Genomic DNA, 63,071 nt, shown 5'->3' with positions numbered 1-63,071 from the left:
TTTCAATTTTTTAGCAAGCAAATGCTAAGTTTCGTGTGGGAAGACAATTTTTGTGAAAGAATGCAGACGTTTTGCATTGAAATATTTTTAGAATTTTTCCCCCCATCATTGTGTTCCTAGTTAATAGTGGGAATTGGCCCTTTAACTAAAGTGTTCCAACTTGAACTACGCACAGTTACTTCACACATGGTCAGAATCTGCTGCTGAGTGATGTTATGTTACATTTGCTTCCTGCAGTGTTCAGCCTTTTCTGTAGACAGGTGTTTATTCAGGTTTACTGTGTACTGTATTTATTTACATAACAAGAAGAGTAGGCTTATAAAATCAATGTTTTTATTTTATTTTGTATTAATGAATTGAGGTATAACAGTGGTGCTGTTTTGTTCCAGTTGGTTTCCCAATAGAGAAAAACTGAAATTAGCCATAGACTGCTAGAAGGAGAAGATGACTTTAATAATTAGTCATGTTTACACAATTACAATTCCATGTAGTAAAAATGCTTCAAAATATGTAGACGCTTTGGTCCTTAATATTCTATTAACAGTTTGTTATTAATCAATCCCAAACAGAAACCTTGATGTAATTATGTAAAAAATGTAAAGGCTGCTAATATGCCATATTTAGCCGTGGTTAAAAACTGGTTTAGCAAAACTGTGAATATTCAGATGTTTAGACACCAAGATGGAAAAATTAGATAAACTGATTTGAATGCATTGCCTTGCCTCGTCTTGTCTTGATTTTTATTTTTTTTTGGTCCTGCAAAATGGTGATGTGAAAGCAAAAACAAGTCAATCAGAAATGCAGCGTAATATTCTGCCATCATGATATTAATCATCTATTTCCAACACATTGTGATTGTATTAAATGTTGAAAATCGTCATTGACCATATTAAATACACTCTCTACTAGCTCTCTCTCTCTACTAACTCTCTCTCTTCCTACTAACTCTCTTTCTCTGTTCAATTCAATATGTGCTTTATTGGCATGACACTTGTTACAATTTATTGGCAAAGTTTACACTGAATCTAAAACAGACATGTATTAAAAATAAATGAAAATAAAATAAATAAAAAATAAATGCATGTATATAATTAAAATAGAACAAATCACCATTTTTTGTTCTATGAACAATTTAAAATTCAGTGATGTGTGTGTCTCTCTCTAAATATATGACTTGGGGAAATATATATATATATATATATATATATATATAAAGAGTTAATTTGCAAAAACATAACTCCAAATCGTGTTTTTTTTGTCCTGCATTCCAATTAATATCAATCAACTAACACAATAAAACAATAAATCATAACACACACACACACAAAAAACATGATTTAAGAACATTAATAAAGAGGAGTTATTGGATTTTGCATATAAACTCTTGAAGGAAGAGGGACACAGACACACTGTTTTTGCACACAGACACACATAAATATAATATAGTATATTTTGATTACATTTCCATTGTGATAGTGTGATTTATCTTGCAAATTTCACCTCTAGACTTAATTTTAACATTTATTTAACATAAACCAATTTAGATTTTTTTTTTTTCTGTGGGAATATTTTTGTTAAAAAAAGAAAAAAGCATTCGTTAAAAGTGCACTCATAGATTTGTAATTACTATTATGCAATCGAACATAAACAGTTTAGGTGGCACCAAATTAAAACACACAGTGATGTCCAATGGAATGGACACTGGGTATGAAAGGGTTAAACAAAATCCACTTTGATTAATACCAACAACATTAAACTCTGGCTTGCTTCGTTCAAATATCAAAGAAGCTCTATCCAAGTAACCATCTTGCATTCATTCATTTTATTAATGCAGGCTATTTGAATGCAATATCTCAAATCATTCCGAGACACTCATGGCAATCTGTTGCACGATATTCAGCTGTTGAATCTCAAGTATAACGGTGAATCAAACAATGGAAATGCATTCTAAATGGTTTATGATTTAGTACCAGACCTACATACCCATGAACAAATAACTTCCACATAATGTGTTATGCAAGGCAAAATGCATTGAAACAAGAGACTAGTGTTTGTTCTGGTTTTAATGTCGAGCGGAAGTGTGGATCAGCTGATGCTGGAGAGCCATCTTCATCTTCCCGAACAGAGCAGAGGAGAGGAGAGGAGGGGGGACAGAACAGAGAGAACAGGGGGATCTCGACTCCAAATTGTCGGCTTAAAAAGACAATTTGGATCCAGAGAGCGCTGGGCTGCTTGGAACGAGGGAGGACTAGAAGAGAACCGGCCGGTGGCACATGAAGACAGCGAATGACAAGCGTTTACACAAAGGAGAAGACAGACGAGACAGCTAGAGGTGGCAGGAAACAATTTATTATGTTTCCCACGGATGGACGTTTGTCTTGGTCGAGAGGTCAAATCGGCATTTTAGTCGTCTGAGTTTCCTGTAAACCCACAAAGAGGCACAATGTTGAGATAAAAGCACTGTCGAGTCGTTTGTTTTGAGTAACGTAACCAGTGGATCGGCGAGACTCGGATTAGGGACCAAGGCTTTTGTGCCAAAACATCAAAACAGCGTTATTCCGATATTTGCAAGGACACAAGCACAGCTCGTGTCAGCGCTTGTTTTGACAGTTTTTGAAGTGTTTGGGATTTCGGGCTAGCCGGAAAGCTAGCAGGCTAACCGACTTAGCCTTTCGGAGTTAGCAGCGCTAACGTTACCTCGATCGAAATAAAAACAAAAACAACCGTACCGGGGTTGTTTAGGGTTAACACAGGTTTACTATTGTGGCATGGCCTTGTTTAAGAGGAATAAACTCACGAACGGTCATTAGGTGTACTTGGGGAACTGGTCTTTCTTCAGAGCTCTCTTGTTTTGTTAACCGTATAGCAGCTGTGGGACTCGAGGCTCAGCTGACAGGACAAACAGAGGAGAGGGGGTTTAAATCAACATTTTAGAGAAACAAAAAAAAAAACCATGCTTGCTAAAACGCCTTGAACTTTACTAACCGAGTCACTACAGTTGCTGTCAATACACCACTTGCTATGTAGTTTGAAAACTTGGGGGCAGTCCTAATACTGGAGAGGGGCTTATTGATTTCAAAATCTTATTGAATAAGATTTAAACCTCAACAAATGTGTGAAGATACATTTCTGGAGTGTTTTTGTCATGTAAGTTCACACTTGACAATGTAAGAGCACACTTATTTAGGTTTAAATAATTTAGACATGTATAAGTTTATGAAATTTTAGCTATGGGTGTTGACTAAGAACTAGTCCCCTGAGTGTATCCAGCTGTTGGGGTCTAAAAGCATGGACTAACTTCACTTAACTGCACCACAGTCATGTGCAAACCCTCCATCTGACACCCTAAACACATATTTTCAGGAAACACAGGCTTTCTTGCGGGACTTTGCAGGGCCCCTCACAGTGTTTGGGTTGAGAGTGAGTTTCCCCTCCCCCTGAGCGAGTGTCACTCTCTCAAAACAACAGAAGCGCAGAGGCACGTTCAGTCGAGGCGTTCAGGTCTCCACACAGCGGATGTGATGGAACTGATGTTCGCTGAGTGGGAAGACGGTGAGAGGTTCTCCTTTGAAGATTCGGACCGTTTTGAGGAGGACTCGCTGTGCTCGTTCATATCAGAGGCGGAAAGTCTCTGCCAGAACTGGAGAGGATGGAGGAAGCAGTCTGCCGGCCCAAATTCACCCACTGTGAAGATTAAAGGTAATGGAAGATTGCCTTCATGTGCTGTGAAGTGTTTTATGTGCTGTCATTGTAATGTGAGCACACCGTGCCTTGGCATGGCTGCACCTTTGACCTCACGTTGTATTTTTAACTTATGGGCAACAATGTCATGTGACCTGCATGTTTAATTAAAACTACCATGTTTAACTGTTCTTCCATATGTGGGCCTATGTGGATAAATGAGTTAACCTTGTACTGGAGTTATAGGTTTACTTGTTTCAGTACGAGTTGCATTAGTGGCGACACAAGTCATATATTTCAATATTATAATATATAATTTAAATGCAACTTCATATATTTGTACTATTCTCTATGGCAAGGTTCAATAGTGTAAATGCCTCTCGGATGTGATGACAAGTAAAACCACTTGCATCACTTTCTTAAAAAACAAATTGGCAAATTGGTTTGCATCTGTCAGTGAATGGTTTTGTTGCAATGGTTTTGCAAAGTGAGTCCATATTGACTGTTGCAGACATGATGGTTATTAATTTGTAAAATATGAATGAAGGTAAAAGGGTTTCTTTAAAATCCACATCATCCATTAACTGATAGTAGAATAATACAGAAGTTGCTTTAAAAGTATTTGAGAGATCAGGAAATACCAAAAGTGATTGAAATTAATCAGTAATGGAGACCCATTTTACTTTAAGTCCTTATATTATTGATATATTCATTACTAGAATGTGTCAATGCATCTGCATTTATTAACTCTTTCTTTCCTAAAATACATTTTCAGTGTGAATCCATTTTGACTTGAATGTCACCGGTGAGTAAAATGTCTTAGGAGGGCAAAAGTAATGTTGCAAATGAAAATTCAGTCATTTACCCACACATATTGCTCCAAACATGACTTATTTCCTTCTGCCAAACACAAAGGAAGTAATTATTTTTTGTCCAAACCATGAAAGTCAATGGGATCCAGTGTTGCTTTAACCTCAGTGTTGTTCAAAATAACTGTTAGTTCATATTTAACTTAAATTTCTCACTATGAAAATATTATTTTGCATTATCTTTCAGTTTCATTCCCCTGTAAGCTTTAAGTCTGGAACTAGGAGGATACAACCATACAACTGTGATGTGTTAAAATGAAGTTTGAAACCACTTTGATCAGTCACTCCATATTACTGCAAGTTCTTTAAACTTCTGAAACTCCGGCCCACCAAAAGCCCCGTGCTGTGCATGTGTATAGAGAGAGTTGTCAGTCGTGAAGATCTGTGAGCGGAGTGTGTAGCATTTGTTGGATGAGTTGAGGGAGTTTGGAGAGGGAGGGCTTGTGTGGTGTTTAGATTGAGAGCGAGTGAGTGTTGTGGGGGGTTGGGTGGAGTTAAGCAGCAGAGGGCTGTAAAAAGAGCTTTGTCTTGTGCAGGTCACTGCCTCAGAGCAGAGGATTGTGGTTAAACAAAAACAAACAAAAAGACCCATTTGATCAATCTGCATAATGCTGCTGATCTTGCACAACCCAGTTTGAGACACCAAAGCCCCCCTTTTTTGTCTGAATCGGTCCTAAGTGTAAACCAGGGGTATTTCACGTGCCCGTTTTCTTGGCGCTGGAACTGAGAGAACACGATCGCTCCAACGTGGCTGTTTATATAGCACTCTGTGAGCCGGGTGTCTTTGTTCTCTGGTTGTTGGGCAGTGTGCGGTAGAGTTTGGAGCATTGGGACGGCAGACCGCTCATGAGGGACTGTCTCACCTATTCACACACAGCCTCGCAAAAGACAAAGCTGTCTCGCATCCTGTGTTAACTCCTCTTCTGTTGGTCACCATGGTTTAGTCACCCAAACCTGGCTATGATTCTGTCTCTGATTCATTGGGATCTCACTCACACTTATGCACAGCTTGTTGCTGAGCAGCTGTTTGTTGGCAGCACCTTTCATGAGTCACCTGTCCCCTGTGAAGTCATTGTCTCTATGACTCCCACTGGCTGTCTATAATGTACTCTTGCATCTGCTTGTGGTCTGGGTAATTCATCTCCAAAAGTAGTCTAGCGTCTAATCTTTTGACGGTTGGTTTTAGATTACGTGGGTGTCTGGTATTGGTGTGGTTTGCGTCTACTTTTTGATCATGACACTTGTTGTAATGCTTTGCACGACAGCCCAAATACCGTGTTGTAGGTAGATTGATAACAGTAATGGTAAAATATTAAGTATTTTTTGTTAATGTTAATTCTTTTGACTGTACTTGAAAGTTGCCCTTTATGGTTAAAGGTGCCTGGTTTAACCTTATATAAAACATTTAGGGTTAGGTTAGGGTTAGGGTTAGGACTTTAGCAGAATGGTCAGACTTTGTGTAAATGGACAGCTTTGCTGATTTTACTTTAAAAGGACTTATATATATGGTATGTTTTAAAACAGAAAAAAACATTTGAATTAACTGATTAATAAGTTAATTATTACATATTTTCTTTACAAAGGTGAAAACAAAATTCACTTGGAATTTGCAGGTTAATTTGTGACCTTCAAGTTTGTGTCCTTAAAGGGGGGGTGAAATGCTATTTCATGCATACTGAGTTTTTTACACTGTTAAAGAGTTGGATTCCCATGCTAAACATAGACAAATTTTCAAAAATTAATTTGTACGTTTGAAGGAGTATTTTTGTTCCCAAAATACTCCTTCCGGTTTGTCACAAGTTTCGGAAAGTTTTTTTTAGAGTATGGCTCTGTGTGACGTTAGATGGAGCGGAATTTCCTTATATGGGTCCTGAGACACTTCTGCCGGAAGAGCGCGCGCTCCCGTATAGCGAGGCTGAGCAGCACAGACATTTCACTGATCAGAGCGATTCACTGATCAGAGCGAGAGCGTCGCGAAAAGTCACAAAAGAAGTGTTTTTGGTTGCCAGGGCAAGACAACCCTGCACAGATTACCAAAAAAAAAAACAGCATTAAGGGACCAGTGGATGGAGTTTATTTTTACAGAGCATCGTCGGAGTTGTGCAAGTGTTTTTGTTTGTTCCCTGCATTTCATAGATGCTTGTTCACAAGGCCCAGTTTGACGACGGATTTGCGTATCGTTTATTTCTTAAGGATGATGCAATCCCAAGGAAAAGGGGTCACGATCGTGTGTTGGAACCGCAGGCGGTGAGTAAAACTGCTTCAAATATCTCTGCCTCCTTGTTAGTGCGTCCCCTCCCATGCCGGAGACCTGGGTTCGAGCCCCGCTCGGAGCGAGTCGTTGCTGATGCTGCTTTCATTCAGTTTCAGCCTCTGGATCTGATTCTGGATCATAAATAAACGGCTGAATCTGACTGTTAGCCATGGTTTATTTTGGATGATGGTTTTTTCCTCAAGGTAATGTCAGAGCCGTTAAATATGTTTTTCAGCGGCTCTGGGTAATGTCAGCTTCCAAACGCTCTCAACGCAAAAGCCTACTGGCGCTCGTGATTCTTTAGCTCCGCCCACACGTCACGCCTCCAGCCGGTCGTGTTTTTCCGGGAAAAATCGGTACAGGCTATCTTTCTCTTATGAATATAATGAAACTAAAGACTTTTTGGATTTATGAAGGATGCAGTACTACTCTATAGGTACTCAAGATTAACAGGATATTGAGTGAAAATGAGCATTTCACCGCCCCTTTAATAGTTTATTATGTAGTAGTAACCCTTATATAAAAACACTAAGACACTTAAGGATGTGCTATAACATTTGTTCAGTCAGATCTAAAGTTGGTAGTAAGCATGACATGCATTGTGGTCATAATGTTGAAAAATGTAGCATTGCTTCATTATTGGATCTCCATAGTGTTATAGTGACAGTGTATCAGTGAAGTGTCTCTGAAGGTAATGTGAGATTCAGTTCAAAGTTGACCGAGTGCAGTGGATTACAGTCCCATTGCCTAAAGCTCTGTTGAGGAAATGACCTCCTGATGTTGGTTTTCATTTCGGATGGATCTCACTAATATCTAATGAGAAGTATGTCACTACAGCCCTGCGGCTCAATGTAGAAAATAAAGTTTCATTAAATGCACAGAGTTCAGGCTGTAGGCACAAATATTCAGTTGCTCTTGAAGGAGTGTTTTTTTTAGTCTGAGTGTTTTTCATTCTTACAGCCTGGCCACTCTTATCATTATCTGGAGGAAACTGGTAACTTGAATTCAGGACCCTGCAGGATACTTGAACTCCACCCCCCCTCAGTGGACAGCATTTAGTCTCTGTTGGCAGCTGTCCTGTTTTCTCTCGGTTAAGCCTTGAGAGTATATGAACAGTCTAGTTTACAACAAAATAGGTTGCCTTAGGTCTCGAACCTCACTTCTCAGTTTTGTTCTCTCTGTTTCAGAATGAGTTGTTTGAACTGCAGCCATCTATGTGACTATTGTTCAGCTATTTGTCTGTAATGCCAAGTATTTTTGATTGTTTGATGAAGAGTGGCTGTGACCGGAAAGTAGTGATTTTATCACCCTACTGATCAAGCCTGAAAATTTGGTTGATTCTGCCTCGTTCTGGATTTATTGTCTGATATTCACTGTCGCTTGGCAAAATAGTCAGTTTTTAAGTGCCACCAAGTCAAGCCAAAATGATGTGAATACATTTTAGTCAGAAATTGATTATATATTTCACAAATACAACAAAATGGCAAGTAACACACTGAAACAAACCTCAAATTTTTAAGAAGTACTGAAAGACTATTTTCTTGTAAAATGTAAGCTATAGTTTTCTACAGTAGAAAAATCTTCTGTACGAAAGCAAAAATCTTATAGGTTGGCCAGTTTTCTTTGCAGTGCAAAGGGAAAAGAGATAAGATCACCTCTCCTTAAAAGTAAATGCCCATTTACTGCATGGTTGTTTTTAGTGTCTTTCTGAATAGTCACTTTGATAGCCATTCAGTCAAAAAAGTATTTGTCACACAGAAACATTTTTGCACTGAATGTTTTTCTTTTCTTAGATGGACAAGTCATCCCTCTGGTGGAGCTGTCGGCCAAGCAGGTGGCGTTCCATATTCCATTTGAGGTGGTGGAAAAGGTCTATCCTCCGGTTCCTGAGCAGCTACAATTGCGGATTGCCTACTGGAGCTTCCCAGAGAACGAGGAGGACATCAGGTGAACGTTTTGTAATAGCTAATACACCGCGTGCATGATTAATAGGCACATTGATATTCTGATGAATTTGTTTTTCCAACCACATTTTACCAATTCCAAGCCACATCAATCTAAATAACTACTATTAATTTTGTATTTAATCATTTGTAAGTGATATATAATTGTCCATTCAGGTGTGTAGAGCCAAAAAAGAGGTTTAATTCCGACTGAAAAGTCCAAAATTATTAAATCCACATGAGAAATATTCAAGACTAATACAATACAGATATTGCATAGACCTGACCATTGAACATCAAAAAACTCACTGGGCACAGCAGGGTCAGATAAACAGGTGGAGAAGCAAAGACACATGCAAAAGATTAAAGAATGAATGTGAATGATTTAGAAGCCATCAAACCCAAAGCTTCTAAATTCTTGTGATTACCTTTAGGATTAAACCAGCGAGATACCAGAATGCCCTTTAAGATTGAGTAAGTTGAATCCTTTGTTTTATATCTTTCTTCTCTCTATCCTTGCAGATTGTACTCCTGTTTGGCCAATGGCAGCCCTGATGAGTTCCAGCGTGGCGAGCAGCTCTATAGAGTGAGGGCTGTGAAAGACCCTCTGCAGATAGGTGAGAAGTCAAAGACATCCCATTCACCATGCCACAAGAGCTGTGTTTTTAAGGAGAAGCTTCTGAAAGTTGCTTTGCTGTTTAAACACTTCCAACATGAATCTTAAAATAGTTTTATAGGATGCAGATCTTAAAATAGCATTCAGAATAAGCCTTCCTTGTGTCAAGAGTCATTTCAGCCCTGAGGTGCAGGTCTTCGGCTCTGTACATGTTAAGTGCCATGTCTTCATATGGCCTGAGAGAAAACCAGAGGCATGGCACGTAAGTGTATGTGTGAGTGATTTGAGCTCAGGCTGTGAATGAATGCTGTTGTTGGAGGCAGTGGGCCGTACAGCAGCAGCAGAGGGAAGTCATGATGCAGCTGGCCCAAGCCTGAACTATCCTGTGCACACGCACCCACACCCTCCAGGGGTCTGCCTTCATGCTAAGTCACTGTGTTGACATGGCCCATAGAGTGTAGACAAAAGGATAAAACGTAACCTTAAATTCTCAGTTCTGTACTTTTTTTTTTTTTTTTTAAAGAAATATTTTTGAAAGAAGTCTCTTATGTTCAACAAGGCTGTGTTTTTTTTAATTGAAAATACATTATATGTTATTGTAAAATAACAATTTTCAGTGATGTATGTTAAAATTGAACACATTTCTGTGATGAAAAGTTAAATATTCAGTGTCGAACGATTTTTCAGACTGAATAATTCTAACATGCTTATTTGCTACTCAAGAAACATTTCTTATCTTTATCAGTATTAAAAACTGTTGTATTTCTGAATATTTTTGTGGAAACTGTTTTTTTGGAATTCTTTGCTGAATAATAATGATAAAAACAGCATTTATTTGAAATAGAATTATTTTGTAACAAATGTGTTTACTGTCACTTTTGATCAATTTAATGTGATTTTCATTTTTTTTTTATAACAAAAATGAACTGAACCCAAACATATATGCAAATTACCCTTAACTACTAATATACACTTCCATTTATATTTTAAATAATTTTTTTGGTATGTTTATAAATGAGACACACAAAAGAAATTGCATTGTATATTGTTGAAAATCTATTGTTCACCTTGCTCTCTGGATATATCCATTGATATTTAATTTTGCATATCAAAGTAATTTTTAAAAATGTTTTTGTCAAATATTTTTTTTGCTCAAGGTTAGCGGTGAGTTATTAAATAAGTCAAAATGCTTCAGGGAAAGATGTGTCAGTAGTTAAAAAAAATAATCGTGATTTTGCTGTTTAATCATCTTGCCTTTTGAAAAGGTAAACATCCAACTAGCTTGTTTTTCAGAAGCATTCTTCATGTTTTGGTTGCATTTTGAACACTCTTAAGTCCCTGGTTCTCTGATTTATGCGTATTGCTCACCTCTTTCTGTTTACTGTACGCTAGCAAATTTTTAGGGGGGGTAATGGTCAATTACATGATACTGCTAATTTCCTCAAAACAAGAAAAAAAAATCCTAACTGCCTCTAACCTCTAACTGCCCTGGCCAATCAGTGACCACTCACCGCCCTGACCTCCCAACTGCCCGTCAAGGCCAAATCTAAGCTTCTCACTCATTTCACCAGAGTGGAGCCAGAGCGGTCTGACACAGAAGGGCTGCACCTAAAAGGGAAGTGCTTCTAAAACTCTTCCCTTTGCACTTGGTTTAACCTCATAGTGAGAATACAATGCTAAATCTCCAAGGATCAGCCTTTACACAACCTGCCCAAACTGCCTGGTTGCTGCTGCAGGCTTATTAGTCTATCCAACAGAATTGCTGCATTGCCTGCTGCTGGAATATGAGTCAGGCAGACCCATTCAGTCACTTAATTGTTCATGGTGCATGATGTGAGCTAAATGATCAGTTTACTGAGAGATTTCAGTGATGTATTTTACATCACTGTAAATGCAACCCAGTATTATATTCTTTCATGATGTGTAACTGGTGACAACCCAGTGACATTTGCAGTCATGATGTGCTTATTGGCCCAGGCAGTGATTCACTAAATTAATGAAAGACACTGTTTTTTTTTTAATCAAGATTGATTATTAAATTCTTTGTGCCTTTTGTTTTTAGCCGGGACAGCTGACAGGAGAATATGGGTCAGGAATAAAGGAAAAGAAGGGTGCTTTTGGCACTAACAGGTAGACTGAAAGAAAAAAAGAGGCTGTTTAGTTGATTTGGCTTGAGGAGGCCCGTTGAATTTGGAAGAGGAGATATAAGCTGAAACTGCCCACCACCCCCACCTCTGCTCTTACTGGCCAGAGGAGCGCTGGCCGCTGTCCAGTGGTAAAAGCTTTTGGCCAACCCCACACACTCAACTCTTCACACACACACACGCACACATTTGGACTCTTTCTTTCTCTCTCTCCATCTCAGATGTCTTTCATATCCTGTATGGTCTGTGTACAGTGCATTGCTGTTATATCAATCAGCCTTACAGTCAGCAAACTCCTTCAGACTTTTAAACATTGTTCCCCGATTTTTCCCCGAAACCTCCTTGCATTGGGTGCAAATATAATAATGTGTGCTCTTATTTTTGCTTGATTTTATATAGCATGCAATTTTATTAGAAACTGCCTGTTTTCTAAATGATCAGTCCAACAACAAAGGCAAAGTTCTGTATTTCACAAACAGTTTTGTCCAGAGTGAAAGGAGAATATGAACTAGTTTACTACCAGACTGAAAGAGTTTTGCTTCTTTCTCAAACAGGTTTCCACCTTAGTGCCACAGTAGTGTCGCCCCAGGCCGGCCAATCAAAAGGAGCCTACAATGTAGCTGTAATGTTTGACCGCTGCCGCATCACTTCCTGCAGCTGCACCTGTGGAGCAGGAGCCAAATGGTGTGCCCACGTTGTGGCCCTCTGCCTCTTCAGAATTCACAATGTAAGTGATTTTAGATGTACATTATGCCCTCTGTTTAGAGATAAACAGAACATCAGTAGCATATCAACTATTAGTTTTTTTTTGTGTGTGTGTGTGTGTATATTTATATATCTAATATATATTTGGATATTGCTTCATTTAGCCTAACTATGCTAACACTCGTTTAAAGTTAAATATATTTAAATATTTCTTAGCAAATCTGAAAATTTATTTATATATGTACGTGTGTACGTATATATATATATATATATATATATATATATATATATATATATATATATATATATATATATATATATATATATATATATATATGCATACATTATATACATGTTCATACACACACACAATTTCATATTATATATTTTTTAAATGTAGAACTAAATTGATTTCAAGTTTATTAAAATTTTTGTTAATGTATTTTATAAAATAAAATGTAATTTTAATAAGTAAATCTTATCTTTTTTTTTTGCCTTTGTTCCCTTATATTTCTTTCTAAACAATCTGCCATTGCTGCAAAAATTCCCTTACAATGAGACTGGAGTTTGGTTTGGTAGAGCTTAGAATAGAAAAGCATATTTTAATGTGCTTGTTTATGAACAAACACTGCAAATCCGTTTGAAGCGTAGTTGAAAAGTTTCCCTTAAGGTTCAAAAAATGAATGCGTTAACAAAAACGAATTACTTAAGGCAAAAGTTCTCTGTGTCTCAGAACAACATATTATAGACATGCATTTTAATGTGCACAATGGCCTAGTTCAGATTGACACATCTGTGGGGAGGATTTCACATTCAGCACATGCACGATCTGTCTCTAGGTTTCTATCTTTTCGGAGTGACCGTGGGCGTGAGAGCACTGAGAAGCTTTTGATTAGGTTTGATGCCTCCCTGTGGAGTCAGGAGGGTGGAGGGAAGGATCTGCACTGCTGTGATATCCCACCCCCCCGTAGGAGGGCTTGCCACAGTCAGATAGACCCGGCGGCCCGGGCCGTGGGTGGTGTTTAGCATTTGCATGTGGGCTTCGTCTTCTGTTTGCTGCCGTTGGGGGAAATTATAACAAACTTATTTTGCATAAACTTTTTCTTGCATGTTTAGTTTGGTTGTAAATAACAAATACACCGCTCTCCTGTTTGGTTTCTTGTAAATGATGCTAGAAATCCTCTGAATTTGGAAAAAGAAAGAATACGAAGAATACGACTCTTTAGGATGTGTCTGCAACATGAAACTTGCCCATATTTGTAGGATAGATGTCTCTTGGTAATTAGCTTTGAGGATGTATGACTTTAATGCATTTACACTTATTGTGCAGTCCTGTCTGTTGTGAACAGCTCAAGTGTTTATTCTGCTATTGTGAGTTGTATAAACTGTATATTCTTAGATCTGCTATGCTACAAGACATTTATCAGCCACACAGTAATTGCAGTAAAACACTGACATTTTAAGAGTTAATTTTGCTATAGCATGTCTTCATTTGCTGCTTTGTGTGTTGAGGCCAGTGTTTAAGGAGGTTACCTATCAATTCTTCACATCACAACCTGAAGTTCAAATGCTTCAAGTTTGACATTTAGCCCACCTACTCAACAGTATCACCGAGAGTGGTAAAGTATAGTGCATTCCTGCTTTTTTCTAAATCTTTAGTAGATAAAGACAAAAAGAAAGCTACCTGCCATTAAACTGAAACAGACATACTATTGGATTATGATATTTAGGGGTGTGCCGGTTTCAGAATTGGTGATGACGGTTATGACGTGAGTCAAAAGTGACGGTTCATAACATAACCACCGGGGGGAGGGGGGGGGGGGTTGTAGTGGATCTGCCGTATAGTCAATTGGTTGTTCTTGGAGATAGTGGGTTAACTCCGTATCAGCGCCACTCTGATCGGTAAAGGGGCAGAGATTTCAGACCTCCGTTTATTAAGGAGATCTGTCACAAAACTCATCATCCGCACCAACGTTTTTTGAGCAAATTTCAAAGCCGCACCCGCCCGCCATCCACTGATTGTTTTGCGATGCAATGCTTTGCTGATGCGAGCCGCAAAAAAAGCCATTGTCTGTTCTAGAAAGGATGCAGCAAAGATATTTAATGCTAATGTATGAAGCATAGGCCTACGCTGAGTTTCATTACAATGAGATGCGCTCTAGTTCACAGTGCAGTGCAAGTGAACGCGGCGCGCTGGTGCTTCCATGTCACGGTTATCATTGTCTGCTATATTTGCTTTTTATTTATTAAAATACATGCAATTGGTTGATGAAACATTTATTAAAATTAAGATAAAATTTGTACAAAACGAAATTCGTTTTTAAGAAAGGTTTTCTACAAAGCAAAATTTTATGAAGTGGTAAATATCATGTCTGACGATTTACAAAATTTCATTAAGTGGTAAAAACCATGTCTCCCAATATATTGCGCATCTTATGATCCTATCTAAAAAATGAAAATAATTTTTGATAAAAAATTTTTGTAAAAAATATTTTAATGACACTGTTTTGGCGGTTATAGAGTTCTAATGACGGTGTTCAACTATAACCTCCGGTCTCACGGTTATATACTAACCGTCACACCCCTAATGATATTATATATTTAGTAGCAAGAAGGGCATGCACCAGTGATGAACTGTGTGTGTCAGTCATTTGGCCTCTAGTTCTTTATCATCAATGTGCCCTTTAACTATTTGAGTAGGCTTGTGTGGTTTTTTTCATGTGTGGTGAGCTGTCAGACTGTCCTCGCAGCTAAACTTGCATCAGTACATCCCACCATCCTAATTGTGCTGCTAAAAACAGGTTGCAACTTGCATTAAAGTTTTAACTCCGTTATAAACATTATTAATGGTCCTAATCTTGACATCTATGATGCACATCAGCATTTGGCAATTATCTGCCAATCTTTTACTCATCTCTTCACCTCTCAAGCTCTATCAGGTTGTATTCAGGCAGATGCACATTTTCAGGTTTCTCCAAAAATATTTGATTGGGTTCAGGCTCAGGCTGTGTCTTGGCCACTCAAGCACATTCACAGAGTTGTATATAAGCCACTCTATCTGTGTGCTTAGGGTCATTGTCCTGTTGGAAGGTGAACCTTCTGCCCAGTCTGAGGATCTGAATGCTCTGGACTGGGTTTTCATCAAGGCTATCTCAAGATACTGATACATTAAGCTTTTCTTCCACTCTGACGAGTCCCTCAGTCCCTTGCACTGAGGATTGAGTCTTGCCACACAGTCATAAAGCCCAGATCGGTGGAGTGTTGCAGTGATGTTTCTCCTATCTCCACATATGTGACCCTGGACCACAAAACCAATTGTCAACCGAATTGTCTTACGTGACAATTTTTCTTTTGCTCTTTTCGATTAACATTTATATAAGAAATGCACGGATCCGGTATACTGATGCACGTTTTGATATTTTCTTTACTGTTTACATTCACTTAAAAAAGCAACTGTGCATACAAGGATATTTGTTAAGACAGCCATTGGTATTCACCTGCTGTCTGAGAAGGCTATCTGTTTGTGCACTTCAGATGTGTGTGCACTGCGTGGTGTGCATAGAAACACTTTATCATAGCACCTGCGTACAGTATTGAGATGTCTTGGGCTTAAATCTCTTATAATTACTTTAATTTTTAAACTGACAAGACTTAAATCACGTGAGGATGAAAAACTTTCTTGAAGAAGCAGCACTGGCCTGATCGTTAAGATTTTCGATCGATACATGGCAAAGGTGACAGATAGGGGGACTAAATCCCACCTAAAAAGGGTTGAGAAGCACCCTTGGTATAGCATGCGTAATTTATACTGAAACATAAATGTATAACAAGTTTACCTGTTTTAATGTGATGGCTGAGCCCGTTTCTGAGATAACTGTAAATCATTACATGGTCAATAACCATGACCGATACTTGAGACAACTCTGCTCTAACTGTCGATTAGTAGTGGGAGTCAGATTGCCCCCTAGTGGATGGCTAAAAAGATTTGCTAACTAGTATTGATAAATCCTCAAGGGAATGTCTCTGAATTAACTCATGCTCCAGGTGGGTGCGCTACAGGTTAAAAACCCCTGGTCTATACAAGGCCATTCTCCATCAGTTGATCAGTTTGAGCAGGAGGCCTGATCTAGCTCTAGAGTCTTGGTTTTTTATAATGCATCAGTATTGCTTCCAAAAGATGTGAGGCTTGATTGCCACAGGCTAACTTCACTCAAAGTTTTGTAACATCTACAAGCAATATGAATACTCCTGAGCTAAATGTCTACTATCCCAGATAAGGGTATGATTACTTTTTCAATGGAATCATTTAAATTTATTTTTAATAAATTTGAAAAGATGTTAAATACCAGTTTTTTTTTTTTTTGCTTTGCCATTTATGCCATCCTGGCGCTCTCCGGTGTTACAGTTTAACTGGTTTCCCTGTGATCTGGCGACTAACTTCTTGGTTCAGGTCTCTGCTGCAGATGTGATGGAACAAACTGATGTGATATTATTAAGTGTGTAATAAACGCAGACTTGCACATTGCATGATTCTGATATTCTTGTAAAGATTACAAGTTATTGGTATGATCACCCGTAGCGGCTGAAGTAAGGATAAAATAAAAAAGAAAGTCTGTGTTGGTGCAGGTTTCGAACACTCGTTAGGGGCCGTTCACATATCGTGCCTAAAAACGTGTTGAAAACGCTAGTCGTGCCGCTTTCTCCTTCTTTCCAAAGCACTCGGGCAGTTGCTCCCCTGGGGTGTCTGCCATTGCTAGGCAACCATGACGCGCTCTCTCCATGAAGACGCAGAAATTTAAATGGATTTTCATCACTAAAAATCGCTTGCAGTAGCTCTGCTACTAAAGTTATTTCAGAATGGCAATCCATATACAGCTATGATCAGCTGTTCCCTCATCTTAGCTGAGCTTTCAACGTTGTTACGGGAAAGGATGAAGCTGATTGGTTATTTCTTGTCACATGACCCGCGGTGCGCTTGTGGCATTCTGAAAAGTTGAGATGTTTATAACTCTAACTCGACGCGGTGCAGATGCGCCGGTTTTCTCATGCGCGTCTCGACCGCGTCGCTTCCATTATGAGCGCACATAGCACGCCTACATTGGAAATAACAAACTTGAGTGCGCAAAAGACGTGATATGTGAATGGCCCCTTACAAGAAAGCGTGCCGCGAGACAAAAGTCACAAACCACCGAGCTACCTAATCAGCTCCAGATCTCTGGAAACCATGCTAAACCATAGCAGAACCCGACTACATTTTATGGTTTGTGATGCTAAAGAACATTTCATGACGTCTCAGACAACTGTGGTTTAATTATAAGCGCTATCGTAAACTCATATTTACCATAGTAAAATATTTTTATTTGCCTCTTTATTTTTGTATACTGTAAAAACTTCAACCACATTGGTTGAAAATGAATAAAGGTTGAAATATTATATTACAAGTTGTACTTATATTTTTTTGTAAAGTTATCCAAAGGATTCATTAGCTAATCAAAAAAAATGTTGTGACGCAGTTTTAAAAAAAGAATTCCAGAACAGAAAAGACCATTTTAAAAGGTGCCATAGAATGCATTGATAAAACATATTAAATTATTCTCTGATGCAGAGTGTTTACGTGAAGTTTTATCTCAAAAAACCCCACAGATAATTTTTTTTGCCACTTTTAGGCTATGAGCCAAAAAGTTTTTTGTGTTGGTCCCCTTTAAATGAAAATGAGCTGCTGCTCCCACCGCCCTTTTCAGACGAGTGTGGAGCATCAGTGTTGCCAAGGCTGCAATTTTCCCGCTGGGTTTAAGTGACCCCCAATAATGTGATATTTAGCCCCTAAAATGCAAATTCTACCAGGGTAATCCTTCCAAAAACATGTATTTCACCCCACCGGAATTAGATTTTTACTGGGGGATCCCCCTCAAAATGTGATTGGGCTAGTTTTGATTAGCAATTGTGTGGATTTTGTGGTGAACCTGGCAACACTGGCAGAGCTTCAAGAGCTCATACTCGCGGGCATACCACTGGTGTAACGGTTTAACTGGTGTTGACTGTTACTGGCCTCACATTTCTTCCAAATGCAATTTTTTGTTAACTACCACATTCCTATTTTCGACCATTCTGGTAGTACGTGAAGGCAACATCAGTGAAAACAGGCATAGATAATGGTTACTTTAACAACATTACCCTTACAGGAGCCAAGAAGCTCTTTTGGAAAACAAAAAATGATGCCTGATGCTTACTTTGTCTGTAGTCTGGATGTTTGCGCGCAAAGTGTAGGTATCGATCTCTTTCAGACGCAATCTTTGCACTCCAACTCCAGCGCTGAACTGACTCTTGTTTGTGAGGCAGTCTGGTGTAAAATGTTAGCACAAATGTATAGGACATTTCAGTTTTTTCCGGGACATTTCCTTCGAAATGAAAGTTAACCACCGTGTCTTCAGTGGTCTATGGAGACTCCTATGTTTGTTGGTGCATCCCAACACACAACACTTTTAATGGCTCTTTGGCGCTGACATTGTATCTCAAGCAGCAAACTGTTTATGAATTATTGGGAATATAAAACAATGAGCGGGTGGATTTTTACCATTATAGGCTTGTTGTTTTCACACACTGTGGCCACACAGCTGTGTTCCAACACCTTATAAAAGTGATTTTTGCATTTTATGGCAGCTTTAAAAAAAACAAAAAACTTTTGACCTCTTAATTACTCAAATTAGAAACTGAATATTATTAATAATAATAATTTTATTGAGTTTATAGGGTATGGTGGCTTTGCTGTTGTAAACAGTACTGTTACTGTTGTAAACATTTTTTATTTCTGATTTAAAATAGAATTCAATTCTAATCCTGTTCTGAATTTATTCATTTTATGAATTATAATGATAATAAAAACAGGATTAATAAGTAAAGCCCGACCGATATATCGTTTTGCTGTTTTATATTATCGGCCGATATTAAACTTTTTTTTTTTTTTTTTTTTTTTTTTTTTAAACAGAACATATAAAGCAGATAAAATGCTTGAAATTGTGTCACAGGGTGTCCGCGGGGTTTTAAAAAGTATTAAAAAGTGATAAATCAAAATGGTTAAATTTAAGGCCATTAAAAGTGTTAAATGTGGTCTCAGAGGTATTATTTTTTTCCAAATTAGGTATTATTTTTTCCAGACTATCAGGTGTCTTATTCTGATTGAATTCTATCTGCGTTCGTGTTAGTTCGTTTATATGGGCTTTAGCATATCTGGGCACATAATCAAAGATCTTCCCTCTCCGTCTCAGCGTATGTTTGATGCTGACGTCATATTCAGTGGTCGTTCGGCATCATCTCATAGAACACTGCTCAACAGAAGTGGCTGGCTTACGTTTTATTTTAGACTTGCTTCAAGGCATATCTTCAATGACTGGACAACCATCGTCGTCTTCATGGACAAATGCAAGTTTTCTAATAGCTGGGTTAACGACCGGTAGTACCGAGGTCCCGTTCAAACCCGGTTCTTGACGCATACAACGCTATGATTTCCGCGAAGCAGAAAACGAGTACGGAATCTCAAAATCCAGTCATGTAAATGAAACTTACATTTTAATATGGACAGTCATGGAATTTGTGAAAGCATAAATTAATCAAATCAAATCTCCATATGGACCAGTATCTGTAAATGTTAAGCCGCAAAAGTTGTTTGAAATATGAGTCCGTGTTCTGCGCGTCTCTGTGAGAATTAATGAATTACAGAGACGTGCAGGTTTATTTACTACATAGACTGAAGCGCATGACGCTTGCATTAATTTCAGCATCTGTTGTCTTCTCCTGTCAAAATAATCGAGTTAATTTAGAATTATTCATATTCATTTTCGAAAAAGCAGAAGACATACCGGTTTCTCCGGTAGTGGGCGGAGCTATTGGGCAAATAGAAATTTCAAAATGACAAATATGCATTCATTAGGCCTAAAAGAAAATTTTTACATAAGGGCATTGTGCTAGAAATATTACTATTATTTAGTAAAACGTATGTGATACTGCTACCACTGTTGCAAAAAAATAAAAAACTTTATTTAAAAAAAAATAAATCTCAATATTTCTCCCATGTTTTAATTTTAATAGCAAATCCCCTTTATTTACCAAACATAAAATGTGTTTAAATTTGATAAATTTAAACAAGTTTCACCCAAATTTAATTTGTCTTTTCTGTTTTTCATAATTATATAACTTGTAGAAAAACTTTTTTTTCTTTTTTTTTTTCTTTTTTTTTTTACAGAAATCACTTTTAAAACTAATAACGTATAACCGAACAAAGATATTATTATCAGTGAGCAGAGCACAGTGTCACAAAAAAGTATTCATTTTACCAGCTTTTGCAGATTTTTTGAGCAGACTTTGGTTTTCTAGTGCGTATGAGTGGTACAAAAGCAATATACACCAAGTATATTTGGTTGAATGTCTTCAGATGGTTCAATCTGAAATTGTGTGCAGAAGTTTGTGGTTTCTCATAGAGTTAGACTGTCAGCCACGTGGCTAATCTCGCACACGGCCATACTGGGGTGTTGTCCAGGAATCCTAAACATTTCCGTCCTCTTTATCCTCCTCAGTGTAGTTCTTCAGTTCCATCCTTCATCCACCCGGACCCCCCCCCCACTCCCCCCCCATCCTCTTTCTCTCAGACATGGCAACACTTTCACTCCAGTAGCTCACAATGCTGCTCCCACGGGATGCTCTGCATTCTCTTTAATAACATCACTGTGAGCTAAAGAGAGAATTAGCTCTGATCGGCTCAAAGCATGTCTATCTGGAGCTCATATATTATGTATGGGCCATTTGCAAATGAGGGGTTTTCTGCTCATGCTGGAGGAGAGTACCAGGTGATGGCACACTGGGACAGCCACCTGAAGGCATCAAAGCCTCCAGACACATTAGAAATGCACAGAGTGTTTGCTAATGAGCAGCCTGCTCCTGGTTTAGTTTGCACTAGTGAGTGGGAGTTAAAGCAATGAAACTTGATTTCAGTAATGCATGTCAGCCAATGTCAACCTCAAATATTAGTGACTCTTGGCATGTGTTTGTTTGTAGGCTTCTGCTGTGTGTCTTCGAGCACCGGTGTCAGAGTCCCTGTCCAGATTACAGCGGGATCAACTCCAGAAGTTTGCACAATACCTCATCAGTGAACTCCCACAGCAGGTGAGATATGCATTATTTATTAGTTTTTATAAATTGTAGAGATGGCCTCGTTGCTCATGGCTTCTCTGGGCTCCTACGTTTCTTTGCACGGCTCTAAATAACTGTGATGAAGTGCACACAGTGGCCTCATTGTCCTTATTAGGGTGTGATGGCTCAGATTTCTCACAGTTTGGTTTGTGTCATGGCTTTGGTGTGGTTCCGTAAACACTGAGGCAGATAAAGTATTTACTTTGTTTTTAATTACTCATGCATTAAATGCGATAACTTTAACGTGTTATTTTTTCACCGTAATTAATCTAATAAATGCGTTAAATGAACAGCACTTTAAAATCAATGCATTTAATGGCCTTGCCCCACCCCAGACCTATGTGGGTCATCTGACATTTCATACAGTTGATGACAAATATGATGCAGGGCAACAAACTCAGTTTTAAGTTTTTCTCATATTCACATCTACTAGTATCTAATATCACACGAGCAATAGGCTAATTGCAAATGTGATACTGATCTTATACAACTTTTCAATGAATACAAAGTTAATATTGTATTATTTTAGACGCAGTGTTGTGTGTTTTACTCAATTTTGACAATGTAAATATAAGGACGAAGCATAGCTGTTCACCTCCGAGCAGCAACGCTGCATTTAATTTCTGAATCTTACTTCACTACTGAATGAATCAACCATTTGAATGAATGAATAAATGACTCGATGACTAAATCATTAAGCAATTACCACCACCTACTGGAGGTACTGGAATATTATTTATTTCTTCGTATAATTTAATATTTCCACAGAAGTAATAATAATAAAAATTATTAATGGTATAGTTCACCCACCCCAACATTTTAATTTTGTCATTTACTTACCCTCATGATGCAAAAGTGTTTTATGTTGAGTCAAAACTTTTTGTTTTTGTTTTGCTGAAGCTACTTTTTGTAATATCTGTTTGATGCTTTACACAACAATGACTTTAAATGACATTTTGGGAGTAATGTAATGTGCGATCTTATTTATGATTAATTAGATTAAGAATTGTTATTGCTTACCAGACCACAAGTTACACAAGGTGTTATTTAATAAACTACTACTCAAATATTATTAAATAAAAATATTTTATGATTATAATAATAATAATAATAATGATGATTATAAAAAATATTAAAAAACATATTTTTGTAAAATGTTTTTTCTATTCGATATGTGATATGTAAATGTTTAGTAGTCTATTGATAGAATCTCAACTCCTTTTCTTCAGTACCACCATCTCAGAACTTTTTTCTTTCTTCTTTATGATTTGTCTCTAATGATAAATTAATTTCTGGCTTTGTGATTCGCTGTTTTGTATCTGCAGATATTGCCGACAGCTCAGCGTCTTTTAGATGAGCTTCTGTCCTCCCAGTCTACTGCTATTAACACCGTGTGTGGAGCCCCGGGTATAGAATGACCTACAAACCACAATTAATCAATTCTTAATATCTCATTCTCTGTGAATTTTGTAAATCCTCATTTTTATTTTCTAACAATTGGTACAATAGATCCTACTGCTGGCCCTTCGGCGTCTGACCAGAGCACCTGGTATCTAGATGAGTCCACCCTCAGTGACAACATAAAGAAGACCTTGCACAAGTTCTGTGGCCCGTCACCTGTTGTGTTTAGGTAAAAACAGCCAGTCTGGTTCTACCTATATTGTAATGAAGACGAGTTTCTCAATCAAGCATACATTCCCTGTTGGGTGCTTTTTCACAGATTTTGCTTTGTTAAACCTAGAAAACAAATTTTCACTTGTAAATGAAAAACAAACTCAAATTTGTAATGGCTTAAAGGCTGGTTCGCACGGCAGGATAATTAGGCCGATTTTAGCCCCGATTCACCCCTTCCGACAATCTTAGGATGCTCTGATTATATTAAAATAATCTGATCGAATATTCCTGCCGTGTGTGGTGTGTTAAGACTGCTCTCCTCTGCTCGGAAGGACGTCAGGACCGCTCTGATCTCAAATCGGGGATATCCAACATGTTGAATTTATTTGGCCTGATTTCTTCTCGTGTATGTTGTCCCCTGAGGACAAACTCAAGCTCCTCCACACTCATACGAAGTAGCTCCTTGACCAATTCTCTGTCAGAAAACTGTAAAATATAACAATACAAATAAAGTCGATGGGCATAACTACATCCACAACTGCAGTCCACCAGAGTACATGGAAACGAATATATGAACGTTTATTTCAACGGTTAGTAATCTGTGTAGTACGTAACAACATTTCTATGAGATAAAACAACAACTTAACTCCATATCATGATGTAGCAAGTATAGTCCATGCTCGCGTTGTCTCCACCTCTTTGACCATCGCCTTTTCTTGTTTTTCTTATGTTTTTTTCCCGTTAAAACAAAGCACAAACTATGGCCACTGCATCTTCTTTTCGTCCGCCATGATTGTTTACTCTGAAGTCACATTTGATCTCGAGGGATTTTGTGAGATTTCCTGTCTGACCTGGGAATGCTCGGGAGTCAAATCGGTTCGTGTGTGATGTGTTGATTTTGCTGTGTGGCTGCACACCACACACTGTATGACCAAAACTGTTAAAACCCGTGCTTTTTTTTATCGTCGTGTGTGGGGTCTCTCAGGTTTGGAAAATCGGCCGACAATTTTAAAATCGTCCCGTGTGAACCAGGCCTAACACATTTTTTTTTTTCTTTAAAGAGGAAACAGGATACATTTTTTTTTTTTTTTTTTTGGCATTTGTGTGAATGAAGATGAACAACAAACAGATGGACGAGCAACAGACAGAAACTAACTGTTGTTTTTATCACTTCTTGTTCTCAGTGATGTGAACTCCATGTACCTGTCATCCACTGAGCCTCCGGCAGCTGCTGAATGGGCTTGTTTGCTCAGGCCCCTGCGAGGTAGAGAGCCAGAGGGCATCTGGAACCTTCTGTCCATCGTCAGAGAGATGTTTAAGAGGAGAGACAGCAACGCTGCGCCTCTGTTAGAAATCCTCACTGAACAGTGTCTCACCCATGAACAGGTACAAACCTGACTCGGCCACACTTCTCACACCGGGGTGACAGATTCATGTGTTAAAAATTGCATCATCCTGATGCAAAAACCCTCCACATTTGTGCCTGCATTTAAATAATAGCAGATTCATAGGAATATGTACAGCCAAACACCTTAAGAGTCAGACTTACTATCAGCTCGCGCTAGCGCAAACCCTCATTTGGGGTTAAAAACACATTGGGAAATTAGTGCTGAAAAGGTGTGGACACAGTTATTTTCCCTTTCGATCTGTGAATTTATGGGAAGAATATTAATTTCTTGCATACAGGCTTATTTTGGGGAAATTATATAATATCCTTTTATGAAATATATTCTAGTATATTTAGTATGGTATGTAAAAATTTTTGCTTTTTGCAAATTTTTAAATAATGTATAGTCTCAATCCATATGTTTTTTTTTTTGTTTTTTTTATTAGACTCAGTTTTATTTTTGACTGTATCTGATTAATATTTCTTTGGATAATCTGACTTCTGTTCTGTAAGTCTACTGCTCTCTCTGTATTTCCTCCAGATCATTGGCTGGTGGTATAGTGTGAGGACTTCCGCCTCTCACAGCAGTGCTAGTGGGCACACAGGTCGCAGTAATGGCCAGACAGAGGTTGCAGCACATGCATGTGCCAGCATGTGTGATGAAATGGTTGTCTTATGGAGACTGGCAGTACTAGACCCCACCATGAGTCCCCAGAGGTGAGCTCTAAAGGCTCTAAAGAACTTGTGATTCATATTTGATCTATAATACTTAGAGTTTGGCTGTGTTTGTCAACACTTGGGAAAGGTAATGTTCTTTCGCTTGTCTCGTTGTGACTCTTCAGGCGTTTGGAAGTGGCTGCCCAGCTAAAGCAGTGGCATCTGAAGGTAATCGAGATTGTGAAACGGGGGCAGCACCGCAAGTCTCTTGACAAACTCTTCCAGGGCTTCAAACCAGCTGTGGAGTGCTGCTACTTCAACTGGGAAGTGGCCTACCCTTTACCTGGCATCACCTATTGCAATGCAGACAAGAAAAATGCCTCATTTTGTTGGGCCAGGATGGTGCAGCAGCAGAGGGGTGCTAAAGCTGGGACCAGTGGGGAACCAGGAGAAGGAGCTCGCTGTGGAACGTCAGAAGGTACTTCCTCTGAACACAAGTCACGGAGCAACTCCCATCTTTCCCAGCAGGAGGTGGCTGTCCGCCCTAAGGAGACCATTGTGTGCAAGAGGAAAGGAATGGTTTGTGTAGGTGGAAGGGTCTCTCTCCCGCTTCAGGAGGGAGGTAAAGGCAATTATAAAGCTAGTAGCTCCTCCCCATCAGCTGGTAGTAAGGCCAAGCTTACACAGAGCAACAAGGGTTCGTGTGGAAGTTCGAGTGGTGTCAGCGGGAAGCACCCCAGCGCTAAACGGCGCACTAGCAGTGAGGATAGCTCTCTAGAACCTGATATGGCAGAGCTGAGTCTGGACGATGGCTCCAGCCTGGCACTTGGAGCGGAGGCATCGAACACCTTTGACTTCCTTCCTCCTCCGCCAGAGATGCTGCCATCACCCAGCCCTCTTCTCCGAGAGCCACTCAAATACAGTGGTTCTGCTTCAAAAGAGCGTGCTTTTGAGACAAAACGTGTGCTGCCCTCTGCTGCTGATGCCCATGCCTGCTCCATCGCAGCTCCAGTAGTGGCAGCTATGGAGAAAGAGGTGGAAGTGGAGGCAGATCTGGATGAGAACGGAGGAGAAGAAGACCCCGTAGATGATACTCGGCCCTCTGCACCGATCCCCAGCAAGGATCAGCAGGGACGCAGAGAGGGAGATGGGAGCGGGGCTTCAGGGGCCTCAGGACCTCAAGCAGCTGAGGCAGCAGGAGCAGATGCTGTGGGTGAAGATGACTATCAAGCTTATTACCTTAGTGCTGCATCAGAAGAGGGAGCTGATAGAGGGGTTGCAGATGGCAACCATGAGGAAGAGCCTGACATCTTTGCTGGGATTAAACCTCTGGAGCAGGAGGGCAGGATGGAGGTGAGGATTTTTTTTTTGTGTGTGCTGAATTTGAATTTATTTATTTGAAACTAATTTTTTTGTGCTCCATTTGGTGACACAGGTGGTCTATTGTTTGCGTTAATTCAGCAAATGATTTGTATAATGTTTCTATGAAAGGATGAGATGTAGGGATATGTTGCGATTTAATTGCTAATGCTTTTATCACCGTATACGGTATTATCATGATATTGAAATTTAGTTTTAAAAAAGTGGTCATAAGCTGCAACTTTCGATTTTAACAACGTATTATTAAATATTGGAATACCTAAGATTAATGAATGTTCAGAAGAATTTTTAATTGGCAGTTTAACTAATTAATTAACTAATGAAGCCCTAATGTAAAGTGTGATTGAACAAATAAAGAATCAAAACACTTTCAAACAATATCTAGGGCATGTTGTAGTCCAGATTAAAATGAAAAAGAAAATTTGAAAATAAATAGGCTCTTTAGTCTAAATATTTAAACACCTGGTACTGTGATGAACACCATAGTGAATACACACATCTGAATGGCTATTTAAAATGGTTTAATTATGTTTTAGAAAGTAGTGCAGCTGCTTTATTTATGGGGTTTTCAGGGTAAGGGCTGCATTTTCTGCAGTTTAGCGCCATCTGCTGTCAGAGAGTGAATGTGCTTTCATGTGTTCCCTCATGTGCTTGTTTACATCAGAGAGCACACACGTCTTTCAGGCAGCATACAGCAGTGTTGTGCATTTGACCAGTTGATTGAAAATTCTTCTTAAAATGCATTCCAAATTCGGAATAATTTGTAATATATAGTTATTCACGATATTTAGAAGTGCCCACGATAACAATATCATGCATATTCATTAGCGTGATATGCATTACTGAATACCTGCACATGTCTTATGAGATGTAGTGACTCAATTTGAGGATGGTTGTTTTATCATGTAGATTTTTATGACTATGTACACAGTTGTAAAAATACATAAAATAATGACTGGTGTTGCAAAAAGTTTAAATTTTTCTTCTTTTCTTCAGATTTAATTGCACTGAATGTTAAATGATTTTCATTGGTATAATGGTGTGTTGCAGATACTGTTTGCCTGTGCGGAGGCTCTCTATGCTCATGGCTATAGTAATGAAGCATGCCGATTGGCTGTTGAACTTGCTCGAGATCTGCTGTCTAACCCTCCTGACTTGAAGGTGGAGCAGCCGCAGACAAAGGTACCAAAACAGACTTTTCCAGTGTTTTCCCACAGGTTTTACTTGTGACATCATTCTAGTGCTCACCTTTGATCTCTCCCTTTCTTGTCTAGGGTAAAAAGAGTAAAGTGTCAACCACTAAACAGACGCAGGTGGCCACTTACGCCTTGTCTAAAGTAGCCTTCCTGCTGACTGTGTTGAGTGAGAGGCTTGAGCTCCATAACCTGGCATTCAACACTGGCATGTTCTCTCTGGAGCTCCAGAGACCACCAGCTTCTACTAAAGCTCTGGAGGTAAAGCAGAAATTACATTCATCCTATAAACCTGGTGATCTGCTAGTATGACAATTTAGTGTCTTGTTGGGGATGTGACTAGTTTGACAGATATAGGAAGTCTGTAATATAATATCATTTACATTAGCAAATGGGACACAAGTTGGAGAGAGTTTAGCCAGATTCACACTTTGAAACTGACAACAAACTAAAAATGCATTGTAATGTTTTGATTCCTTGTTTTAAATGTGACCAGTGTTGCATTTTCAGTGCCGTTATTCTGAGCTACTGTGCCCTTGTGTTAGGTGAAGCTGGCATATCAGGAGTCAGAGGTGGTGGCCCTGCTGAAGAAGATTCCTCTGGGTCTTGTTGAAATGACTTCCATAAGGGACCGAGCAGAGCAGCTCCGTGATGGAAACTTCTGTGACTATCGACCGGTTTTACCTCTCATGCTGGCAAGCTTCATATTTGATGTACTGTGCACCCCTGGTAAGTCCCACATCTACCTGTTCCCATAATTTTGAAGAAGCAGTTTAAAAATCCCTGTGCTTATTTTTATTTTTTTTTACCTGCTTGTTGCAGTGGTCTCTCCCACGGGCTCTCGACCTCCTAGCCGGAACCGTAACAATGAAATGCCTGGTGATGAGGAACTGGGATTTGAGGCAGCTGTAGCAGCTCTTGGTAATAATCAGTTAAAGTAAAAAAAAAAACACAACCATCCAGCACTGATGTGTTTTGTTTAGGATATTCTCCTTCTTTCTGTGTTTCAATTGTCCCTCATTTTCTCGTCTTTTTCTGTCTGATTTTTAAGGTATGAAGACAACAGTCAGTGAGGCAGAGCATCCTCTGCTATGTGAAGGCACACGGAGAGAGAAAGGAGACCTGGCTCTAGCACTGATGATCACTTATAAAGATGACCAATCAAAGCTTAAAAAGGCAAGTGTTTGAAGTTATTCATTTAATATACATAAGCTACAGTTACAGTCTTCTGAAGTAAAGTGATGGCATAGTTTAAGGAATTTACTTGAGTGCAAACTACCATTCAAAAGGTTGAGGATGATACGATGTCTCAAGCTTACCAAGGCTAATAAATCAGCAACACTGAAATATGATTACAACTTAAAATGACATTTTTATATTTGAATATATTTTAACATTATATTTATTCCTGTGATGGCAATGGTGTATTTTCATCTCCAGTCTTCAGTGTCAGAAATCTTTCTAATATGCTGATTTGTTGCTGAAGATTAGATAAAAAGACTGAATACATTTTCTTACTGACTTTTATGTACATGATTTCTTCATGTTATCTATCCCTTTGAGACCATGCAAACTCATGTTGGGAGTCTTAGCAATGATCTCAAAACTATTGATGTTTGATGTTATCCTTGTGTAGATTCTGGACAAGCTCCTGGATCGTGAGAGCCAGACCCACAAGCCGCAAACTCTGAGCTCATTTTACTCGAGCAAACCAGCCACCAGCAGCCAAAAGAGCCCGTCTAAACATGCCACCCATGGTGCTAGCGGAGCCACGGGAGGAGTGTCAAAGCACACCACTTCAGCAACATCAGCTGCTGTGCAGGGCGTGACTGGAGGGGGAGCCGCGGGACAGCAGGGCAGTTTGGTGGGGGGTGGAGTTCAGAGCACGGTGACAGGAGAGGGCATCGCTGACAACAGAGATCAAGGTGAACAACATCCACCAAAGAATCAGGGGGAGATCCACCGCTGAAATGTTATTGTCTTGGGTCCTCGTAGAGTTTGAGTGACCCAGTTTAATTTTATCTCTCTCATACTTCTTGTTTTGACAGAGGGTGCGCAGTCGACCTCCTGTGAGCAGCAGAGCGAAGCTGCGCCCTTCAAGCCCGAGGGCACTGTGCCCAGTCGTCTGGCACTGGGGGGCCGTGGGGCGTACGGCACACGCTGCTGGGGATCACCTGTACGGCAGAAAAAGAAACACACCGGTGAGAGACACTGGGGCAGAAGAGAACATTTGAAGCAACACCTGTGGTGTTTAAATTAGTCACGAGGTTAAAAATCACTGCAAAAACTCATAGGAATTAACTTATCCGCTAGCTTTTTAAAATAATTTTAGCATGCTTCCAAATATAATATTATAATATTTCATGTACATGACTAATTTATTTACTTTATTATTTTTAACTGTGCATAAAGAAATTTGAGAGTCTGAGATGGTCATGTGTTTTCTCAGGCATGGCAAGCATTGACAGCAGTGCTCCAGAGACCACCTCAGACAGCTCTCCTACCCTCAGTCGACGTCCACTGCGAGGTGGTTGGACAGCTGCTTCCTGGGGGAGAGGCCAGGACAGTGACAGCATTAGCAGCTCTTCCTCTGATTCACTTGGCTCATCGTCATCTAGCGGCTCACGCAGAGCTGGAGGAGGAGCCAGAGCCAAGAGTACTGACACCAGCAGGTGAGACAAACCTATGCCCTTTTTACCCTCATCTTTTGAGGATTTGGGCTCATTTTTGGGGGGCTTATTCATTAGTATGTCTTTTTGAGCCCTCAGCAAACAATCTCTTATTCAGTAGATTCTCTGATCCTCTATGTCTACAGTTTGTCAGACATTACCTCTTTCTCTCTTAGGTATAAAGGCCGCCGGCCTGAATGCCACGCTCCACACGTGCCCAACCAGCCATCTGAGGCAGCAGCCCATTTTTACTTTGAGCTGGCCAAGACTGTGTTGATTAAAGCTGGTGGAAACAGCTCCACCTCCATTTTCACTCAACCCTCTGCCAGCGGAGGCCATCAAGGGCCCCACCGCAACCTGCATCTGTGTGCCTTTGAAATTGGCCTGTATGCCCTCGGCCTGCATAATTTTGTCTCTCCAAACTGGCTGTCAAGGACATATTCCTCACATGTATCCTGGATTACAGGTGAGAGATAGTTGTTTAATCTGCAGGGATCACAAACTTCAACATGATTTATGAGTATCCCCTTGAAATGCAAATGTAATCTTTAAAATTCATAAACCTGGTTTCAGAGTATCAAATCAGAATGAAAGAGTACTATAGTACTGTCCTTCAGTATATCAGAGATAGATAGAGAGAGAGAGATAGATAGATAGATAGATAGATAGATAAAATATTTATTTGATACCCTGCTGATTTTGTAAGTTGGTCCACTTATAAAGAAATGGCCTGTAATTTTGAAGGTAGGTTTATTTTAATGTATATAAATATAATATCAAAGAACAACAACAACAACAAAAAAAACAATATATAAAGGTTAGAGATTGATTTGCATTTCATTGAGTGAAATAAGTATTTGATTCCCTACCAACAAGCAAGGATTCTGGCTCCCCCATATTGGTTATGTGCCCATGTGTAACACAGATTAGTCCTGTCACTTTAAGAAGTTACTCCTAATGTCAGATGGTTAGGTGTATAAGACACCTGTCCACACAATCTGTATCTTCCATTTCAACCTCTCCCACCACCATGAGCAAGACCAAAGAGCTGTCAAATGATTTCAGAGACAAGACTGTAGATCTGCAAACGGCTTGAATGGGCTACGAGACCATCGGCAAGAAGCTTAGTGAGGAGGAGACAACTGTAGGTGCGATTATTCAGAAATGGAAGAAATACAAAACAACCAACAAATAGCATCGGTCTGGAGCTCCGTGCAAGATCTTGCTTCATGTGGTAAGGATGATCATGAGAAAGGTGAGGGATCAGCCCCGAACTACACGGGAGGAGCTTGTTAATGATCTTGAGGCAGTTGGGACCACAGTCACCTAGAAAACCATTGGTGTAACACTATGCAACAACTGAAATCCTGCAGTGGCCACAAGGTCCTACAGCGGCTGCAGTCACAGGAGTGGCTCAAGAACATCACATCAAGGTCATGGAGTGGCCTGGCCAGTCTCCAGACCTCAATTCTATAGAAAATCTGTGGAGGGAGCTGAAACTGTGCAAACCTGGTGCCCAACTACAAAAAACATCTTACCTCTGTGCTTGCCAACAAGGATTTCTGCACCAAGTACGAAGTCATGTTTTGCTTGGGGATCAAATACTTACTTCACAAATGCAAATCAATTTCTAACCTTTATATAATGTTTTTTTTTTCGGATTTTTATTTTATTAATATTGTCTCTATATGTTAAACCTACCATACAAATTTGTTTCTTTGTAAGTGGGCAAACTTACAAAATCAGCAGGAGATTGATAGATATATGTGACCCCGGGTCAGTGTGTGAGTGTGTATAATTTTTATAGTGAGAGCGATAGATGGATAGATATGGGTAATAATTAGGGGTGTTCCAATTGATCGGCTAACGATCACAATCAGCCGATAATCATTTTGGGATGATTGATCAGAGTTCTCCAAAAAGGCAGATCTCACAAAACTGATCTCAATCTGATGGTGCGCCTGCCGTGAGAAGTTTGGCATGACATGCAGGAGCACCATCTCAGTCTCTGTCCAGCGCAGCTGAAATAATTATAATGCTTTACATGAGGTACAATTCGCATTTCTTCATTAAATAACGATGATTAAGTATGATTAAGTAATTAGAAGCTTCTGTGAGACATAATTTCAGAAACAGCATGAATGAATCACCGCATGATCTCTTTCTCTCTCAAAATTCAAATGGCTTCAAATCACATCGCGTCTGCACTAGAAGCGAGCTGCATGCTGCGAAGTCGACACAGAAATTGTCCCTTACTTGTCACACAGAAATTGTCACTAAAGTTTATAAATATCATTTTTTTCTTTTTTAATTCTTGTTTAAACCATTCAAAGCCCATGCGCTTTCCTGAAGACCGTGCGCTCATGCACACTTGCAGTGCATATGTGGTGTGTGTTTTTTCCACGCTCATGTTAATGGATTAAAGCATTTACCCTGCACACACGGTTGTGGTCTGGCAGTGCATCTAGAAGCGGCGCATCTGCAGAGATGGTTTCCTCACTACGCCTTTTTTTTTGTTGCGCCTCACATGCAGAATTAAAGTAAAAGTCAATGCACATACATTGACTTATAAATGTATTTATTACACCATAAATGCATATAATTAAAGTCTGACGTGTTTCACAGCCAACACATAGGCTAGGTTTAAAGGTAAAGATAACTTTTACTTTTCCTTTAAAGTTCTTTATGAACTGCGATATTGGTTGTAATAAAGCCTTAAATGCAAAAGAAAAGGCAGTAGAGCTAACTGTTTCTGTCAGTGTTAAGTTTGAATTTAGAATGTTTGTGATAACCTAAGAAAAGTAGTGTAAATTTTTGTTTTAAATGTTTTCAACTTAATATATAAATCTAAAAGTAAATGCAAAAGTAAAAAGCATTGAATAACCGATGAAAGATTGTATTACTTTACTGTATATAAAGAATCACAATGTTGAAAAAGCATTTTAAGTAACAATGTTTGGATTTATAATAAAAATAATGGATAAATGTTGTGTTTGTGGTAAACAGCCCTGGATCAGTTGCAGACTGATTCGTGCTGCTTCTGTACCACACATTAGAGTCCTGCACGGGTTCGGATACCCGCAAATTTGGCTGAAACGGGTGAAAAATATCCAACTGTGTCGGTTACGGGTGCGGGTCGGGTCGGACACGGGGGAAACACGGGTCTAAACACGGGTTCAGTCACGTGCAAACATAAAAATAGGCCTATGTTCCACTTTTTAAAAAAATCACATCTGTGCGAACAGCTGCATGAGTCATTAGTTAACAGATGTAAAATGTGTTTGATTTAAGCCTGTTTCAAAATTTGTATCATAAAATTATATTGCGCATACAGCTCAACTAATGTGATCACTAAAAAGGTGTTTAAACAACAATACACTTCCACTTGATGATTCACTCTTTTGTTGTTCTGTTTTGTTTCAGGATCAAAAATACAACAAATGAAAGCATTTATCTGTATTTCCAACAGATGAGAACTATGCATATACATTCATAAATCAGTCAATTTTGTATTTTATTATGAGATTTTATACTAATGTGATCAGTGACTCAAGCACTGATGGACCAAAGAGCACGTATTTCGACATTTGCAGTAAAAATTTGAAATATAAATTCTCAGAAAATGCATTTAATACCAATATATTGAAACGTCTGTTTATATAGCCTACTCCATTAATAAAGGAGTCCAGACATATGAAAAATATCAGTCCACATGCGTTTTATATGAGGGAAATAGACATGCATGCCTGCGTGACACAAAAAATATTTAACTTTTAGGTAGCAAAATATTTTTTAGTAATTCTTTCAATTACACTAAGGTTATTGGCTACATTATCTGCTATATATTTGCTTCTTATTTATTAAATATGGGCAATTGATTGATAAAACATTGATCAAAATTAAGATAAAATGTATTCAAAAATGAATATCTTTTAAAAAGAGTTTTCCATAAATAACTTCTGAATGACCTGGCAATAAAATAAAAAAAAAGTGTGTCTAATGTGATTGGCTAAACTGATTTGATTGCGGGTGCGGGTCGGGTCGGGTGCGGATTTTAATTAGTGCTGCTGTCGGAAAACGGGTCGGGTGCGGTTTTAAGCACTGTGGGTACGGACGGGTGCGGATTTACAAAATCGGACCCGTGCAGCTCTCTGCCACACATGGACTACATACGCACTGCAAACAGCTCACAAAATTAGGTTTGTGCTGTGTTAGCTATTGTGCAACAATTACACGATTTGTAAAAACAAAAATACAGTGATCATACATTTAGGTGAGAGAGATATATATTTGAAAAAATGGCCACCTCCACCCCTCAAATAAAAAATAAAAAAATCCTAACAAGTCACCTAAGAGAGGCCCTTAATAAATGTCTACAAATCTTTATTGGATCATCACTATAAATTATTGTACATGATAAAAAGAAGGCTTTAAAAAGATCTGCATCGGTGATCGGATCAGCAGATACTGCTTTCTGTGATCGGCCTCAAAATCCTGATCGAAGCACCCTAGTAGAAATCGGTTTAGATGAATTGATATATATGGATCGATGGATATATACTGGTTGATAGATATATATGGATGCAGAGATGTTGGATGTATAAGATAGATAGATAATGAAGTTAATACAGTATGCTAGAATATAAGTGGGCAAACCTGCCTTCTGTTTGGTTTTAAATTCTTGTGTCTTTTTTCATAGGCCAGGCTATGGAGATTGGGAGTGCTGCCCTCAACATCCTGGTGGAATGCTGGGATGGGCACCTCACACCTCCGGAGGTGGCGTCACTCGCAGACCGTGCATCACGAGCACGGGATCCCAATATGGTGCGTGCTGCGGCAGAGCTAGCCTTGAGCTGCTTGCCTCATGCTCACGCCCTCAATCCCAACGAGATTCAGAGAGCCCTGGTGCAGTGCAAGGAGCAGGTATCGTCCAACTCAGCCTTCTTTCATTGTACATCATTATCTGCACATTTTTACTCTTAATAATATCAGAATCATCTGCTTGTTGCCTTTAAAGAACATTTTTCTGTCTTGTTCTCTCTTCAGGATAATCTGATGCTGGAGAAGGCTTGCATGGCAGTTGAGGAGGCTGCAAAGGGAGGCGGTGTTTATCCGGAGGTCTTGTTTGAGGTGGCTCACCAGTGGTATTGGCTGTATGAGCAAACAGTGGGTGGAGGCTCTGGGGCCCAGCGAGAGGGGTCTGGCCGCTGTGGGGCCAATGGTGGAGTCAGAAGAACGCCACCCGAGGGAATCTGTGGTATCCTGGATAACACGGGTGTCTTGGACTCTTCAGGTGTAGCAGCTGTAACTACAACAGTGACTGCAGCCGCTGTAGTTCCTGTCATTTCTGTCGGCTCCACCATCTACCAGTCACACGCGCTGCCGGGCTCAGCCATGGCACACACACAAGGCCTGCATCCCTACACCACCATCCAAACCCATCTGCCCACCGTCTGCACCCCGCAGTATTTGGGTCACCCCCTTCAGCACGTTCCCCGTCCTGCTGTCTTCCCTGTGTCTGGGGCCGCCTACCCACAAGTATGAGCTCTCTTTCTTTCTTTGTGATATGATTTATGGGTTTCAGTTATCTGTGCTTAGCATTTTTATCTCGGCCTGTAATTTAATTGGTCTGCATTTAACTGAAGGTGATAAATACTAAATTTAAGCACTAGAGCAGACTCTTACTTGGCAGTCAGTGATGCATAGTGCCACATTCCTGGCAGAATATGAATGGAGAGAGACCCCTGACAGTTTGTTTATATGTCTATGATGATCTGTACAGCTATTCCCTTGGATTAACTTTATTTTGTGGCTTTTGTAATTTTTCAACGGCAGGTATATGACTCGAGGAAGACGTATCATCCAGGTTTTAAGAGCGTCTGTTTGTCTTCTCAGGGAATGCACCCTGCTTTTATTGGTGCTCAGTACCCATTTTCTGTGGCTACTGGCCCTCATCCTCCAATGGCAGCGACTGCTGTCACTTTCCCTGGAGTCCCAGTGCCGTCCATGACTCAGATCGCTGTCCACCCATACCATACCACAGAGGCAGCCCTGCCTCTTAGCACTACTGTGGCAGGTAAGGACGACAAGTTAGATTTGATTCCAACTTAACATGAAGACACATTTTTGGGCATATCAAACGTTATTTAGATGAATGCTGAATAAATGCAAGGTTTTTCACATTTGCAGCAATTTGCCAGAAATGAGAATAGTACTGTCATCTGATGTATTTAAAATATTTATACTTGCATGAGTCAAATCAGGCCTTTTAAATAGCAGTTTTTTTCCCATGTAAGGGTGGTTCTTCACAGTGGGTGCCATGTTGAGATAATATGATCAACTCAGATCTAATTTGTTCTCAGAAAGCCCTGTTTTGAGTAGAGTTGAGGGGGGAATAACAGTTCATTAGTCTTCATCTTTTTTTTGAGATTTGGTTTCAATACACAAACATATAAAACTACTGGATTATTTTCCACAGACTGCGATGTTTTTTTTTCAGTTCTTAAAAAAATAATTATCACAGTTTTTAATATTATTTTTTTAATCATTTATTCATTGTAAGACTGTCTTACGTTACCTAATTTTGGAAAAGTAGTTAACTGCTATGCTGTGTGAGTATTTCTAATACAACGGCTGTAGGAGTGATGACAAATCCATGTAATTGGTTGTATTTTTTTAACAATGTTCTAACAAAAGAATATTCAATTTGATGGATATTTGATGTTTTGTTAATAGCTCATTCATAAGGAATGTAAATGACCTCTGTGTATTTGCTTTTTCAAAATGACAGTACAGCCCTAAAAAAGGCACCAAGCAATAACCCACCACCAGAAAAAAAGGCTTTAGTGTGGATTTTGTATTAACAGTTTAAGAGACTTGATGTCTCAATTATCTGGGCATGACAGAATAATCAGGAATTGTTTTAGAATTGGGTTGTCACTCCAAATTGGATCTAATTGTGAGATGCCCAAGATTCCCACTCCTAATTATCAGACACTTTCAGTTGTGGAGTAATATTTATGAATGACAGATATAACATGTACAAATATTACATTTTCTAGCAGAAGATCTCAACCAAAGTGACTTAAAATGAGATGCCAAATGGATTATTTTAAATCACTTTCAGAAAGGTAGATTATTAAACCAGCTAAAGCAGAGGTGAAGTGCAGAAAGAAGAGATATTTGTGTTTGCAAAGCTCTACAAAGGCACGGATAACAAAAAAATCACACCTCTAGCTGTGAATACAAAATTCAAGGCCAGTGAAATGATTTAGTGCACCTTTAGTCCAGTGCAGACAAAAGTTTGTTACTGTCCTTACAGGTCCACCAGAGATCGTTGGGAAGCAAAACTATTAGACAGTTTGCAAATTCAAAGACAAACACATGAAACCTCCTCTCACCCTTTTTTTATTTTTTGCCCGGCAGGAGGAATACACTCAGGCGCCACCATCCAGGCCATTCAGGGGGCTTCTCTTCCTGGACTCTCGCCCCAGCCCGCCCCACTGGTCAGCACACCCTTCCCTGTGGAAGACGAGCAGCACAGTCAGCCAGTCAGCCAGCAGGGCCTGCACTACCTCCACTCGGCCTACAGAGTCGGTAAGGACGCCTGATTTCTAATTACATAGAACCTTTAGGGCATGGCTTGCCTGTCCTTATGTTGCTGTTTTGCACCCATTAGGATCCATCTGGTCCTGAATTGTGGTGATTAATTATCAAGAGAGGTGAGGGAGAGATCGGTTGAGTCCATGTTGCAGGACTGACAAAGAACTCTCACAGTGAGAAATATTAATAAAGGCATGATTTCAGTTTTATGAGTACTCATAAATCCTGGAGAGTAGGACGTTGGGTGCATGTGTCAGTTCAGTACATGATACAGTACAGTGTCAAACAGAACAAGAGTGTTGATGGTGAAATCTTCCTGTCCTCATTTAGGCATGCTGGCCTTGGAGATGTTGGGAAGGAGGGCCCACAACGATCATCCAAACAACTTTTCCCGTAGCCCCCCGTACACCGAAGACGTCAAGTGGCTGTTGGGCCTGGCTGCTCGTCTTGGTATGCCCACATATCTTTGTAATATGTCTTCTAGGAAAAACAAGTCCATTTTCTGTTACCTGTTGTAATAGCTGGAAGTAGACTGTAAATGATATGTTGGCAGTTTACCTTACCTTCAGCAGAGAAGAGAGGAGAGGTGGTTCTACAGCGAGTCTCCAGCTGAGTTATTGACATCCTGATGTCTTTCCTCTTACTCTGAGCTTTATCCCATGCTGATCACAGCATGCTGCCAGTTTTCATGGGCCTAAATGTTACAATTGAAAAAATGTAGAAGTAGGCTGTTTTGCCATGTTCAGGTTAGGCTTTTTATGAAATGGCTAGTTTGTTTCTTGATGCTTTCCTAATGGTCCCCAATGGAGTTGAAGAATATCTTAAGACGATGGTAATGACATGGACCTTTACAATGGTGAAGCAAACGCACACCTCTGGAGTCGGTGCCAGTTAAGAGAAGAAACTTTAAGAAAAATGATTACTGCTCATTCATTTAAGTATAAACTTTCTTTTAATATCAACTATTCAGCATGAGAGCCTTCATCAGGATGACAGAATATTCCCCCTTTTGCTCCAGATTCTCCTCTTGCTGTAGTCTGGAACATAACAAACACAAACAAGGGTGGTGAAACATCCAATTTGCTTTTTAACACTAAATGTCAGCACACTTAAATTGCAACTTGACAAATAAAATTACAGGGCTGTTGATTGATGATAAAATGTAATGGCATGATGCTTTCAATTCCATGATGAACTAAATAACAGGCCTTTGTGTAATTATTAAGTTAAGCACATCTTCATTTATAACATTTATTTTGCATTGCAATGGAGAGAATATTATTGAATTTTATATAATGTAACACTTTTAGCCCACAGCCTTCAGTCAGGTTTTAATTTTGGCCCTTTGTAGTAAATACCTTGGGCCCTTCTGTTCTATATTTTCTCAAACTGCATCAAAATGCATGGGACATGCAAAGCTAATACAACAATATAAGGTTTATTATATTCTAAAACATCTTACCTCGCATTTTACGGATGTAATCTATAAAGATGCAGTCCTCCACAGTTGTTTGCATTAACATTTCTACCACTTGATGTTTAACTTACGGGTGATATTTTCTTGCTGGGCTTCGATAATAATTACATTGCACCATACAAAGAATGCTAATTACTTTACCACTATAAAAATGGGTATGAATTCTGAATAAATTATTCATAAAGATGGTCTTTATCGAGGTGTTATGCTGCAGCTCTGATCCCAAGATATTCTGTCTTGGACTTATAGGCTCATTGTATTTTATACATGTGGGGAAAAAGGAAAATTTAAACAGAAAAGGCAATGCACTGGTGTGCTAAAAAAAGAATGGTTGAAATGGTTGTATATTAGCATTGCTTTTTGCACTGGTTTAAATGATAATCAGAATCATAAATTTGTATAAAATTTTAGAACACAATGTATTACTGATTAATTTCAAAATGTTTCCTTATTCCTCTCTCCTCAGGTGTGAACCACGTGTACCAGTTTTGCATGGGGGCAGCGAAAGGTGTTCTTAGTCCGTTTGTCCTTCAGGAGATCATTATGGAGGCTCTGCAGAGGTTAAATCCTGCACATATCCACGCACACCTCCGCACTCCTGCCTTCCACCAGCTCGTGCAGCGCTGCCAGCAGGCCTACTTACAGGTACAGACTCACAAATCCCCAAGATTCAGCCTGGGAAACTAATCACGCTGACATTATTACTAATAACATCCCTAATTAGACAAAATGCAGAAATAAATCCGTTCCCTGATGATGCCCGACGATCCACCAGAAGCAACATGCATTCTTCCACTGACAGAAGCGGTTAAAATTACACTCGAGCACATGAGATCATCCGTCACAGCTGACATTTTTGTATTGAATGCAGTGCAGCAATTTCAAAAAGTTAGTTTTCATATTCGTTAGACTAAGTTTCAAGTTTCAAGGAGAGAATTTGAGTAGGGTTTTAGAGCATTCGAGTGGTGCCGAGGCTGGATTGTGACGGCATTGTCGCCCACGCTGAATATAAATTGTACATGAACAATTCTGGAGTTTTAAAGCTAGAGAGGGAAGCCAGCGTCTGTTCACAGGATGGAGCATACTGATGAGAGGGCATCAAACGCACTGTGACAGCCCAAAGCCAAGAGCGCACACATGCTATCTCTCCCTCTCACACACAGACACGCTCTTGCAGTTACCTGCTAGGCTTTATTTTGCGGTTCAAGTTGTTGCATGGGCAAACGACGCACATGTCTGCGCAAGTGGCAGCTCTCATAGTGGCCTTACATTTTAAAATGCCCAGATCAAGGGGAGACTACCATATGTCTGCCAGTGTAAATCTTTGCAAATGAATGTTGGGTAAATGTGAAAGGGAGACAGTGCCAGCTCCAATCCACTCTCTCCATGCGTGGATAATGAGATGAGGGACCGAGAGGCTGTACTCGAGTAGAAACCTACCCGGACTGTCACTGAGTCATTTCGTACGTCGCTGGTGGGACATGCACTCCATATGCTGCATGTCCCTATAAAAATCCAGGGACATGACGCTTCATAACCTGTTTACATTTGATTAAAATGGGTTCAGGTTAGTGCCATCCAATAGTAAGAATATTTATGTATTTTTCATGTCGCACATGTTTAACCACAGCGAGATCGGAAAGGCATGACTGTAATGAAATGTTGTTGAACGATAAGGAAGCGCATATAGAAACTAAACTGAACTCCCAGAACAAAGCGCCATGTATTATTTGTTTATTTATTAAATATTCTTGTATGTTCTTCAACTTGCAAACTAAATGCAGTTTATCCGGGCAACAGTTTTGTGAGCAAACGCAAAAGCATTAACCATTTGTCCGCCTATATTACATTTTCTCCATCTCTGTCCCTTTTACATGCTCTGTTTCAATCAGAAACGTGACATTATTAACGGCTTGCTAACTGCAATTCATAGTTGGCATGACATGGCATTTTCATGGTACATTTTACATGTGGCTCTGATGGTCCTACCGGTCTTTCTATGTTTTTTCCAGTACATCCACCATAGGCTGATCCATCTGACTCCTGCCGACTACGACGACTTTGTGAACATCATCCGAAGTGCCCGCGGGGCGTTTTGCCTGACACCAGTTGGCATGATGCAGTTCAACGATGTGCTGCAGAACCTGAAGAGGGGCAAACAGACTAAAGAACTGTGGCAGCGGATCTCGTTGGAGATGGCCACTTTCTCACCCTGACTGCTCTAGAGACCAGCGGGGACCGAGCCGCCCAATCTCCTGCAGCTATCTTCCCCACACACCGCTAACACAGCTCAATCCCACACGCAGCACTCTCCGTTCCCCTCCAGAGGAAGTGTAGCCATGATGACTTCCTGAACAAGCCCACCCACATGACCGAACATTTAGTCCTTCAGGCCCTGAAGTCATGAGAAAGTGGTGCAGAGATACTGGGGCGAGTGATTACTCCAGTCAGTGGGTCCCTCCTTCGTTAAGTTGTGGCTCTCAGTGTTGTGTCTGATCGTGTTTTTGTTCTCATTTTTTGATTTTTTTCGGTGTGTTCAGTCTAGTAACTTAATGGCTATCTATGTTTTTTCTGTGTCCTAACATCTTTCATTCACTGATTTCTATGCTTTGCAATCCCAGAGTTCATTTAGATGGTTAATACAGGGACAGAGGTTCTCACTTGCTATGTTGATGTTTGGTTCAGGTTTAAACAAAACCACTAAATGTCAAGACTCGTACTGCAACATTCCTCTACCCTGGAGAACAGAGCCTCCATCGGCCTTTAAGGATTTCATCGTTGGATAGTGGATGGCATTGTAAACACGAGGGGAATAAAAACACAACTTTGTTAAAAGAATAAAAGAGACCTTTATTATGAAACAATAGTCAAAGTACGGGTGAGGATTCTTCAATGTTTTGTTTTTAGTATTTTGTATAGTGTGGTGTGGAATGGAAGAGTTTTGTTACTGACTGCTCTGCGAGTTCCTTTTTCCGGTCAGATGTTGGTGGTGGCTTGAGTGCTGGGACAGAGAGGTCTGGCTGGACCAGATTACACGGCTTTACACAGCTTGACATCAGCCGTGACTTCAGTCAAAAACAATTCGGGCTTCCCGTCATTTAAATTGGGTTCTTTTAGAATTGAATCCCAGCTGTTTCCGATACCGTTAATAGGCTTTGGTATCTGTGCAATTGAATATTTTTGAGGTTTAGTCGAACCACACAATCTCGTATTTTCTGTTCTCAATTTAAAATGGGTTAACTGCTCCCCTCTGACTAACTTTAGTTGAGTGGTCTATAAATGTCACTGCCAGATTCCCGTGTTTCCAGCTTCGGCCCCAGCTTGGAACTCGCTAGTGGAGCGTGACTGAGTAGAAAATGTACTGTGATATTTTTGTATTCTTCAAGTGTAGCTTGGTTGGGAAAAAACAAACAAAAAATCTATATAAATATATAAACTGTGCTGATTGCAAGAGGATGTAATTAGAATAAATTCGGAAAAGAGAAAAACTAAACTGGAACAAAGCAATATTAGTTTACTTAATAAAGATCAATCAAAACACTAAAGGTGTTTATCTGTGTGTATTTATGTTCTTCTAACTATTATATACACCAAAAGTTTGGGGTTGGTCCTCTTATGCTTAACGCGGCTGCATTTAATTAATAATAAAAAAGTAAAAACTGCAGTATTATTTAATATAATGTTATTATGAAATATTTTTTGACACTTGTTTTCTATTTTGATGCAAAGCTTAATTTTTAGCATCATTAGTCCAGTCTTCAAGGTCACATGATCCTTCAGAAATCATTTGATACGCTGATTTGGTGCGCATTCTTGAAAACAGCTGTGCTGATTAATATTTGTGGGGATTACTTTTTAAATATAAGTATTTTGTAAATTTGTCTTACATGTCACTTTTGATATCTTTGCTAAATAAATGTTTTCTTTTTTTTTCCTCTGTCGCTGACCCCAAAAGTTTGAACAGTAGTTTGTATCGTTAGTGGGATGACCAGATCTGATAAAATTCACACGTGTTAGAAATGCACCTCATTAAAACTCACCTTGACTTGCTGCAGAGAATCCAGCATTGTACCGAGGGGATTCCATCGCCTGGGGGCGCTAGAAGATTAATTATCGAAAATGCAGAAATGTGGTCTGTCGGGGATTCCGGTTGGTTTACATGACATTCACACACTGACATTCTTTGCTTATTCAGTCACGAAGTCGGTTTTGGTGCCAAAAAACACTTGTGAATGATATATGTAGAAGTAGTGTTAACGTATACATTTACGTTTAAAGTAAACCGTGTGCTCAAACCACTTTACAGAAAGTTCAGGTAGGATGCACTTTAAAAACACGAATATGTAAAGATAATACACGATAATCTCACACAGGTCCTTGTTTGGGCCCCTACCTGAAAAAAAAAATAAAACCTGCTTAGAGGTGTACTGTGTTGGAAACAAGCCTTTCGAATTTGACTACAGTGCGGGGATTTTAATTCAACAAATGTATCCATTAAAGTATCTTAACACATGTATTTTGTTCTAATAACTCCAATTTGTCAATTGAAACATTTTAAAACGTTCAACTTAAGCTTCACTTTAAAAAAAATACTTTCAGCTGGTGTCATGTGAAATTGTGAGTAACGGGAGGCTCCCCCCATCTGAGGGATTGATTTGGTTCGTTCCAGAGTTTTCGGTAGGTAGAGCGTCTCGAGCCAACGGCAGCATCACAGCCGAGTGAAGATGGCGGATCAGAGAGTGATGCTGTCAACGAGAGTTTGAGTTCATCTCTCATTTTTAAACTTGTGAAATCTTTGCGGATCCCTTACGGATAGCTGTATCAAAGAAAACTGTATCGGTGAGTCATGTTTTGTGTTTTCTTCAAAACAAGCGCGATTTTGCCTCTTCAGAACTGCAGAGATGCTACGGCTAGCCGCGCTAACCTCGTTCTGAGGAAAATCACAGGAGCGACTTCTCAACGTGTTCTTATTTAAAAACAATTTTAGTTTTCAAAAACACTGCTATATTTTAAAAACAGTGACGTTTACCTCTCTCCAAGTTCAGCTGTTTGTATAAAGACCTCGTCTAGCCGCTGTAGAGACTGTTTGAGCCGCGGTGGAGTTGAGTTTTACAGTTTAGTGGAAGTTTGGAATAGTTAGTGATTTTTATCTACATATCCAGCAAGTGTTTATGTAAAGCTAGTATATATACACATGCACAAATCAGCGCTTTCTTGCTCTTTACACAGCCTTAATGTGCAGAAACAGGATCAAAGTGTGTGTGAGCATATGTAAGTTAAGTCTGAGTTTCATAGCAGCTGGGACAAAAGCAAAGCGGGGTGCTTGTTGCTATTAAATACATCTGTTTATGTAAGACTTTATGGGCAGATTGAGTCTGCATTGGCACCTTCACGCAGTCCATAGAAAATCCGAGCTGCTCTGCAAGCTTATGCCATAGAGACTCGTTTTGGGCAGTAATGAATTTTGCATGGGTTTCAGTCAATGCTCTTTTCTCTTTTAAAGGTGAGGCGAGAATATCTCATGTGTCAGCCTGCAGTTACACAGCTGTGTTGCTTTTGAAAATCTCTTTAAAATGATAATTCAGTACGTGTTGCTCTAGCTGGACGTTAACAGAATATGCTCTTGGATTTGTAGTACTATGTACTGTCTGGGTGTTTTTATTTGTGTGCCTGCATGACGGGTTGTTCAGGTATTTTTAAACAAGGTTGGATCTTGTTGACGTATACATTTTTTATGACCAAGATTTTAGTTCAAAATGTATGTGTATATGTGTAATTAAACTTTAATTAACATGTAGTAATCTTTTTAGGATTTTTTTTTAAACTGCATAAATATTTGCTGTTTTTCTAATGCTGTGAATGCTCGTTACGTGAGAATTTTCGTCATGCAGTTTAAAGCTACTTTGCATGTATAACGTGTCATAGGACGTGTCTCAGCTTTCCAAAACAACCCTTTGTGCAGCATATATAACCAGTATGTATCATGTGATTGACTTTTTGAATATTGAACTATAAGGAAAGTGTTTAAAAAATATTTAGAATTTTTATGTACGTTTAATAATCAAAAAATTGATAACAAATGAAATGTATTCCAGTAAGTGATTCAGTGATACTCAATTAGTCATCAAACTTAACACACTCCTTGGCTTGTCCTATTTTGCCTGCAAGGAATCTTGAGACATTTTTATGAATGATCCTATTTTCTTTGTCCTGAGGCAATTTTGGATTGAAAACTCGTAGATCAAGTAGTCAAGCTTTTTTATAACCATTATGTTTCTTAAGCATTTATTTTTGTTTCGTAATATGTAATAATTCTGTGTAATGCTAATTATGCTTGTTGAATATTGACTTGTAAGAAAAATGAAGTTCATTTATATTATGCAAGTTTTAATTATTAATATCAGTCATTTTTAATGATTATTGAGATTGGATAACATGTGAAACTTATCTCATTGACTTGTGATCGACTTGGATTATCAAATTGCTTTCAAATTTAACACAAGCTTTGGCTTGTTCTTTTTTGCACACGTAATATTTGGAGATATTTTTATTAATGATCATACAATTATTTTCTCCATCTTGACGCCTTCTTTAAATATTAAATTGAAGTCTCACAGATAAAGTAGTTTAATAATAGCTGTAAAAAGCTTGATTTTAGACTTGTGTCTCTTGAGCTTTTGTTTTGTCCTCGTTTCTCTTTCTATTTCCTGTGCAGACTACTGTGGTGTAAAAGTTTTAAAACAGGACAAATATATGTCATGATGTCATCCGTAACTCAGTTCGCTCTGTCCCCAAATCTATGACCCAATTAGCATTGAATTGTGGGTTGAAGATGAGTTTGGTTCTGTCCCAAGGACGCTATAAAAGTCTGAGATAATTTGCAAATGAGTGTTGGGCCTGGGGTGGCTCTCATGCTTTTTTTTTTTTTTTTTGGTGTAATGGAAAATGGGACAAGATTTGGATTATGTTTCAATAGAGCTGTAGAAGAACCCTGAATCCCATTAGATTAATGACTTCAAATGACCAGGCTCTTTTCTTTAGCCTCATCTCTCTAAAGCTGGTATTAATTTCACTCCTTTATCTTAATTGCATGCATATAGTATTACTCGCTCACTAGTTCAGAATGACCTTTGGAATGACTGTTTAACGTAACGTGCATCCTAGGTCTGTAACTTTGTAATAGCATGAATGTATTGTCATGTTAGTTGTGTCCATGAAATGCCCCCTTTTTTGCATAGATAATGCAAACATGCTTTTTTTTTTTTTTTTTTGCTGCAGTGCAGTCCACTGAGTTTACTGTCATTTTCCACTAAAGAACAGAACAGAATATAGGGGATCTGATTTTTTTCAGTCCATTTAATCTTCAGGGAGCTGAGTCAGGTCCTGTGCAGCACTGGGAAATCAGAGAGATGTCGACACGGAGGGGATTCTGCAGCTTGATCGAGCCATGCAATGAAGGAAGCACTCCAGGAATGCTTGAGGAGATGAAGAGTTCTTCTCCAAACCAATAGTCATGAGGACAGAAAAAGTAATAATAGCAATGACACCACTAGTAATAATATGAATCATCTAATATATATATATATTTTTTCCGAACTGATTGTGTTAAAAGAAGTGTTTCAGTGCTGGAATGAAATTAACTGAGGCCACAGTACACTCCAGTACACTGTAAAAATGATGTTTAAAGTAAATCAAAAGGACTTTTCACACTTTTTTGTTAGCCCTGGGTCATTTTAAACACTGAATTAACTTATAGGTTATCTTGTTTCATGTTTCATGCTGCTTATACACCCTAAAAAACCCGGGTTAAATTGAACCCAATTTGTTTGTTGTTTTTTCAACCCAAGGACTTGGTAAATATAAGACAAAACATTTTATTGGTTTCATTTTACCCAGCAGATGGGTTGATTCATTTTTATATTCATATTTGAAAAATGACATATATCGGCTGAAATATTGGCCTTGGTGATATAGCCAAAATATACTGCAACTGCCTCCATAACCTGCCCATAAAAAACAGTAAACAGTCTGAGGACAAATTTTAACATCCAAAGTATTTGTAATCTGTATCTTTATGAATAAAATTGTTTATTTTAATTCAAAGCATCAGGCTTTTCTATCATTAGACAGATGCAAGCGAAACTCATTTAGGTGTTTCACATCACGCACCTGTATGTTGTTTTGCATAAAACTGAAAGATATACAGCAGTTATGATTTTATAGATGAAATAAAATCTGCACAAACCTGTATGTATTTTACTGAAGACATGCATCATTTGCAATTAGAACTTCTCTGTCTGAAGAGTATGCAAAATCCTAGTGATAAATGACTGACCCAGGATCTGAGTAACACAAAAACAACCCAAACATTGTTTGGACTATAAATGTAAGAATAAAACGGTCTCCACTTCATTTAATTTGATGGTGAAACGACTGCTTATGTTGAGGGGTGTTTTAGTGACTGACCAAGGGACACATCATCTAGCCATGACATTAGGTATATAACGACTAACCGCGAGCCGATTGAAAATTGATTTAAATGTGACGATTCAAATTTGATGAGATGCTAAATGAATCGCGATTCATTTAGGTGAAAGGGTTTATTTGAATGTATGTCTGAGAGGAACTTACTGTCTTTAAAAGAGTTTAGATGGTAGTTTTTCTTTTCATCTTGCCTCTGTATAATGCATATTAAAGTTCAAAATGCAGCGCTGCTTCGTTTACAGGAAACCAAGGAAATGTTTTAATGCCACCTGCTGCCAGAGAATGAATCTGCGTCTCATTCAGCTCGTCTGCTATTTCATGCAGATATTTTTATATATGGTTTCACAAAACTGAAGCCAAACAATTCGGTTTTTGTTTCAGAATTATACAATCTACTTTAAATTAAAAACTGCTCATGTTCGTATATTTGTTTGGATCATGATTAAAATGCAGTGGTTGCCTCTAATTTTAAATGGAAAAAGCACAGACAAAGCCTTATTTTGTTTATATGAAGAGATTTATTTGATTTGTTACATATTTATTTGATTTGGGGCTTGTTTTAAAATGTAGAATAGATTCTAACACCACAGCGTTTCACACTGCACAAGTTTGCCATTGCAAGTGTGTAGTATACCTTTACCCTGGGTTAAAACGAGGTTAAGAACAGTGAAAAGTTTCATGTTTAATATGTTAGTTGCAATTTCTCTGTAATTATTTGTGAACTTTCCTGGCAATTTCTGAGTGAAAAATTGTTTCTACACAAAATATTTTTCAGTGGAGGGATTTTAATTTTTTTTCAACATTCAAGCTACCAAGATGTTTACTCGCCGTCTCCAGTTGTCAGTTTAGTAAGTTTGAAAGACTTTTGTTGTAGCTTTGATCGGGTGTGCTGACTGAAGCCCGGGAAACGAGTCCAGAGCGGTCTGCTGAAATGGTCTGCTTCATGTACCCATGCAGAGCCTCTTTTAGCCCTCACTTCACTGAGTCAAGAGGCAGAGACAAACAAACGATCATCCAGTCTTCCTCTGCTCTTTAACAACAGATCAGTATGCTGAGCCTATATTGCTCTTGTTATTAATAAAAATGGATGCTGCAGGGATCATTGCATGGCAGGGGTCAAGGGGTGCAAGTATTAATGACATGCTAGTTTAATATCAGATCAGTTCTGTGCGGATTGCCAGCCCAGCAGAGATATAAGCGTCCTTCATCTGCAAGCCTGTGGGGCTTCAATTAGCTTTGTGTTATCTTCACAGGTTATGGCATTGAAGGGAGCAATCTTTTTTTTTTTTTTTTTTTTTATCTAATGGATGATGAATTATGAATGGTTATTATTTAAGAGAGGGAGTATGTGGCTCTTTTCACAGGTGTGAACTCAGATAAGTGATCATGTTGAAATCTATTAAGGATTCTTTTGGATAGCTATAATTTATAGTTACTTGCAATATAAACATGGATTTGTTAGATTAATCCGACCTGTTTTGACAGGCTGTTTTTAGGCTACATGCATTTTTAGAACTCATTTCTCTACACCTGTTTGCACACCTATTAACCCCCCCCCCCCCTCCCCTCAGGTTACCCTTATGTATTTCTGTTTATCTGCCATTTGCCAGCAAATCTCACCTGGTTTGAACTCCATTAGATGGATTCTTTCTACATGCCACAAGATATTATGTCTTTTTCTAACTCGATCTATCTCGCCGCACAGCTGCGGGTTACAAAAAAAAAATGCATTGCCTTTCGGTCTGTTTATTTTTTTCCTTGAAGTCTCTCCAGGGATAAGATTGGGTGTGACTAATTGAATAGCCATGTAGGGTAAGCACAATTCTCCTCTCCTGAATGTAAGCCTCATTCTCCTGATGCGGATTCACAGGTGAGGGGGTTGTGTGGCGTTTCATTTAAACTTGATTATCAGGAAGGCCCTTCTGAATGGCTTATGCTGGACACACATTATCAAGCTGCCCTTCTGGAGAGAAGCCTTTGTCAGAGAGGTGGTCTCCGTACGGTCTGTCTCTGGTGCTTGTATCACTGCAAGGAAACATTAGTGTGTCATTTATTGTTTTTATTTATTCTTTTTTTTAATATAGTTTCTTCTGGGGTTAAAGTGGCAAACATGCATCATCTTGATTTACATAAGAATGATGCAATATCACATTTACATATTTCCTTTTTTTTGTTTATTATTATTTTTCTTAGATGCTGTAGATCAGACCTAGTGCTCTTTGAGAGTTCAAAATGTAAAGATGGAAACCATTTAAGTGTCTAAATGAAAAAAAAAATAAGTAAAAATCTTTGCATTGACTTGAATTCTGCCTGGACTTTAAAGTGGATTGAAATCTTTTGTAGTTGTGATAGTATCAAAATAATGGTTTCTGATATTCATATTAGTGTTTTAAAAAGCCTAATAACGATAATAATAACTGGATATAATAAACTGGAAAACGCAAATTAGAAATGAATATTTTATAATACCTATATAATATTATTTTCCCTTTTGATAGGAAAATTACACTACTTTTCTCTTAATTTCTTTTCTTGAAAAAGGTAATCCCTTGAGTTGTTATATTGGCAAAAACCTGCTGTTTCAGAGAACTCTGGTTTACAAGTGTGTCTCATTACAAAACTGGTGCAATACTGTAATTATCTTTCCACAAAAATGTTGGAAATTATGCGAATGTGAAAATAATGCACAACTGGTGCCTGTTGCATTCCCAAATGAACATTAAAATCACAGCATATAGAGAGATGACAGTTACTACTTTGAATCATATTATCATATTCTCTTTTAGTTAATTTGACAAATGGTTTGTCAAAGCAATGGCACGAATTACAACATCAAAGACATTTTATATTATTATCATTAAAGTTTACAAATATTTTCAGTTCATTACTAAACAGTGGCAGGACAGATTAGACTCTGGCAGATTATCAATTCATATAAAACATTGGAAAGGTTCTTTGGGGAACCTGAAATTGCTGTGATTTTTAAAGGTTGAATAAATGTTAAAGGTTCTTTATTAAAGCACACATTCCAATAAAAGATCTTTATTTTTAGGAGTTTAGATGTTCACTACTGAGTTGGTACTATGTTTAAAGTGAATTATTTTTCCTTAACAGATTTTCTTTTCATCCTCTCTTGGAAAATCTTATTGCAAACAAAGTCAGATTTCTCCATCTTTTTCTCAATGTCAGGCTGTTTGAGATGTTTGACTTCCTCCATAGGGCTTTAAAGTAGAACATTCACAGTAGAAGTCAAATGAGTCACACGGGTTTAGTGGCCTGCACTGTGCTGTCCAGCAGCTTTTTCAAGTGATCCATTCTGTGCCATGCCGCTTTACATTCTTATCACACATCTCAGGAAAAAGAAAAAAGGAAAGTTTCACTATCTGTACTAGCACTCCCATCCCTCTGAATATGTGAATATGCAGACTAATACCATAACAAATAATCAGATATGTATATAAAAGTGTATCATCGTCCTCGCTAGAGTCCAATCTGAAATGCATGCTAATGAAAGTCTGCCGCAGACCAGTGTTAATCAGTCAACACAGACCAAAGGGGTGGGTAGTGCACCTCTAGAATGCTTTTACCCCTTAGGTTAAAGAAATGGTAGATTGATTCAATTATCTGTAAATGAGAGATCAAAGGACTCAGAAAAACAACATTTTTGAAGTAGCAGCGGATGATTAGTTGTTCTAATCTCTTCGGGGTTTTTCTGCCTTCCCATCAAGAGCTCTTGTACACAGTGGCTGTTACAAAGAGCGGCGCTTCTACTCTTTCAAGATGAAACCTCTCTCACTTCAGTCCTCATACTTATCTGGAAGAGGTAGTATGTTTGTCCATCTTTTAAATTATGTCTTCCTTAATGCAAAATGTTGTTTGTTTGTATTTTACATCTGTTTTTCTGTTTGTAAAAGGTCTCTTTGACCACATTTATCTCAGTGAAAGGGTCTTGATAGGTTGTATGGCTGCACACATTTACTGCCAAGAACACCTAGAATTAAACATTCTTGACATACTTCCTCAATCATTGAGCAGGGCTTCAGACTTAGCGACCATATTCTGTTGGTGCGACAAATTTTTGTGAGCGGTCACTTGTGCGACCACCGTGTTGATAATAAGCTCTCATAAGCTCTGTTGCATTTGAGGAACATCAAATGTAGGGCTGGGCGATATATCTAACGATATGATCATGTGCATCTAGTCAGTAAATCTGGTTTCATGATTATCGCTAAATCGCCATTACCTGCTTTTAAATGGAGCGACATTTAAAAGACAGAGCCTTAAATCATTGTCAAGCTATGCAATATCACGTTCATTTTCGAAGCCCATTCATCTGCAATAATGAACGTGATATTGCGTAGTTTGTATCGTTAGATATATCACCCAGCTCTTCATAATTCATTTCAGGGTTTATACAATCTTTTGAGAGAGAACTTCAGGCCTTTTTTTTGCGATATGAAATCTAATCAAATTTTTTCTTACAAAAATGGGGTGAGCACACTTACATACAGAGCAAGACAGCGCTCATGTTGTTTGAAGACGGTGAGCGTGCGGCGCTCACTCTCTCTCTCTCTCTCTCTCTCGCACTGCTCTCTCATGCGCTCTCCCTCGCGCGCTCTCTTTCTCTGCCCTAGTAAACTGACAGGACTTAAAAACACATGCAAATGATAAACTTTCTCTCTATGATGGTTAAGCTGTGCAATTAATCCGCGAATCACATTCGTCAAGGGCCGGGGAGCAGCTTGCCTGTACAGTTAATGAATAACGGATCAACTACGACAGCCTACATCGCACATCCTGTAATGTGACTATCGTGGATTCGTACATTGTGATATCGATGCTTAAACGACACATCGTGCAGCCTTAGTATGAAGTAAGAAAAGTCACAAACTTTTTCTTCAGTTTGCTACTAAATCACACATAATCAGTTGATCGGTTCCATATGCTAGAAAAATAATGGTATATTTAATAAGAATGGAAGATATATATTTTCTGTATATAAAAAGTAGATTTTGCACCCGTTACTGTTGTTAATAAAAGTATATTTTGTTTGATTATGAAAGACCGTAGTATCAGTAAGATCTGACGGTATCGGTACTGGAAGAAAACAAATAATGTACTATGTATTTTTGCTTAATAATGTTGTTGTGCACATTTAATCTCGCCAAACATTTCTAATGTGCAATCATATTAAGACGTTTGTCCTTGAGATCTGCGTGTACTCTCATGCACGCCGCGGAGGCTGTCTGTCAGTCACACACACACACACCACAACGAGCGCACGCACATGCATTAACTGTACGTAAGCTCCTGCTTAATAATAAAGAGTGACGATGGCGAAGAGATTTGCTTAATGTTATCGTGCACATTTTATCTTACCAAACATTTCTAATTTGCGATATTATCAAGACGTTTGTCTGTGAGATCTGCAAGAACTCACATGCACGCCGCGGAGCACACACACACAACAAGAACGAGCGCGGTACACACATAACAGTACGAAACTCCCGCTTAATACAAAGAGTGACGATGGCGGAGAGGGCAAAATGTTCCAAAGTGTGGTTATACTTCACTAGACTTAATGCTGACTAGGGCTGCACGATATTGGGAAAAAATGACATTGCGATATTTTATTTTTCTGCGATTTATATATTGCGATATTTTTTCTTACAAACACAAATTGGGTGAGCACACTTACATTCTCATTTTAAATGATTTAAACATCGACACCATCGTGTCAATTGATTAATATGCACGAGGGAGAGAGAGCAAGAGAGCGCTCCTGTTGTTTGAAAGCGGCTCTCTCTCTCTCGGTCTCTCTCTCTCTCGCTCTCTCAATTCAATTCATATTGCTTTATTGGCATGACATACAAAGGTACATATTGCCAAAGTATTGTAGATAGCAGAATAGAAACAAACAAAACTAAAATGCATATATTTTCATAAGAAAAAAAATTACATGCAAAATAAATCCATATACATTTCTATAAACATTGATGGTACTTCTAATGTTCAGAGAGTCTGTCTCTCCCTGTCTCTCTCGCGCGCGCGCTCTTTCTCTACCTGTCACTCTTGCGCACGCTCTATCTCTCTGTCTCTCTTGCGCGCTCTCTCTCTCCCTGTCTCTCTCGCGCGCACTTTCTCTCTCTCTCTCTCTCTCTCTCGTGCGCACTCTCTCTGTCTCTCTCGCGCTCCCTCTCTCTCTGCCCTGTTAAACTTGCATGTGCTTTTCAGTCCTGTCAATGATAAACTTTCACTCTATGATGGTTTAGCTGTGCAATTAATCCGCGAATCACATTGGTCAAGGGGCCGGGGAGCAGCTGGCCCGTACAGTTAATGAATAACGGATCAATTACGACAGCCTACATCGCACATCCTGCGATGTGACTATCGTGGATTCCTACATCGCGATATCGATGCTTGAACGACACATCGTGCAGCCCTAATGCTGACAACCCTCATTGTCATAAGTGCAAAACAATATTTGCATGTAAGGGCGGAAGCACAAGCAATCTGTCAAAGCAAAAGTGCATTATGTGTATCGACTGCCTAGCTAACGTTAGCTCGTCTCTGGTTATTGCCCCATCTAAGTCAGGTATGTATGCTAAAATCATGTTGAATCAACGTTGTTCACGTCATTTAAAATAAATGTAAAATCTCCCTGGTTTGCTAACCTTACGTAGAAATTCTTTTGATTTCTTTTGGGAAAAATGATAATGAAATCAACATATTTTCTACTTGTTTTTAAAATTCCAAATAAGGAAAAATCAGTATGTAAATGTAATTTAAATGCACAGCACCTCAAGTTAGTTTACAAAATAGCCAATTGCCACATTTTGCAACCATTATATTTATTTATTTATTTATTTAAGTTGCCGCTACTATGAACCAACCAACTCCTCCTAACACCTCTGGTCCAAGACAAGCCCATTATTAATTTTCCTTTAAAAAAAATATAAAGAAATGTTAATTCTGTTCTCAACTTGTTCTTGAAAAAAAACACACACACACACACAACACAAAGTACCGATAAGAATACTGTTAAAGTACTGGACCGTTAAGCAGTATCGGTAAGAGTAGTAATACCGTTAAAACCTTAATGATACCCATCCCTATCTGTAACAATAAACAATACACAAAAGAAAAATTATTAATGCACTTATTAATGCAAAACAATAGTAATTTTATGATTAAATGACCTAAATGATCTTTATTTTGAATACCCCCACACATCATCCCCCAGCGGTACCAAATCTGCTCCTGGTGCCACCTTCTGTATAACTTAGTGGCGCTGGTGCCACTGCTCTCAAATGTTAGTCTGGAGCCCTGTTGAGTTGGAGCAATCAAGCAATAGCTGATCTGATGTGGTTTATGTTAGGAATAGATATATCCATTGCAAAATGATATGTCGCAGTGCATCACAATTTCACAATTAGAATGATAAGAAAACTTTGCTTCATTTTTATCTTGTACAGTTGCTCACAAATGTTTATGAGAAATGCTTTCAGCATTTGAGCTTGTTTGGATATAACTTTTTCTTTATTACTGTATATTTTTTTATAATGATATTTAAAAATGTTGTTTTTGTATTTTTAATTAAATTAGAGTTTTGTATTTATTCAGCATGTACATTTCAAACACAATTTCCCAAGTCATTATATTACTTAAATGCACCTTCATTTGGGAAACCCTGACATGATATCACTATGATTTTGGACTCAATCACACGGCAGGTTAAGCTTCTCTCGAATCTATTGGAAAGGGTCATGTTATCTAATCTTCTGCCAATGGGTAACACAATCCTGTGGCTTATTTTCCTCCTCTTTTCATATGGGTTTGTATGCCTGCTGACGGCATCATTTTCCACACTTTATTTCTGTAAGGCTTCATTTGATTTCAGATAATGTTTCAAGAGTTAAATCAATTGCTGTGCACTTTTCCTGACTGCTGAGATACACCGACTGTTATTACTCAGACTTCACACACACTCAGCATTTTAGGGATGCTCTCCTCTTTAAAGGGATACTTATGTCTATAGGCTCTTCAAAGGAAATAAATCGATAAGCGTTTTCTGTTGCTTTACCCTCTCAGAAGAGCCTGAATCCTTGAGACATACAGAACTGTGGTTGTTTTTCAAAATATGTTTTAATTTAGCTAAGAGCACCACACCAAAGTTTAGGTTGCCTGTATTTTGGTTGGCAAAGAGGTGTTTTCTGCAACAAAATAATTTTCACAAGAAAAAATATTTAAGTATGTCATTTTGATGATCAAAGATAAGTTTTGAGGGATAAAATGTTTGATTACAGGGGGACTTTAATAAATCTTTAATAACCGGTACATAATTGGGTCGATACCGGTGTACCAATAAGCTTCAGGACAATTAAACTGTTATCGATACTTCGATTTTAACTAAGAATTAGAAGCTGCTGCTTCGTTTGCTCGACGTGCGTGTGATATCCAGCATGTGCTGTGTGTGTGTGTGTGTGTGTGTGTGTGTGCATGTGCACGCAGTCAGCCATTGCGGAAAGAGTGAAACATTCGAAAGTGTGGGCTTTCGTTACAAAACTAAGCGATACCAGTGTCAGATGCAATATATGCAGTAGTGTAATAGTGAACAAAGGAGGCAACAAGTAATATAATTAAACATTTACAAACAAAACACTACATCTACCTCACGGAATGAGCTGTATAATGTCTCGCAACTTACTCCAACTCGCAAGACACATGTACATCAAATGTCAATTCAGCGTTAGAGTTACACTCACGAGACATTGCACTTATTTGCAATCACAAATGTACATTATTTGCGTGTGCTTAAAGGGGGTGTGAAATGCTATTTCATGCATACTGAGTTTTTTACACTGTTAAAGAGTTGGATTCAAAAATTAAGTCCCAAAATACTCCTTCCGGTTTGTCACAAGTTTCAGAAAGTTTTTTTCGAGTATGGCTCTGTGTGACGTTAGATGGAGCAGAATTTCCTTATATGGGTCCTAAGGGCACGTCTGCCGGAAGAGCGCGCGCTCCCGTATAGCAGAGCACTGAGAGGCTGAACACAGACATTCACTGATCAGAGCGAGAGCGTCGCGAAATGTCACAAAAGAAGTGTGTTTTTGGTTGCCAGGGCAAGACAACCCTGCACAGATTGCCAAAAAAAAAAAACCGCATTAAGGGACCAGTGGATGGAGTTTATTTTTACAGAGCATCAACGGAGTTGTGCAAGTGTTTTTGTTTGTTCCCTGCATTTCGAAGATGCTTGTTTTACAAACAAGGCCCAGTTTGACGACGGATTTGCGTATCGTTTATTTCTTAAGGATGATGCAATCCCAACGAAAAAGGGTCACGATCGCGTGATGGAACCGCAGGCGGTGAGTAAAACTGCTTAAAATATCTCTGCCTCCTTGTTAGTGCGTCCGCCTCCCATGCTGGAGACCCGGGTTCGAGCCCCGCTCGGAGCGAGTCGTCGCTGCTGCTGCTGCTCTCGTTCAGTTTTAGCCTCGGGATATGATTTTGGATCATAAATAAACGGCTGAATCTGACCGTTAGCCATGGTTTGTTTTGGATGATGGTTTTTTTTCCTCACGGTAATGTCACAACTTCCAAACGCTCTCAACGCAAAAGCCTACTGGCGCTCGTGATTCTTTAGCTCCACCCACACGTCACACCTCCAGCCGGTCGTGTTTTTCCGGGAAAAATCGGTACAGACTATCTTTCTCTTAAGAATATAATAAAACTAAAGACTTTTTAGCGTTATGAAGGATGCAGTACTACTCTATAGGTACTCAAGATTAACAGGATATTGAGTGAAAACGAGCATTTCACCCCCCCTTTAAGACCTTGCTGGTGAAACGTTTTATTTGCGTGCTGTTGTAACATATGCTGCGCGTCCATCCGAAGCATCCATATAGCAAAATGCCGGTCAAACAGCACCTGGTTATTTAGTTACCGTATTTTTCGGACTATAAGTCACACCTGAGTAGAAGTCGCATCAGTCCAAAAATACACCATGATGAGAAAAGAAACATACAGGTCCTTCTAAAAAAATTTTGCATATTGTGATATAGTTCATTATTTTCCATAATGTAATGATAAAAATTAAACTTTCATATATTTTAGATTCATTGCACACCAACTGAAATATTTCAGGTCTTTTATTGTTTTAATACTGATGATTTTGGCATACAGCTCATGAAAACCCAAAATTCTCTCAAAATTAAAATTATCTAAAAAAAATTAGCATATTTAATCCGACCAATAAAAGAAAAGTGTTTTTAATACAAAAAAAGTCAACCTTCAAATAATTATGTTCAGTTATGCACTCAATACTTGGTCAGGAATCCTTTTGCAGAAATGACTGCTTCAATGCGGCGTGGCATGGAGGCAATCAGCCTGTGGCACTGCTAAGGTGTTATGGAGGCCCAGGATGCTTCGATAGCAGCCTTAAGCTCATCTAGAGTGTTGGGTCTTGCGTCTCTCAACTTTTTCTCTTCACAATGTCCCACAGATTCTCTATGGGGTTCAGGTCAGGAGAGTTGGCAGGCCAATTGAGCACAGTAATACCATGGTCAGTAAACCATTTACCAGTGGTTTTGGCACTGTGAACAGGTACGAGGTCATGCTGAAAAACGAAATCTTCATCTCCATAAAGCTTTTCTGCAAATGGAAGCATGAAGTGCTCCAAAATCTCCCCATAGCTAGCTGCATTGACCCTTCCCTTGATAAAACACAGTGGACCAACACCAGCAGCTGACATGGCACCCCAAACCATGACTGACTGTGGGTACTTGACACTGGACTTCAGGCATTTTGGCATTTCCTTCTCCCCAGTCTTACTCCAGACTCTGGCACCTTGATTTCCGAATGACATGCAAAATTTGCTTTCATCCGAAAAAAGTACTTTGGACCACTGAACAACAGTCCAGTGCTGCTTCTCTGTAGCCCATTTCCTGCACACGCCTGTGCACGGTGGCTCTGGATGTTGCTACTCCAGACTCAGTCCACTGATCCGCTGGTCCCCCAAGGTCTGGAATCGGTCCTTCTCCACAATCGTCCTCAGGGTCCGGTCACCTCTTCTTGTTGTGCAGCGTTTTTTGCCACACTTTTTCCTTCCCACAGGCTTCCACAGAGGTGCCTTGATACAGCACTCTGGGAACAGCCTATTCGTTCAGAAATTTCTTTCTGTGTCTTACCCTCTCGCGTGAGGGTGTCAATGATGGCCTTCTGGGCAACAGTCAGGTTGGCAGTCTTACCCATGATTGCGGTTTTGAGTAATGAACCAGGCTGGGAGTTTTTAAAAGCCTCAGGAATCTTTTCCAGGTGTTTAGAGTAATTTAGTTGATTCAGATGATTAGGTTAATAGCTCGTTTAGAGAACCTTTTCATGATATGCTAATTTTTTGAGATAGGAATTTTGGGTTTTCATGAGCTGTATGCCAAAATCATCAGTATTAAAACAATAAAAGACCTGAAATATTTCAGTTGGTGTGCATTGAATCTAAAATATATGAAAGTTTAATTTTTACCATTTACATTATGGAAAATAATGAATTATATCGCAATATGCTAATTTTTTGAGAAGGACCTGTATATAAGTCGCACTGGACTATAAGTCGCATTTATTTAGAACCAAGAGAAAACATTACCGTCTACAGCTGTGAGAGGGCACTCTATGTTGCTTAGGGTAGACTACAGGAGCACTGAGCAGCATAGAGCGCCCTCTTGGTAAGATGGTAACGTTTTCTCTGGATTCATTTTTAGTTTGTTTCTCTTGGTTCATGTCAAATTAATTTTGATAAATAAGTCACACCTGACTATAAGTCGCAGGACCAGCCAAACTATGAAAAAAAGTGTGACTTATAGTCTGGAAAATACGGTACGTTAGTTATCCTCTGATGGTGCCTATACTGTTAAAAACACACAAGGTTTACGTATATGCACAGTAGGGATGCACCTATCATGATTGTTCATGGCCAATTCCGATACCGATTTTTTTTTACAAGCAAACTGGCCGATTCCGATACCGATTTCCGATTCCGTTTTTTTTTTTTTCTTTTAAGCAACAAACAAGAAAGAAGGAAAAGTATACATAAACAAGATATTTAGTATTTAATAGGCCAAACTTGCTTTAGGCTTTTGAAAACAATAACTGTAACCATCTGATATTAACAGCAGTAACTGCACAGTAAGTAGACTACATTCAATACAAACATAGATGGTACAGACATCAGCATTTAACTTTTGTTTTTGAGTTGGGTTGAAACTACAGAGAACTGGCCTTAAATAAAAGATTAACTGTAACCATGTGAAATTAAAGACAATAAGTGCATTCTACAATCCAAACACCACAATCACACATTCAATAAGATGTTTCTTAATCAGCATTCAGTATTTTAGTTTTTAAATTTGGTTAAAAAAAAAAAAAAAAAGGTCTTTACCAGTGAGACTAAATAAAAGTATGCTATATAAATACATTTTCCAAAATGTTAAAATCAAATAATGTTGGTGCAAATAAATCAAAGATGCAAAGTGTTTCATTCATCCAATTAAAAAAAAAAATATATATATATATATATTTATGTGTGTAGGGTAATGATTCACATCTATATTTTTCTTTTTACTTGAGCCGATGAAAAATAAATAACTTATTGTCTCAAGTAAAAAAAAAATATAGATGTTAATCATTACCCTAAAATGTTTTAATTGGATGAATGAAACACTTTTTTTCAGTGTGCTACAGCAGGTGATTTTTAAATCAAATTAAGTCTATGTAATTTTTAGGTAAACTAAAAATAATCATCCTAATGCAGAATTGACGTTTTATTTTTGGCTTTTCAAACCCGTATGCAAGTTCTAATTAGAAAAAAAAAAAAAATTCTGTTTTGTCACAGTTTAGTCCGTTTCGTTTCTCATCCAACACGTGAGAAGTTGATCTGAACATCTCTTCACGGTCTACTCGTGTTTAGGGCTCGGACCGGTACAGTAGACGCTCGCGCAGCTTCAGTATGCAGGAAAGGCTCTTATTTGTGCGTCAGTACACCAAAGGCTGATCGCTTCCTGCTATCTGTGCCTCAGACATGAAACTCTGTATTTCCAGTGCTGATCAGCTGTCTGTGTCCTGATCTGTCCACAGATTTCGAAATACTCTTCCACACAAATGTCATAGGGAACGATTACAATGTAGTCAGTGCACGCGAGCGCACTTCCGGAAAAATCGGCTGAGAAAAGATCAAAAACCAGTCAGTCATCCGGTGCATCCCTAATACACAGTAGTGTTGTCACGATACCAAAATTATTGTTTCGATACCGATACCTAGTCAAGAATTGCAATTTCGATACTTTTTCAATACACTCTCAAATATCATTGCTGTGCTTTATTTTAAAACCGGGACAACATTCTAATGATATAACACATGAACATATAAATGAACATATAAATGAACAGCAGATATATTAAACATTTGAACAAAATATGAAATGTCAAAATATAAAAAATAAATTAGAGCAATGACATTCAAGGTAAAGAAAGAATAAATTTAGCAGCATTATCTCAGTTATCATAAGAAATAGAGCTGCAACTAACGATTATTTTTTCTGTCGACTAATCTAACAATTATCTTTTCGATTAGTCGACTAATCTAACGATTATTTTTATTCCAATAAATAATTAATCTAATGTTCTTTTTTATTAGCTAATAAATCCTTTGGATAACTTTACCAAAAAAATATAAGTACAACTTCTAATATAATATTTCAACCTTTATTCATTTTCAACCTATGTGGTTGAAGTTTTTACAGTATATAATAATAAAGAGGCAAAGAAAATTATTTTACTATGGTAAATATGAGCTTATGATAGCATTTATAATTAAACCACAGTAGCCATAAATTTACAGTTGTCGGAGACGTCATGAAATGTTCTTTAGTATCACAAACCATAAAGTGTAGTCAGGGTTCTGCTATGGTTTAGCATGGTTTCCAGAGATCTGGAGCTGATTCGGGGTAGCTCGGTGGTTTGTGACTATTGTCTCGCGGCGCGCCGTCTTTTAAGGGGCCGTTCACATATCACGTATGCGCGCTCAAGTTCGTTATGTCCAATGTAGGCGTGCAATAAGCGCGCTCATAATGGAAGCGACGTGGTCGCGACGCACTCATTTTTCCAGGCGCGTCCGCACCGCATCGAGTTAAAAAAATCTCAATTTTTCAGAATACCACAAGTGCAAGATTATTAGACCTGAACCAGGAAGTTGGTCACCAGTTCACGGGGTAACCAGTTAAACTGTGACACCGGAGAGCGCCAAGATGTTTTCCTCTGAGGTGCTCGCGCATCGTAGTTGTGCTGCTGTGGTACACCATGTCGGTTTTGCAAAGGGAACAAAAGGCCATTTTATTTGGCCTCTGTTTAAAGTATTCCCATACTTTTGATTACGCGAGATGTAAACAAACAGTGTGACGCATATTTTTGTAGTCGACGTAATCGATGACGTCGACGAGTCGTGGCAGCACTAATAAGAAACATAAGAGTAATAAATTTATCTTGATTCTGAACTTTGAAAAAAAATATGAACATCGATTATATTAAACAATGTTTCTGAACTCAGAAGATTAAATGTCAAAAGATAAATAATATCAAGTTAAGCAATGGCATTCAAGTAAAAGAAAAAAGAAAAAAAGGAAATGTACAATTAGCAGATATATATGAGATATTGTAACTTATTCTGTCAGTTGTGCAACCTTTTCTTTCAGAGGAGCCAGTGAGGTTTATTGAGCGTCATCTTTTTCTACCAGTCGTGAACTGGCGGCCACAGTATCATTTGTGCTTGCACATGCAGCCTAGTGATGCGCGGGTCCGGTTTTTTCCAACCCGTGGATCCTGCTTTTATGGAATTATTTGGCCCAATGCAGCCCACAAATAAAGTACAATTTCTTTACCCACCCCGACCCGCGCATCGGGGACATCACGGAAGATACGTTGCTACTAGACTCATATTTTTCGTTCACTGAAGCTCCTCCCTCCACAGCAGCATGCGAGCAAGGTGCTATTAGCAGCGCATGCGCAGCTCTTGAACAGCTCTGTGATGTGACGGAGCATGTTATTTGTTGATTTATTAGTAGTTATTTGATGTAGTGAACGAATCCTCCCTTCACTGAACGAGATTGCGAGATATTCTCATTCCTGAATGAGTTGAATGAACTGATACATCTAGTTCGTGAATGAAAT

The 63,071-nt window shown here is 38.8% G+C and overlaps 1 protein-coding gene across 4 annotated transcripts; it reads left to right on the top strand.

Annotated features, from left to right (window-relative positions):
* The first annotated feature begins 2,326 nt into the window (after window positions 1-2,326).
* LOC113057323 (zinc finger SWIM domain-containing protein 8-like) lies at window positions 2,327-42,919 on the top strand. 4 transcript variants are annotated; one of them, XM_026224668.1, is made up of 26 exons: window positions 2,327-3,699; window positions 8,598-8,751; window positions 9,270-9,364; window positions 12,062-12,234; window positions 21,261-21,368; window positions 22,721-22,802; window positions 22,905-23,025; window positions 24,194-24,395; window positions 24,938-25,113; window positions 25,239-26,406; window positions 27,484-27,615; window positions 27,708-27,887; window positions 28,172-28,355; window positions 28,449-28,547; window positions 28,678-28,802; window positions 29,263-29,551; window positions 29,675-29,827; window positions 30,076-30,298; window positions 30,472-30,761; window positions 34,995-35,218; window positions 35,342-35,833; window positions 36,191-36,371; window positions 37,721-37,891; window positions 38,228-38,347; window positions 39,841-40,019; window positions 41,387-42,919. In XM_026224668.1, exons 1-26 carry the CDS (start codon window positions 3,522-3,524, stop codon window positions 41,588-41,590), a joined length of 5,703 nt encoding a protein of 1,900 aa, XP_026080453.1. In that variant the 5' UTR covers window positions 2,327-3,521; the 3' UTR covers window positions 41,591-42,919. The 4 variants fall into 4 exon arrangements, 3 of the variants coding, with proteins under 3 accessions (XP_026080453.1, XP_026080452.1, XP_026080454.1); XM_026224667.1 differs by having other exon boundaries at window positions 36,131-36,371; XR_003277800.1 differs by lacking the exons at window positions 39,841-40,019; window positions 41,387-42,919 and adding an exon at window positions 37,974-38,070 and having other exon boundaries at window positions 36,131-36,371; window positions 38,228-38,341.
* The last annotated feature ends 20,152 nt before the right edge of the window (window positions 42,920-63,071 follow it).

This window comes from Carassius auratus, chromosome 38 (assembly GCF_003368295.1).
Source record: "Carassius auratus strain Wakin chromosome 38, ASM336829v1, whole genome shotgun sequence".
In the NCBI taxonomy this organism is placed as follows: Eukaryota; Metazoa; Chordata; class Actinopteri; order Cypriniformes; family Cyprinidae; genus Carassius; species Carassius auratus.
This window is presented reverse-complemented; position numbering and strand designations above follow the sequence as displayed.

Bases quoted from the DNA above. Each gene is read 5' to 3' on its own strand.
- LOC113057323 (XM_026224667.1), top strand. From the start codon at position 3,522: ATGGAACTGATGTTCGCTGAGTGGGAAGACGGTGAGAGGTTCTCCTTT. The intron at 30,299-30,471 runs GTGAGACAAACC...TTTCTCTCTTAG, and splicing joins AAGAGTACTGACACCAGCAG to GTATAAAGGCCGCCGGCCTG. The intron at 37,892-38,227 runs GTAAGGACGCCT...GTCCTCATTTAG, and splicing joins CCACTCGGCCTACAGAGTCG to GCATGCTGGCCTTGGAGATG.